Below are 68,360 nucleotides of genomic sequence, written 5' to 3' on the forward strand. Positions count from 1 at the left end.
GTTACGTACACAACGGAAAAAGTTATCAGTTTTCTACCCACACTTAAAAAGAACACCTAAAAGAAACTGTTCATTATCATGTATTGACTCCATTGGGCTGTCTTTCTGACTATCTCTTTGTAATCTTAAGAGTGACGATTGACTTCCTTCTAGGACAAATGCATCAGCAAAATGCAGTCTCTTCCAACACCTATTTGGTGGTATTAGTTTCAAGTTCTCAAGAAACCTAGAGAGTAGACACTTAATGAGAAAACTTAAGAGAAACTTTTCATTAACAAGTCTTGGACTAGCTTTCTGACTCCCTCTTTGTAATCCAAAGAGTGACGATTGATTACCTTCTAGGCCAAGAGTATGTTAAAATAAATAGATAGATGTGTAGCCGGGAGTCAAGGATATCTTTAAGTGACCAGCACGTTTTGGTTAATTTAACTTTCTTTTAAAATATTATTTTACTGGCCAGCACTGACCATCCACATACAAGTTACAATGTATTGGACGGTTGTAACTATTAATTGAAATTGTATTTGGTTCCTATAACCTGTACTTTCTTACTTTAAATCGAAAGCAACAAAAAAATTTTTAAATTTGTTTGGGATTTTCAATCAATCACAATTCTTGCCGGTTCTTCCGATCTGTAGAATATCGAAAACAGTTTAACTTCTTAAGATCTTCCGGTTGATTCATATACGACAATTTATTCTCTCTTAGACAGAGACTACCACGACGCAATTTTGAATTCATTGTTCTTGTAACCAAAAAAAAATATTAACTCATACCCTGAGAAGATCATTGCATCTTAAACCGTATTACCTAACATATGGTTAGAAAAACTTAAATTTTATGAGTGATAAAAAATACTTCTGGAACTATAAAACCTGGAAGATTTTCTTAAAAATCGTCTGCCTCCAACATCTTGCAGTAAAGTTATAGGTCCTCGTAAACAAGATTTATGGAAGTCAGATCTTACAAAGTTGGAAAAGCATTTCTGACCAAGCACTGTAAGATAAGATAAAACTTAATGCATACAATTCTTGTTCGGCATTAGTAGACGAAGTTAAAAGTATGCCTTCTCGATCTTGGGATATTCAACATAGTCAATAAAAATCGAATTAAAATGCATAAATGCATTAAAGATCAGCTGTTTGATTAACTGTTTAAAATTATCAACCATTTCGATGAAACAAAAGTTTGTCTAAAGTTCAAAATATAATTCCAAAATAAATCGCGTACATTCGGTTCGAACTGAATCATTCTAGTCGGTATATAGACAACGTGAGACTTGTCACATAGCGCGTATAGTCGTTCTCAAAATACTGACAAAAACTTGTTTTAAATATTAGCACAGTTCAGGAAACTCCGCTCACACTTTCCACATAAATTTGCACTAATTATCAAGCCTACATTAAACTACATTCTAAAAAGGTATGACCTCGAATAGCAGTAAAAATTTTAAGTATTAAACATACGTCGGTTTTTAAAATATTATATATCTCTTAAAAACTACCTAAAGCTTTTTAGTATCATCATAAAATTTTGATTATTTTTTTTTTTTTAGTATTTGTAAACAATCTTCTGACTAAATTCTTGTTTCATAATAAATTTTCTAAAATTCTTTTTTGTTTATTTTGCAATTTAGATTAAAGTTATTTTTAAGTAGAGTGTGGACTATGTTCTTACAAAAAATCCCTATGGGAAATTTGGGACAAATTATTCACGTGACTTTTAAAAGATGAAGAAGTTTAACACCTACGAACTAGTTATGTGGCTAGTTCTCGGTACTCTTTAAAGATAAAATAAACGAGGTTAAATGATTTTGAGGTTGTAGTTAGTTTAGCTTTGTTGTGTTACAACATTAATGATGTAAATTGGTCTGTCGATAAAGGTAATTGACAAATTGGTTCAGTAATTTTGTTAAGGAGTTTAAGAATACTTCTTTACACGGAACTGCATAGCGCAAATAAACAAAAACAATTTTGTCACAACAGTCGCTCTCTATTTAAAGATCTTATTTGTTCCTTATTTATCACACGCACACGTGTATAAACTTAAAAATAAAATGATCTTGTCTATGGGATCTGTATCATTATATTATTCTTTTAATTAGCCAATATTTTCTTATTGCCAATTCAATTAAATATTTGTTCAAAACATACACTTTCGTACGTAATAATACAAATACTCACTGAGAACATACTTATGTATAAGTATGTAAGTATGTCTGTGTGTATTTTCGTTAACTTACGTACCATTTGCAAAGGTTCGTACTAAACGAAGATGAAATTTCTACTTTAGGTCCATATTCATAAGGTTTTTGAATGGGGGTTGTGTGTATAACGATCATTGCTGTGACAATCGGTGACAATAATAAAGTAGAGAAAATAAACAAAAAAAATAAAACAAAAACGAATAAGAGCAATAGCTCCTCCACCACCACATCCAGCCCATACGTATACAAAAAAATAATACTTTAACAAACAGCCCCAGAGTATTGTTTTAGTTACGTTTTTTTTAACGAAATCGTTTGCATGTTATCAGTATCTTAAAACAATAAAAATGATATAATACGCCAAAAGAACTTTTAGTTTTAAAAAAGTATTGCTGTGGCCAACAATTAACGCGAACAATCTTTAAAATACGTTAAGAATAAGAATTTTAAAAAATAATTATAAAATAACAACGACAACAAAAATTATTAATTTAAGATAACTCGGTTCTCGCGTTCACAGATATTACTGCAAACTAAATTAGAAAAGAAACGTTTAAAATAAAACAAAAAAAAATACATGTTTGAAAATTAGTAAAATTTAAGGGGAAGTTTTTTTGAAAAAATAAATCTAATAATTTGGCTTTATCCCCTTGTAGCCAATAGCAAAAAAAAATCAAAAAAATAATTAAATAATTTATAACAATAATTTCTCAAAATCTCAATAACACTATGACAAATATATATTTTCAAATTTTTACAAAAGTACTATTAATAACCTTGGTACTAATTGTCACACAAATAAATACAACGTAAGTAACTCGTAAAGATGTTCAATAATATAAAAGAAACTGTAACAATATGTCTTTAGTTCTAGAGATATATAAATAGTTATAGTATATATTTATTATATATTTATATTTATCTACAAACTCCCAATGTTAGTCATACAACAAAGAAAAAAAGTTTTCTTCGAATACAACACACATAACAAAATAAAAGACTTTTTATTTCTTATCATAAATAATGTTGTTTTTTTTTTTTTTTATAAATATAAAACAAAAACAAACCATTTGCAAGATGTTGGTTAAATAATTTTTCCAATTGATGTCTATAACCCTGGCCAGTATCTATTATATACTAATAGACTGCTACTTAGTTGTATGTGTACAAAAAAAATGCAAGTAATTGTCGCTAAAGCTATATTTCTTACATTGTTGTCAGAAAATATCTAACAATCGTGTCAACTTGTTTTCATGTTCAACAATTCTTTATGCAACATTGTCAGAAATGCTGTCAACATTTCAAAACAAAAAATTTAAGTTGAAACGTTTGTTAAAGCTGTAATATACACGGTTTGTCAGATCTTACAACGTTGGCAGAAAAATGTTTACATTTTAAAACAAAAATTTTAAGTTCAAACGACTATTAAAGCTGTAATACACACGGTTTGTCAGATCTTACAACGTTGGCAGAAAAATGTTTACAAATTGTTTTGGTTTTGAAAAGTTGTACCAATGCTGCAAGACAAAAATTGCAAATTGACTAGGATGAAAGATATTTTCTATACATTATTCTAGCAACATTGTAAAATCTAACAACCATCTAACACAGCTTTAAACAATTTGTGAACATTTTTCTGTCAACGTTGTAAGATCGGACGATTAGTGTTTATTACAGCTTTAACAGTCGTTTGAACTTAAAATTTTTGTTGACGGCATTTTTGACAATGTTACAAGAAAAATTGTTGAACATGAAAACAAGTTGACACGATTGTTAGACATTTTCTGACAACATTTACAATTAATTTCGAGATATCTAAAACATAAAATATATTTTTAAATGAAATTACAATCCTTTGTAAATCGTGAGATTACGGCATAAATTTCAATAATTTCAAAATTTCAGTCATACAAGAAAAACTTTTGTCACTCTTTGAATATCCTTTATCGTCATTCCTCTCCCTCATCTTAGACTTATTGCAAATTAATATATCGAATGTTTACTCTTGAATGTATCGAATGAATGAATGCTTTGTCCATCAAAGCCAAGTAGGATCGGTGGATCATCTCTGGCTCACTCTTTGGTTGAAAGAGTTATGCATAAAGCCCTCGCCTCTTGTTCTCTACCATACAATGTTTAAAATGCAACAAAGTCAACTAAAATAATAAAGATCGTATATTTTTCAATCAACTCTCTGAACTTCCTGTTAAATCAGGGCTTTTTCTCATCATATATATAATTTATTAATGGTTATTTTGTTTTGCTTTCAATATAAATTTATTCAAAATATTGGCCTTTGTTAGCTATGACCTTTTCCCATCTTTCTAGGAGAAAAAACGATTCCTCGCCAAGAGCAAATAAAACTAATTTCGTTCGATAAAGACAATTTTTTTTAAAAACATGTGGCCCATGGCTGCGCTTCAAATAAATAGAATTATTTTGGACTTAGCAAATAGAGAGCATTACCTTTACACCAAAAGAGATTTGGTTTTGTTGTCGTTTTGGCTGATTGATCTGATTATATTATTAAGCTTAGATTTAGGTAGTATATAAAGTAACTACCAAGGAATCAGTTTCTCTTTATGGCCAGAACCAGGCATTCACAGTAAAGATGGAATACCTTTTTTCCTTTTCCTTGTCTTTGCAACTGCGGCAGTGATCATTGAAGGTGAACCTTAGCCGGCTTGCATGTCAGACTATCACCCATTTATTACTGCTATCTGCCTCGATATGACCTGACTATTTAGGTTTAAAAGGTGTCTTGTGGGTTTCTCTTTGAAGGAGAGCCACAATGACTTGACTGGATTATTCCATCTATGTTTAGCCTTTTGAAGAAACAATTTTAGAACACAACTCTTGATAAAACCTAACAGAATTGATACTGAAACGCCGTTGAAAATATCAAGAGCAGATCCAGTTTATGGACCTGGCCTAGAGACTAGTCTGTGGACTATCTATTGAATAGACTATTGAATAGTGTATTATCTAGTCCATTGATTAGACTATTTAATTAACATTTTCAAGTATGTTGGTAAGTCAACTGACTAATATATTGATATGGCCCAAGCACCTATTTTTCTATTCAAAATTTTTAACAAAAAATCAGAAACTAGCAAGTGCACTCTTATGATATCTAGCACTCAGACAAACTTTATCATTTAGTTACTCTCAGCCTGCTTTAAAACCATGTCATTATAAATATCTAGCTTTGCTTTCAACTTAAAGGAGAATGGGTCAGATAGGTCCTCATTTTAATTGACAAATATTTGTAGAATTCAAGACAATGGTAACGACCTCAGTTATGATTAATAAAAAGTGCGTTTTCACTGATATTAACAAATACTAGTGTATTTTATTTATCCACAATTTTCAATTAGAATAATTTCCGTTTGCATAAAAAAATGATTCTAACCAGTAGAATATTTACCGGAGCTTGAGATAAGGGGCCCATTAAAACAATTATGTAAGTTATATTTATATATTTTTGATGAAACAACAATTGAATCATTTCATTATACTAGCGAAAAAATATTGATATGATTTCGAAAGATGTAACGATTTCTTTATCATATTAATTGAACAAAAATCAACAGTTTTGAAATTTTTGGGGATTTTTTTTTTTTAGTTGAAGTAAATATTTTACAAAAAAAACTTCTTTTTATTATTAAAATTAATTTTATTTTCTTTTTAATTAGAAAATTCTATTACGTTGATATGCATTATTTAAGAAAATAAATAGTAATAAAAAAGTACAAAAAAATTAATTAAAATAATAATGAAAAAAAGAAAGGAAACATTTATTACAGTCGCACAGACATATACATTTATAGCAATTTTATAACAAATATTTATTTTATATTTAAATAAAGTTCAATAGAGTTGTGTGTTGTTTTTTAAAAATTGAAACAGTTGTTCAGTTATTTAAAAGAGCTACCACAGCAGTGGTAGCTAAAAGTAAGTCTAATCGATGACGATCACGAATTAGCATCGTGTAAGTCACGTTTTATTCTAAGGAAACAAGGAAATGAAATCTGTTAGAATAACAATATTAATGTTTTGAAATAAATATAATTTTTTTTTTGGCTGGCAACTCTTTATAATAGGAGCCAACCTAATTTACTGTTATAAAAACATATTTTTTAAAAATATAACGTTATTAATTAAATGATCGTCGTCACAAAAAAAAAGTTATTTGTAAAGACAAACAAATATGAATATATAATATTTGCATATAATTAAATAACTTTATTTATTGAAATTTAATTTTACAAAACATAGTCTCAGACATGCATGACGACGATCTTGAGAATGCAAAACAGATCATTTTAAAGCTCATCTGTAAACATCTCTCAATTACCGTAACAACATTTTGTTTTATGACTGAAACTAAATTGTTATAAAATATTTATTTATTATTATACAACTAAAAGACATTATGTTTTTCATTATAAAGTAGAGTATATTTAAGTCGTCCTAAATAGCTCGATTTTCCAACTGTAGTTAAATTTATTTATATTTTCAAGCTTTGACAAAAAAAAGTTATTAAAAAGAAGAAAAAAAAACAGACGTTATTTTGTTTTATTTGTGCCTGTTGGAAGTAGTCAGCAACCAGCAATTTGTTTAAATAATATTTAAAACAAATACAAAATGTTTTTGTTCGCATCTGCAGTCAGCAAAGAACAAGTGTAGCAAATATTACGTGTGATTATTCGAATTTTGAAAATAATCGCCACTAAATAAATGAATAATTTAAAAAAAATTAAGAAAACTATTTTTTTTCAGAAATGACTAAATTTAATATTTAGGTGTTTCATATACTGTGGGCTTTAAAAGAAAGTTAACATCGATTTAACTCTATCATCAAAAACTAAAACAGATTGAGAAATATATTTAAACAACAATTTAAGCATAATCTTCGATCACTTTGATCAAAAAAGAAGCTGGGATAAGTATGTCTTCTTGTCCTGTCTTCCCAAAAATTGTTGTGTCTCTCAGGCTTTAATATTTGCGTTAATGTCAACCTGTTGACAGGGAAAAGGAAGAAACCATCTTTCATCCTCTCTGTGAATTCCCTGCCCTGATTGCAGAGAGAAACCGTTTACTTGGTAATTATTTTATATCTATCCTGATTCTTCAGATTCCATACAGTTCGCGTGTAGTGAGCTACCACGTTAAGAAACCAAACAAGCAAGGCTGGGTCGCCTGTCTGACATTACCCTTGTTTCGGTCCCCGCGCATAGAGACTACTTTGATAATGAACAGCCAGATGAGCTAGAACGGGATCAGTTCTTTATATTTCCAACTCTGTGGAGTAGCAACTCCATTAGGTTTTAACAAAAGCATTATCCTCAGATTCTTCTTCAAATGGCTGTAAATAGTTGCAATAGCATAGACACACATAAAAGGGGCCAAGATATTGTGGCTCTCCTTCAATGATAAACGTACAAGACCCTTTTAAACCGAAGTAGGCGGGATATATCGAGGCTAATATCAGTAATAACAGGACACAGGCAAACATGCAAGTCGGCTTGAAATCCCCTATAACGAGCACTGTCGCAGTTGCAAAGACAGAGAAAAGAAAGAAACGATCTTCCATTTCCCCTGAGAATTCCCTGCCCTGGGTGCAGAAAGAAACCGCTTATTTCGCAATTACTTCAAATCGAACATTTTTAAGATATCTGGGTCTAAGCTTAAAATATTAATACTACATCTAGCGAGTGGAGTGGTCCGTTCAAAACGGAATTTCTTAAACTTTACATAACAGTTCGCGTGCAGTGAACTAACACATAAACCAACCAACTTTGATCACTGATCTTTAATTTTAAAAAATGTTAATCCATGATCCTTCAGTTGATGAAATTTTTTGCTAAACAACATTGATTAATGATTTTTAATCTGATAATAAATTTGTAGAAAATTTTCATAATTATCTCTAGCTTTATGAAACTTAATTATATTTTGATCAGTGATGTTTAATTTAATAAAAATTCCTTTTGAAAAATTAGCATAGATATTATTAACATCATCCATTTTTCTATGAAAATCTTCGCTCTGTAATCATTTTCTTAACGAAATTTCATATTTTGATAATTGATCTTTCACTTGTAACTGAGATTTGTTTTTAAATCTATAATATTTTATTAAATGTCGATCAGTACTTTTTATTTGATTAAATGTTCTATATAGGTTAATTTTCTATCGCACGTTAAAATTTTCTATGATCTTTCACTAAATAAAATTATATAAAAATATTGATCTGTGATCTTTTCACCTGATTTTCTCTCCTAATCTCAGATCTATTTTTTACAGAACAATTTGATCGGTGATATTTTTTTGGCATAAATGTTTGTATAAAATTTTGTTCTTTAAACTTTGTTTCGTTATTTTCTAAAAAAAAAATTGTTTAGCGATCGTTTACTTAATAAAATTATCTATAGAAACTTTTGATCAGTCATACTTTTTCTGATTAAATTTTGTATTGAATAATTCGATCAGAAATATTTTAATTAAAAAAATTACTACAATAATTTGTTATTTTCTAAGTGATCATTCACATTTTCTATATTAACTTCAGATTTCTTTTATTTAATTAAATTTTCATCAGTGATCTTTTATTTGATTAAATTTTTTATTGAACATTTTAATCATCAACTTGATTTCTCATTAATGATCATTTACTTGATTACATTCTATACAGAAAATTTTCATAAGTGATCTTTTATGTACAACATTTTCTATAGAACATTATAAGCTATCTATGACTTGATTAAATTATCTATATAAAATTTAGATTAGTGATCTTTCACTTGTTAAAATTATTTATCAATAATGTAGATTTTTTTATAAAATTTTCTTTAGAAAATTCAGATTAGTGATTCTCTCCTTATTATATTTTTTATTTATTTTTAGTTAACATAATTTTCTATAAAAAGTGATCACGATCACCTTATAAAATATTTTATTTTGATAATCTTTTACTTTGAAAAACAATGCTTTTTGATCATTGATCTTTAACTCAGATTATTATAATTCGTCTTTGATATAATTTGCAGAGTGATCGTTAATATAAAAAAATTCTACTAAAAATATTGATCTTGACAAAATTTTGATGAACAATATTTAACTTGATTAAATTTTTTTGATTGAAAATTCAGATTGTGATCATTCACTTGAAAAATTTTTGTATCAAGAACAGTGATCTTTTACTTGAAAAAATGTTTCATTGAAAAATTTGATTAATTAATCGTAATATTCTGAATTTTATTTGTTTTTATAAAATAAATTTCTCTTATCTTTTCAGAGCGTTAGCCAGCACAGACGATGAAGAGTGTCCGTCACTCGAAAATGCCAATACATTGCAGCAATCTCAATTAATACAAAGACTAACGCATGTCTGCAGATATGATCGTCTAGAAAGACCCATACGTACGCAATTAATAACAATTAATTAAATTATATTTTATTGCAACATTTCGCTTTTTTTTCTAGAATATAGTACAGGTAATGGAGAACGTCTACCGATTACCGTAAAGGCTCGAATTTATATCTATTACATGCAGAATCTTAATTCTGATTTGTTGCAATTTAAAATGCATGCTTTACTACAGTTACGTTTTATTGACAAACGTTTAGCCTACACGAATTATGCCCCTAATCGTAAGGAAAATATATTGGGACAAAAACATTTAAGTGAACGCCTCTGGCTGCCACATATATTCTTTGCCAACGAACGTGAATCTAGTATATTGGGTACAGACGAAAAAGATGTTCTAACCTCAATATCACCCGAAGGTCAAGTAATTATTTCGACACGTTTACAGGCGACTCTATATTGTTGGATGAACTTTAAAAAGTTTCCATTCGATGAACAATATTGTTCCACAGTGCTCGAAAGTTGTAAGTAATCTAAGGAAGTTATCTAAAGATATTTTGTTATAAAGAGAAAAATATGTTTTCAGGGATGTATAATACCACAGAATTGGTGTTAGAATGGGAAGAAAAGACGCCCATATCTTTTGATCCTGATATGCGTTTAACGGAATATAATATGCAACACTATTGGTATAATGAAACGGTGGTTAACTCAAATGAGGTGCATTTCAGACATGGTGCTTTCAGTAAGTACTTTTTGCAAGTTATTTTAATAATTTAGTATGCACTAATGTATTGTTTTTAATATAGTTGGCAATTACAGTTCGTTGAGTTTTACCGTAAATCTTAATCGTGAAATAGGTTTTTATCTTATGGACTATTTCTTGCCCTCCATGATGATTGTAGCCATTTCCTGGGTATCATTTTGGTTACAAGCTGATGCCTCACCACCGCGTATTATGTTGGGTAAGTACTTGAGATATTATACCATTTGCTAAGCTCTTATAATTCCGTTGATTATGTTTCAGGCACCAGCACTATGTTGTCGTTTATTACTTTATCATCTTCCCAAAGTAAAACTTTACCTAAGGTTAGCTATATTAAAGTATCTGAAGTTTGGTTTTTGGGCTGTACATTCTTCATTTTCGGCAGCTTGGTGGAATTTGCCTTTGTCAATACCATATGGAGACGTAAAGAAAATATTGAACTTAAAAAAGTCAATAGTAAATATATTTTAAAATCGACTTTAACCCCACGTCCGGCTCGTCGTGAATTGGGCCTTAATAATCAATCGAGAACCAGATCTTGCTCTAGTTTAGATAATATAGTCTCCAGTACGGAGAGTGTTATGAATGGCAATGTTAATCCAGGTTTCAATAATTACTTAACGGTGCATGTAAGTATATAAGATTTATACATAGATATCTGTTATTATACCCTACACCACTTTAGTGGGGAGGGTATATTGGGTTTGTGCTGATGTTTGTAACCCACCTTAAAGTATACCAATGGGCTCAGAATCATTTTATAAGTCGATTTAGCTATGTCCGTCAGTCCGTCCGTCCATCTGTCTGTATGTCCGTCCGTCCATGTAAACCTTGCAATCAAACTACAGATCGCAATTTTAGAGATAATTCAATGAAATTTGGCACAATAGACGAAGTCTATTGATACGTTTCCACGACAATTGGATATTCGCTCCGGAACGACCCGAGTCATACTCGGCCAAAGATTGTCAACCCAGCGACAGCTGTATCAACCGAAAGATTTTTCCCCAGGAAAGAACTATCAGCCACAGTCGAGTTGTTACAACAACAATAAGTCTATTGATAACGGTTAACATCGGTCTATTATTTCACCTAGCCCCATACATCTGAACCCGCTGAATAGAGTTTTTAAGTTCATAATTATGTTTAATATACTCATATCTCGACAAAAAGCTGCAAAAACCAAGTTCTATACAAGACTAGATGATCCTTACGAATTCTATAATAATAGGTCCTCATATGACCCTAGCCCCTATGAAAAGCCCCCATCAAAATTTCACTTTAATGTCCACAATTTTATTTACCAATAAACGGCTTAAGTATTTATATATGAGGCAAGATACAATTCAACTTAAATGCTTTATTATGGCAACTAAATCACATTATATTTTTGTCAAAGGTGTAGGGTATTATATGGTCGGCCTCGCTAGACTATAATTTCATACTTATTATTATTATTTAATTTTGTTTTATTTTTTTTTTTTTTTTTTTTTTCTTACAGAATCTACCAATAATAACCACGCAATGTGTCGATAACGTCTCAATATCGAGTAATCAAAATAGTGCCGATCATGTTATAAACATGGATAATAAAGATGCTAATAATAAAAATGGCGAAAATACAACATTCACCTCCATGACACCACAGGAAATTGCCATGTGGATTGATAGACGATCACGTTTTTTGTTTCCTATCATGTTTCTTGCCTTCAATGCTTTATATTGGACATTTGTATATTGTTTTTAAAAAAAGTTATACATTTTTATATATCATTACGCACTCCCGATATTGGTATTTTGTTTTTTTTTCTTATATTAAGTACTTAACAAAACTTACCTGGTATTCCGTTAAATTTGTTAAACAATTCCTGTAAAGAAAACAGACCAAAAACAATACAATTAATAAGAAAATTATTAAAATTTTATAGTATTTAAGATATTTCTAGCTATTTCTAACAGTTAATTGGAATACTAGGGACTTAAGATATTCATTTTGTTGTTAACAACATTTTGCGTTAAACTGTAAAAAATGCTATCTCATGTTTTTAAGAAATGTTATTAATTAATTATGTTACAAAAAAAATTCATGGAAAAATTTATTGCATAAATATGAAGTATTCCATATTTATTTATATCATCTCTTTTACAATTAATTTTTAAAGCATTAGTTTAAGCTCTCAATTTCATTTTTAATTAAAAACATATTCAAAATAAATAAATTTTAACACATAAATATAGAAAAATTAATTTTTAATACAACATTGAATTTTTAGTGGAATATGTATCCATCATTACATGATTCCACTGGCCAATATGTAATTTCTGACCATTGCTGCCCCATTGTGCATCTGCCGATATGCAAAAACATCACCGTGTTCAGCCTCTGTTGAATTGGCAACACAAGTTTATAAGTACGGCTAAGTCCATTTACTCTTGACTCAATTACTATTCTATTCATTTAACACCATTCCCAATACCACGATCAATCCTCTGTGGGTATATGTTAACTTTTTGAGCAACAACGAACTTAACCAACATTCAATTCCATAGAATTTGTGTTAAAACCATAGCCACTACGTGCACCTCTAAGGGATTTCTTTAATAAGTGAAACTGGAAGTCCAAAGATTTGCACTAGGGGCATCTGTGATATGGCACCAGGTCAAATCATTCCAATTAATGGTTAAGAATACACTAAACACCATTAGATCATAGTCCCGGCTTACTGGAGATACTGATAGCACCTGTTTTCTCAACAATATTAATAGGTGCGGAAGAAATATTGACCAACAGTATCAATTATGTTCTGTCCATTCCCACGACAATTGGATCTCCGCCCCGGAACGACCCGATTCTCAATTGGCCAAAGTTTATCAGCTCAGCAACAGCTTTATCAAGCGAAAGTTTTTTTACTCAGGGACAGAACATCTAGTTACAACCAACCTGTTACAACAACATTACATTCTGATGACGAGTCATATTTGACAAAAGATGTTCAATCCAGCAATAGATGTTACAAGCGAAAGTGGTTTCTATTGGCCACAATCAAACTGTTACAAGTGCAACAGTATCAACAAAGAATAAACTTATAACTAACACAACATGCAACATGTTTTCTTCTCAATATGAAATAAACTTTAAAAAGAAAATTGTTTAAAAAATATCGAGGCATTAGTGATCATATAGTCACTTTAGTAGTTATTTACCAATTTAGATGTTTATGGATTCCTTTATTTATAATATAAAACTTTAAATTTATTAAATTTCCATGCTATTTACAACTTTATTATAACAGTTTTAATGCGTTTTATACTTATTTTAACTTTTTTTTAAACAAACACAACTTTTTGTTTTCTTTCGTAAAACACAAAATTTCTTTACACTTTAACAATTGCATTAAATTTATTTTTATAATTTCTTATATATATTTAACCCATAATCATAAAACTTTTATAATTTTTTCTATTTAATTTTCTTTATTTTAAACACAACCCGTATTTTTGCGCACATTTTAATATGTAAACAAACAAATTTGACAGTTATTTAACATATAGTTGCCAACTTAAAAGTAGAATTGACCGTTATACTTGACAACACATAACAAAATATGTATTTTTGCAACACCCTGTTAAAATAATTCCATTTTAACTTAAAAAATTTGACAACTATTTGCATATTAGTGTCAAAAAATTTTACATATTTCGTTGTTGGGAACGTGTGGACAGAGGTCTGTGGCAATTTAAGCAAAAAAAATTTTTTTTAGTCTTAAAGTGAAGGTAATTAATACAATTTATTAAATATGAAAATAAATTGCAAATGTGTGTAGAAATTAAACTTCAAAAAATCATTCATAATCATAGTATTTTGTTTATATTTAGACAACAGTAAAGAAATTTGCTCCAATCAAAAACAATTACATAACCTCTGGTGAATTTTTTCCTTTATAAATGTTAAAAAATTTAATTTTATTGAAAAATATTTGCAATTTATTCTATGGCAATACATAATTTTTCATCAACATATCTTTAATTTTAGCTAACATAACGTTAACAAGATGCGTCTTACCTCTTACTTGAATGGTCAACATTTCGGCAACCTTGCCAAGATTCACAATATTGTGACCTACAAGATTTCTCCCTTCGAACAGAGAGCCTTTGCCGGCGCTATTAAAAATGGTGTACCAAACATGTTCCGCCGTTTCCGTTCCAATGTTTTCATTGTTACACCACGTATGTATAAAATTATTAAGTTTTAAATTTCATACCACTAAAAATCTCTTTAAATTTTTAGCTTTCATTGTTGGTTATTTGATTTTCAATTTGGTTGAGGCTCAACATCATCACTTGACACGCAAGAACCCTGCCGAGTTCGCAAATGATGAATAAATTTTTATTAAATGTTATAAAAAACCACTTATAAAAGAATAGTGATAAATTAATAAACTATAATTTAAATAACATAATATAAAAGCCTCATAGTTTCCATAACCATGGAAGATGCACCATCGTTTTATATCGATTCTAAGTCAGGGGTGTGTAAAATAACTAAAATACTTAAAAGTCAAAATATCGTTTACTACAAGTCTAGCATAACTCAAAATTCGCGAACCGTATAATTTTTTCCATTTTCAGAAATGTATACTATGTATTTTCGATATTTAGATGATTTTTTGCTGTAAACGATAAAACTGAAATTCAGTAATAAATTCAAATTTTTAAAATCCGATATTTTGTTAACAAGTCGCAATAACACTATTTCTATTTTCGAAAATGGAAAAAATATTAAAATATATGACGACGTTCTTTAATTGAAACAAAAAAGAATTTTTACTGACTTTTTCATTCACCACGATTTTCAAAATTCACAAAAACATTACAACAAAAGTCGCCCCACAAAACTGAATATATCTCTTCTCCCGCCACTCCAACTATTTATTTGTTTGCTGCCAATGTTTCGGATTACTTTCTATACTTGGTTCGTAGGAATTTTTTTAAGAAAACCCGTTTGTCCTATTTTTAATTGAAACACATATGTCTTCACTAACTAATTTTTATCGGTGATTTATCATTAGTAAACTTTATATATGTTGGTAAATTATAGGGTTAATTTGAGGAGTATTTTGTCTTCTGCTATAAAATAATACAGCGGACATCATCGGCTATCAAATAAATCCGCTATAACAAAAACATGGATTCTATGTTTACACAAAAAATATCACGAAAACCCCAATAAATCTGGCATCCCCAACGTTCGTTCAACTATTAATATATGCTCTGAAACACCCTATTTAGAGTTTCACAACAACAATTTGTCAAACTATCAGCTGACTTGGTTTTTTTTGGAAAAAGTAAAAAAGAAAAATTTATCAGCCACAAAGAAAACAACAAAAATTAAATAAACACAAATATACATCCATCTATCCTCCGTTTTAATTTAAAAGTAAATTATTTTAAAATTAAATTATTGCAATAATTATTAACATTAATTCTTATTAGCCCATGTCGTTATGAGTGATTGCTGTAATAGTGAATTACGCAGCGAATCCATAAACAACATGCTGAATGTCATTGTAGATTCCAAAATTATAAGTATTGAAGTATTTACGGCAGCTGTGGCGATACTCTTTGTGGTGGTCCTACTGAAAAACAAATTTCGTAACTTTTGCGGAACATGAATTCCAAAGGTGCATTTTTAATAGTGGAACGGTGAGCAATTGGACAGCAAGGAATCATTTTGGGACAGGTGTATTATGGAGGCTTAAGAATTTAACATACATATAGTATATACAACATACATACACATACAAAATACTATAAATTTTTTGTAAATATATAAATGACTCAACGGCCAAAATTAATATATTATTATTATTTAAAGAAAGAAAGGGCTCTATGTAGTACTAGGCGGGTTTTAAAGTATTATTTAAAACTGGCTATTATTAATCAAAAGGTGTTTAAAATTTGGCTGCGGATATTATAAAGCCTACAACTGTTATAATATGGTAATTAATATACTTTGTTTAATTGTTCATCAAGAGCATTTTGTTTTAAATTATCTGTGTAAACAAAAAACAGACATTGTAAAAAGTATCATGTATGTACGTCATTTTCTGTATTAATTAAGGTGATATCAATTAAGATTCTTTTGAAAAAAAGAATGTTTTTATTAAAAATGATGATAATTTTCTATTTACCACTTAAAATTTAATATAAACGATGAAAACTGAGGTTTTAGATAATTTGTTTGGAAAATTCCAAAATAATTTTAATCCTAAAAAGTTCGTTCTTATGGCGGTGCATATTATGGTATTACATATCAAAATCACCAATTAAAGTCTATTCCAATATTGATCGAAACCCGTATTTATATCAAAATTAATATTTTAGAAAGTTTTGAGCACCAGGTTAATCTAGAAAATTCTGATTTACTTATTTTTATTTTGTTTTTGCGCTCCTCCATACATGAATCTTGTGTTAATAAAACCGTCTACCTCCGATCTAACAAACTAGGACATTTCACTACTTACCTAACTTTATATTTTTTTCGAAAATATTTTTTCATGATATACCTACATAACCTTTCCCCGCGATGAAATTCAATTAGGGATCTCTTCCATTCAGTTCAATTTCGATAAAAATAATTTAGTTTTTTGGCATTATTTAAACAGATTCTAAGAAGTTGTTTCGGAACTAGTATACGCTATGAAGTTGGTGATCGCAATGATTTATGTTTTACGTATACTTACATTCTTTTTGGGTTAGCTTTTTATATTAATTACAATAGTTTACAACGATTTAGCTCATTATATAAAACCTATATAAATTTCTTTATTTTGGCCGTATAAATCTAGAAGAAATATTAAAAAAATCTAGGACGTAGAATTTTTGAATTATTTATAAAGAATGAAAATGCTAAAAAAGGGTTAAATTAGGAGGAAAAAATTGGATATTTAGAGTTGTAGTTATTTTTATATAAACAATTATACTGGTGTTTCTTACAACACTCTATCAATGGATTCCTGTCACGAAAATATTAAAAATTACGTTGCAATAATCTTAAATAATCTCTAATTAAGAGTTTTTAGAAAAAGTATTAATGAGACCGAACTCGGTTTACAGAACAGACAGGGCTGTGTAAAATTATTTTGCCCATATTGACTGTTTTTATTACTGAATAAATAAAATATTTTTGTTTTTACGTTATTGATCATTTTCTTGATGCAAAATTTCTGCAAGAGGTTTTATATGAAGGATAGGGTCAAATATAGGCCGATCATCGTAAAACTCGATCATCCCTGCATAATTTCTCAGACAAGTTTTGTGCTTGCTCTGTTTTATTGTTATAAACAATATATTTGCTTCCAAAATCCCACTTTCTGATCTTTTGGATTTCGTTTATATTTAAAATTGTAGAAAATTTAAAATCTAAACCTAGTTGAAAACTTAGGCGGCTTACTGCCGATTATAAGCCACCGCCGACATATTTGTTGTCAGTCGCCGACGCCGTTAATATTTGTCGGCGCAGGGCTGTGATTGTTTGCTTTCCTTTCATACACTTTTTGTATTGTTTTCTGTTTTTCCTACATATAATTTTTCGTACATATAAATTGTGGTTTTTTGCTACATGGACTATATTCTATAATGTATTTAATAAATAATATAAATTCTATAAATTAATTTTTAAAAGCTAATAATATTATAAAATAGATTTGGAAAAGTTTTAATATTATGTTTGCATTTTTATCCCGGCTGCATGGCAATTTATAAAATAAACGGGGTCAACAAATAACCTTTCAAAAATTTTTACAAAAGAAAATCTATTGTAAGTTCTTGTGTTTTTTTGTATTTTAAATATAACTTCATTTGTCATTAAAGCATTTGGGGCAAAAAAAAAATAGGAGAGTGATTGATAATTGATGCTAAATTAGTCAATTGCAATGTTTTGCGGTGTTTTTGGTTTAATTATTCGAGTTGTAAATCGCTGTGTATATAAATGATCTATATAAATATGTATATAGGCATATAAATAAGTACATATGTATGTATATTTACATACATATGTACATATAGAGATTATCATTATCAACATAATAGAAAATTTAACTTTATCTTTGGGGATTGTTTGTAAAAATTTTAATCGGTGCGATTGTATATAATTATACGATTTGTTTAATATTTGAAAAATAATAAGAAAAAGTGCAATAGTTCATTTATCATAGAAATCAAACCTTTTCACATTGATGGTGATGATGATCTTAATTAAATTTTTCATTTTTAAATTTCAGATTAAAACAAGTATTTATTGCTACAATGTCGAGACGTTCATCAAATACTGGTTCAGTGGGTGTAGTCATGCAGGGTTCTGTTACTGATGATGGTCCTAGACCACCGCCTCGACGTCGCTCTGCTTCAGTTGCTGGACAGCAAAGTCGTACCTCGTCTACTACATCACATTATAGTAATAATAGTGTGCAAAATTCTCGCCGCTCCTTGTCAACTTTGGTAAGTTGAAGAGTTTTATTTTTAGGTTTGATCATAGGTTTTCAGATTATTTTTATTTTGGTATTTCTCCGATTTTAATTCGATTTGTAAAAAGTCAAAGCCCAGAGAACAAAGTATACAATTAGAAAGAATTGAGCTGAATAAGAATCTAGCCATCCATTTTCCGCTCCTCGATATATCGTTAAAAACCTGACAAAAAGAGATTTTATAAATAAAGTTGTCATTGCACTGTTATAAGGCCCCAAAAATGGGAAAATGGGGGTTTCTACTTTGGATTAATCCATCCTTTAGAAATGTAAATGTAAAAGTATTTTGTTGTAAAGTTTTAATATGAAACGAATCAGTTTCAACCTAAAAGGGTTTTAATAAGAGTATACTAAACAAAGTCGGTGTACTTTAAAGGCAATACACTTTCTGTCGATTAAAATTTTTCATGATTCTTAATTATGAATCCTATTATTGATAGTCAAAATATAAAACTTTTTTGAAAGCGTTCTTATTTGAAAATTTCGATGACTTTTTTCGGAATTATTTACTGTAATCAGAAAAGGCAGAAAAAGCAGCAAATTCGTCTTTAGAATTTCTTTCAGATCTTACATTAACTTTATATTAATTTTTAAACCGATTTAGAAACCATTACTGAAATTTTAATGTTTTTTATAACAACCTTAATTAAAATTTTTACATAAGAAAAACGTTAATAAGTCATTTTTAGTAGCAACCTAGAAAATGTCAAACCTTTTATATTTTATCAAAATCTGGCAACTGTTTATATATTCAACCAGATGATTTTAATACACCAGCTGATCTTTTATTTTCCCTTTGGTGTAAATAAAACTGTCAAATTTACTTGTATTCTTAAATACAAGAAAATACGTAAACAACAAAAACCACAAGTATTATCTGACATTTAAACAACCATTGACAAAATAAAATTGTTTGTTATTGTATTTCATATGCGTATGTTAATACCCTTATAAATTCCCCCCATGAAGGTACATTTTTAGACTTAAACATCTATAGAGTATATATCGGATTGGTGTGTGTATGACTGTATATGCGCGGACATAAGTTGGGGTGTCGTAGTTTAATTATAAAATGAAATTTCAATTATTATAACTATGCTAGATTTAGCACTTTAATTTTTTACGAAAATACAAGTACGAATAAATTCTGTTTTAAATGTTAATCAAAAGTTCAACGCTAAAGGATCTTATCTAAAAAGTGAAGTGTTTAAAAATTTATAATAATATAAAAAATAAGGTGTTACCTTGGAATGAAAAAAGTAAAAAAACTGTCAGTATTACATACTATAACAAGGAGTAGAAACGGAAAAAGTACTTTACATATGCCAAACTTAAACATTTAAAAAACAACAAAAACTACAATATATCTTATCATTAAAGTGCAAGTGTCTGTTAGTCGGTCGCTTAGTCGTTCGGTCCGTCTGTCTCTTTGTGCAAGAAATTATTTATTTATTCTTTTATTATTTATTTTATAATATACTACATAGAATTAGATTTTTGACAATTAGTCATGCTGAAAAAAGGTTTAGTACTATAATTTTAAAGAATGAAAATGTAAAGTGTCGTCATCGTCATGTAGTGAAAAAAATATTAATTAAATTATGAAATAATTAAGCCGAGAAAAGTGAAAAAAAAACAACAAAAAGTATAAAATTTCTTACCAGTCAAAAAGTACATTTGATAAAAGCTTTAACAAAACAAAAGACAACAAAATCTAAAAAATATAAAAAAGTAAAATCGTATAATATACAAAAAAAGTAAATTCCAAAAAAAAAAAAAAATAAAAAATATGTACTTATCTTAATCTTAAAGTTATCATACAAACTTGCGGCGTATTGTTTTTGTAGTCGTACTTGTGAGAGTGTGTTAACTTTTTTTTTTGCAACATGTTTCAACTTTATACATTGAGAAGATAATTAATTAATAAAAAAACACAGAAAGAAAGACAAATATTATTATTTTGGGAATTATTGCACTTAATATAAATTTAATGAACATTTCAACATAATGGCTGAAGCACTGGCTGAAGGACAAATTCATGGTTATAGTGATGTAAGTTGAACTTGTATTTTAAAGGTTGATATTGTTGTAGTTTCTTTTACTTTTACGTTTTTTTTTTGCAATTGTAATACGCGAATTTGGGAGAGATTAATGAGTATTTTCCACAACAATATTTAATTGACTTTATGAATATTTTATATCAAATTTTGAAGCAATTTATAATTTTGAATTAAAAATTCAAACAGAAATATTTAAACTACGGTTTACCTACTGTAACAAAAAATAAATTAGAACCTGTTTATTTTGTAATTCATATAAATCCATCCAACATTGTGAAATAAGCCATTTGTACAAGTCGTATCAAAATCGATGATTAACCTTCAGTTTAGTTTTATTTTAGTTCAGTTCTAGTTCAGTTCTAGTTCAGTTCTAGTTTACTTCTAGATCAATTCTAGTCCAGTTCTAGTTCTGTTCTAGTCCAGTTCTAGTTCAGTTCTAGTTCAGTTCTAGTTCAGTTCTAGTTCAGTTCTAGTTCAGTTCTAGTTCAGTTCTAGTTCAGTTCTAGTTCAGTTCTAGTTCAGTTCTAGTTCAGTTCTAGTTCAGTTCTAGTTCAGTTGTAGTTCAGTTGTAGTTCAGTTCTAGTTCAGTTCTAGTTCAGTTCTAGTTCAGTTCTACTTCAGTTCTAGTTCAGTTTTTGTTTAGTTCTAGTTTAGTTCTAGTTCAGTTTTTGTTTAGTTCTAGTTCAGTTCTATTTCAGTTCAAAATAGAGTTAATAAAATATTTAGCAAAAGGTAATAGCCAAGATATTACCGTTTTATATATAAATACCATATGAAATACAAAATTTGGAGACCCAAAAATCCATATCTCGCTACTTAAAAATATTTCCCTCGAAAACTGATATTGTTAAATTATCTCGTTGCTTTGAATAGAAAATTGGTTATAGTATTAGTCATAGTAACTATACCTTCTTATTATGCAGGGTATTTACTCTATAATCATCTCTATTAATAACAATAAACCTTATTTGATATATATTTTTTATGGATTTCTACTTTAGAATGACACATCAGATACATGTCGCTTGCGAATTGTTGTTTTGAACGGGAAAACTTTAGCTAAAAAGGACATTTTTGGAGCCAGGTAATTTAATAGAAAATCTATTGAAAATAATATAAGTTAATATCTGATAAAATAATTTGATTATTTAGTGATCCTTACGTGAGAATTGATCTCAATACAATAAATGGTGACATAAATATTGACTCTGTTTTAACAAAAACCAAGAAAAAGGCAAGTATTATAATAATAATATAAAATAATTTACTAATAAGATTTTTTAATAATTAAATTTTCATTTTAGACTCTTAATCCTACATGGAATGAAGAATTTTTATTTAGAGTAAGTGAATCAAACGATAGCAATTATTATTTAAATATTAATAATGAATTAATTCCTTTTTTTCCTACATAAGGTCAAGCCCTCTGAACATAAATTGGTATTTCAAGTATTTGACGAAAATAGACTAACAAGAGATGACTTCTTGGGCATGGTAGAATTAACATTGGCAAACTTGCCTACCGAACAAGAGGGAATAATTTTAGAACCGCAAAGTTATCCTTTAAGGCCTAGAAGGTCAGTAGGGTATGTTTTCTTTTGAATACTTTTTTTATTTAATTTTAGTTTGGGTTTTGAAAAATTGAGAAAGAGAAAACCAATCTTAAAAGTGTGAGTGACAGAGTTAATGATGTTAAGGAATATTTGTTAATTTATGTTCCATAAAATGAAATGTGTGTCTCATTCAAATGCGCCTTATTGTGATTGCATCAACGTGTTGAAATAAAAGCTTAAACGTTATTTAAATTAATCATAATTGTAGTAAAGCAGTGTTTTATGTTTTGTCTATATTCATTAATTTATAAACTAACAATTCATTGTTTGTGTGTGCTAAAGTGCCGCCTTATTGCATATATAATCGACAAGAGAGCCGCTTCTATTAATTCTTACTTTAATATTTCTCTAACTTTAGTGCTAAATCGCGCATTAAAGGAACTCTGGAAATCTATCATGCATTTATACATGAACAAAGGGAGACCGTGGAACCGACATCGAATTCAAACGAGTGGGAACATGTTGAAATTGTTTCACTAGCCGGAGCAGCTCAGGTATTGTATTAACGATTTTTATAACAATTCTTTGTGTTAAATACAATATATTTTCCTAACAAATAAATTAGAATGCTCCTACTGTTAATGGTGGAAATGATATATTGCCACCGGGTTGGGAAGAACGTCAAGATGCCAATGGTCGTACGTATTATGTTAATCACACCGCTCGAACTACACAGTGGGAAAGACCAACAATGTAAGTTTATATTTTTTAAAAATATTCAAAAATATTTGATAAAACTTTTGGAAACTTTTTAACAATTTAGTTTAAATACCAATCATGCAAGTGATAATACGGAAGCTGCCGCATCAGATTTTCAAAGACGATTTCACATTAGTGTGGATGATTCTGAAGCAACTAGAGCAGCAGCGGTAAGTAAATTAAATTATCTTTTTATTTCTTTTTTTAAGAAGAAAATTTTTCTAAAAAAAAACATTAAGAGCATTTGAAGGAATTTAAAGAATTTTATAGAAGGAAAATTTAAGTTTCAGTAAAGTTGTACATTTCAATATGTTAATGAAAAATTTTCAATACAAATTGAATTTAACTATAGAAGAAAGTACACATATTTTCTTAAATTTAAATACAAAAACTATATTGATCTTCAATTTCGACTTAAAATGTTAAATTACTCTGCTTTTTTATATTTTCCAATCAGTACCATTTGAGACGTTTTTCAAATCATGGGTTCAATCAGCCCATTAATATTTTAACTAATAACAACTTAAAACATGCAGACGACCTCACTGAAAACGATTCGAATAGTAGTTTAAGCAGATCATTAAGTACAGATAGTTCCTGTAGTGGAACATGTAGCGAAAATGGATGTACATCGATAAATGAACATTCCAACAGTCATTGTTGTAATTGTTCTACAGTTCAAAATCAATTGGACAATGAAATCAATGAATTGATACGTTTAGGAAAAATCGATAATCAAGAAAGTATTGATGAGGATGTTATAAATCGTATTGTCCAAAATCATCAATGTTCAACAGGCGATAACACCATGGGAAATAATATTACTAAACAGGAAAGATTTTGTGGTGTTTTTAGATTGTTTACTTGTTATAAAAACATCGCTTTTATAAAAATGTATAGCAATTTATTGCTATTTTTAGAAGTTTTTTTTAAATTATTAATAATGTCTAAAAAGTAGATATAAGTCTTTAATTTTCATATAAAAATTTTAATTACGCAGTTACCTCTATAGGCTTGTCTTACGACCCTCTTCACTAAAACATGGAATATACATATTTAGAAGATTCATAAGTGACGTAACTCTTTACGTTCACAATTATTTTAAATTCTAATATATAATTTACGTTTATATTTACCAATTGCACAAAACTACTAAACAATTATTTTTAGTTCAGTTTAGCTCTAGTTCAATTCTAGTCCAACGCTAGTTCAGTGCTAGTTTAGTTGTTTCTGTTCTAGTTTACTTCTAGTGTAAGTTCAGTTCTAGTTTTAGTTCAGTTCTAGTTTAGTTCTAGTATAGTTCTAGTTTAGTTGTAGTTCAGTTCTAGTTCAGTTCTAGTTCAGTTCTAGTTCAGTTCTAGTTCAGTTCTAGTTCAGTTCTAGTTCAGTTCTAGTTCAGTTCTAGTTCAGTTCTAGTTCAGTTCTAGTTCAGTTCTAGTTCAGTTCTAGTTCAGTTCTAGTTCAGTTCTAGTTCAGTTCTAGTTCAGTTCTAGTTCAGTTCTAGTTCAGTTCTAGTTCAGTTCTAGTTCAGTTCTAGTTCAGTTCTAGTTCAGTTCTAGTTCAGTTCTAGTTCAGTTCTAGTTCAGTTCTAGTTCAGTTCTAGTTCAGTTCTAGTTCAGTTCTAGTTCAGTTCTAGTTCAGTTCTAGTTCAGTTCTAGTTCAGTTCTAGTTCAGTTCTAGTTCAGTTCTAGTTCAGTTCTAGTTCAGTTCTAGTTCAGTTCTAGTTCAGTTCTAGTTCAGTTCTAGTTCAGTTCTAGTTCAGTTCTAGTTCAGTTCTAGTTCAGTTCTAGTTCAGTTCTAGTTCAGTTCTAGTTCAGTTCTAGTTCAGTTCTAGTTCAGTTCTAGTTCAGTTCTAGTTCAGTTCTAGTTCAGTTCTAGTTCAGTTCTAGTTCAGTTCTAGTTCAGTTCTAGTTCAGTTCTAGTTCAGTTCTAGTTCAGTTCTAGTTCAGTTCTAGTTCAGTTCTAGTTCAGTTCTAGTTCAGTTCTAGTTCAGTTCTAGTTCAGTTCTAGTTCAGTTTAGTTCAGTTCTAGTTCAGTTCTAGGTTCTAGTTCAGTTCTAGTTCAGATCTAGTTCAGTTCTAGTTCAGTTCTAGTTCAGTTCTAGTTCAGTTCTAGTTCAGTTCTAGTTCATTTCTAGTTCAGTTCTAGTTTAGTTCTAGTTCAGTTCTAGTTCTGTTCTAGTTCAGTTTTATTTCAGTTTTAGTTCAGTTCTAGTTCAGTTCAGTTCAGTTCTAGTTCAGTTCTAGTTCAGTTCTAGTTCAGTTCTAGTTCAGTTCTAGTTCAGTTCTAGTTCAGTTCTAGTTCAGTTCTAGTTCAGTTCTAGTTCAGTTCTAGTTCAGTTCTAGTTCAATTCTAGTTCAGTTCTAGTTCAGTTCTAGTTCAGTTCTAGTTCAGTTCTAGTTCAGTTCTAGTTCAGTTCTAGTTCAGTTCTAGTTCAGTTCTAGTTCAGTTCTAGTTCAGTTCTAGTTCAGTTCTAGTTCAGTTCTAGTTCAGCTCTAGTTCAAATCTAGTTCCGGCCCAGTTATAGTTTATTTCTAGTTCAAGTTCAGTTCTAGTTAAGTTATGGTTCAGTTCTAGTTCAGTTCTAGTTGAGTTCTAGTTCAGTTCAGTTCTAGTTGAGTTCTAGTTTAGTTCTAGTTAAGTACTATCATACATATTTACTACTCTTGTTCCCACAACAATTGGACCTCCGCTCCGGAACGACCAAATTCTAATCGGCCAAAGATTGTCAACTCAGCAACAGCTGTATCAACCGGAAGTTTTTTCACCGGGGAAGAACATCCAGTTACAGCCAACCAACAACTATTCTAATTAAAAGCTTTTAAAGTAAAAATGCTAGATATAAATTAAGATTTAATACTAAGTGGGCAAAAAAATGTCAAACTCAAGAATAGTTATATGTAGTCGTATATTTCAAATCCTATGTAGTAACTTAGTAGTATTGGTAGTATTCCAAAAAATAAATATAGAGATTTATTATTACCTGAAAGTATTTTAGTAAGCTACTGTGTAAATTCAAATAAATTTTATTAAATTATGACAATATTAATGAAAAAATACTATAATAATGCAATTTATTTTCAAATAATTTAGCAGAACGAAGATGGCGACCAGATCGATAGTGGAAATCGTTCTCAAACATCTGGTTCATCAACCAGGCGCAATTCAGTTGAAGATAACAATGCCGCTGTAACAGAGCAGGTAAATAAATCATTTATAAATCTTAACAAAATCTTAAAATAGAATTAATACACTTCTAATACATGTGTAGTTGAGTTTAGTACTAAAAAAGTACTTGTAGATACGTGACCAAAAAATATTATTAAATTCCCAGTAAACTATAAACTAAATTGCAATATTTAGACACGTTCTTAGAACAGTAATACTTAGACGAAAATTTCAATGTTTCTAATTACTTAAAATTATATGTATGAATAGCCTCCAACCACTACTGAAGAAGAAGAGCCCTTACCTCCTAGATGGTCAATGCAAGTGGCGCCTAATGGACGTACATTCTTTATTGATCATGCAGCTAGACGTACTACATGGATAGATCCACGTAATGGTCGCGCTAGCCCTATGCCTAATCAAACACAACAACGTGGTGAGGATGATTTAGGACCACTGCCCGAGGGTTGGGAAGAGCGTGTACATACAGATGGTCGTGTCTTTTATATAGATCACAGTAAGTTTTATATTTTTTATCGAAAGAAATAAAAAGATTCTATTCAATTTTCTTTTATTTTCTCAGATACAAGGACAACACAATGGGAAGACCCAAGACTTTCAAATCCAAATATTGCTGGACAAGCTGTACCCTATTCTAGAGATTATAAACAAAAGTATGAATACTTCAAGAGCCATCTTAGAAAACCAGTAAGTTTTTCTTTCTTTACACTTGCAGGTGAATTTCTAAATTAAAAATGTTGAATTTTGTTTCATTTTAGACAAATGTACCGAATAAATTTGAAATTCGTGTACGAAGAACATCTATTCTAGAGGATTCTTATAGAATTATTAGCCAAGTAACTAAAACTGATTTATTAAAAACTAAATTATGGGTAGAATTTGAAGGAGAAACAGGTTTAGGTAAATATATTTTTGTTAAAACATTGAAAAAGGTTAAATATTAAAATGTTATATTTTTACTATTAGATTATGGTGGTCTAGCTAGAGAGTGGTTTTATTTGTTGTCTAAAGAAATGTTTAATCCATATTATGGGCTATTTGAATATTCAGCCATGGATAATTACACTTTGCAAATTAATAATGGCAGTGGTTTGTGTAATGAAGATCATTTGCACTATTTCAAGTAAGTTTTAGATGAAATTAAAATATTGCAACTTTAAATCTAATGAAATTTACTTTTACATTTAGATTTATTGGCCGTATTGCTGGTATGGCTGTCTATCATGGCAAATTACTTGATGCCTTCTTCATACGTCCTTTCTACAAAATGATGCTACAAAAGCCTATTGATTTAAAAGATATGGAATCGGTTGATACCGAATATTATAATTCCCTTATGTGGATTAAAGAAAATGATCCCAGACAATTGGAATTAACATTCTGTGTGGATGAGGATATATTTGGACAAAAGAGTCAGCATGAATTAAAGGGAGAAGGTGCCAATATCGAAGTTACCAATGAAAATAAAGATGAATATATTAAGTAAGTTGTTTTAATTCTTAGTTTGTTAGTTTAAACTTTACTTATGTTTTTTGAATTTGTTTTAAAGGCTGGTCATCGAATGGCGTTTTGTGGCCCGTGTTAAAGAACAAATGACCGCCTTTTTAGATGGTTTCGGTTCAGTGATTCCTTTAAATTTAATTAAGATTTTCGACGAACATGAGTTGGAGCTTTTAATGTGTGGTATTCAAAATATCGATGTTAAAGATTGGCGTGAGAATACTTTGTACAAAGGCGACTATCATCAAAATCATATTATTATACAATGGTTCTGGCGTGCCGTCCTCTCATTCTCAAACGAAATGCGTTCACGTTTACTTCAGTTTGTAACGGGTACATCACGTGTGCCTATGAATGGTTTTAAGGAGTTATACGGTTCGAATGGACCTCAAATGTTTACGATCGAAAAATGGGGTACTCCTAATAATTTCCCACGAGCTCATACATGGTAAGTTTTAATGATATTTTTATTATTATTTTTTTTAATAAAAACTCGGGTTTTTTTTTACTAAAAATACATTTTTTCAGTAAAACCCAGTATTTTTAACAAATTGCCCTTTTTAACAAAATACAGTTTTTGAAACAGTATTTTTAAGAATTTCCAACAAGTTTTTTAACAGAATACTTGGTTTCTAAAACAAAATCTAGCATTTTCCACAAAATACTGGTTTTTAAAACCAGTATTTAGTATTTTCAAAAAACTAGGCTTTGAACAAAAAATTACAAGGTTTTGGACACAATACTGGTTTTAAACACAATACTGCTTTTTTAACAAAATACTGGTTTTAAGACAAAACGCTGTTTTTTTTAAAGCTTAGTTTTTTGAACAAAATACTAGATTCTGAACACAATACTGTTTTTTAAACAAAATACTGTTGTTTGAAACAAAACTAAGTTTTTTGAACAATATACTAGATTTTTAACACAATACTGCTTATTAAACAAAATACTGGTTTTTAAAACAAAACTTTGTGTACTTGAACAAAATATTAGATTTTAAACACAATACTGGTTATTAAACAATTTTTTAAAACAAAACTTAGTTTTTTTGAACAAAATACTAGATTGTGAACACAATACTGGTTATTAAACAAAATACTGGGGTTTAAAACAAAACTTAGTTTTTGAACAAAATACTAGATTTTAAACACAATACTGTTGTTTAAACAAAATACTGTTTTTTGAAAAAAACTACAGGTTTCCTAACAAGCTATTGGGTTTTGAATAAATACTGGTGTTGCAATAAGATTCTAGTTGTAAACAAAATATTGATTTTTACAGAATACTATTTATTCTTACAAAGTACTATATATTGGTTTTTTAAACAAAACCCAGTATTTTAAACAAAACACAGGTTTCTTAACATAATGGCCTGTATTCTGCATTTCAATTCGAATCGAAATTTTCTCCGTTTGGCAACTTTGGTATTCTGCATTTCGATTTGACTCTCCGCCACATAAACAACAACTTACAAATACGTTGTTGTTGTAACAGCTATGACTGTGGCCGATAGTTCTTTCCTGGGGAAAAACTTTCGGTTGATACAGCTGTCGCTGGGTTGACAATCATTGGCCGAGTATGACTCGAGTCGTTCCGAAGCGAAGATCCAATTGTCGTGGGAACGCTTACAAATACGTAGGTACGGTCGTTACTCCGAATACACAATTCCTAAAGCATTAAAACGAAATGGAATTGCTTCTAATTTTTCTTACGATTCACTTTTTTGTTGAAATACCTTTTTTCGATCGTTGCGTAACTGAAGGCGTAAATGTAATCGAAATGCAGAATATTGTAAACAAATCTTAGGTATTGAACTTAATACAAGTTTCTTTACATAATACTGGGTTTTAAACAAAATACTGTTTATTTAAAAAATAACTTAGGTTTTGAACAAAATACTAAAATTTGAACACATTACTAGTGTTTATACTAGTAATACTGGTATATAAACAAAATAATGGTTTTTCAATAAATTACTAAGTTTTTGAACTAAATGCTAATATATAAAAACAAAATACTGGTTTTTGAACAAAATTTTGAAAAAAATGTACTCCATTTCCAATTTAAAAAATATATTATTTTAATTTTAAAAATATAATTAATCAAAATTAATTTAATTTTATATTTCCTTATTATAGTTTCAATCGTTTGGATTTACCTCCCTATGAAGGTTATTTACAATTAAAAGATAAACTAATCAAGGCTATCGAAGGTAGTCAAGGATTTGCTGGTGTTGACTAATATTTTGTTCAACAAATATCTGGACATGCATCACAAAACTCTGTACGTTTAGAAAAACGTTGTCTACCACTTTATTATATGTTGATTTTAATAAAATCTCATTTTGATAATGCTGTCAGTGAATATGTACTATACTATATTAAACTAAGTGTACAACGAATACTACTAAATAATATAAAAAAAAAATAATAATAATAATAATAATAATAATAATAGACAACAGATGCGTAATTACTACGTGGCCTTTTCCATATAACTATTAAAGTACTTAAAAGAAATGTATTTGTTCATTTTTGTTTTCAAACTGTTTTTCTCGCTTTTCTTTTCTTTTTTTTTTTTTATTCCAAAACTATGTAAGTAAGTATGTACAGAGATATGTATGGGTGTATGGTTGATAGTTTTAGCAACTTTAGATAGAAATTATTAAAAAAAAAACTGAAATATTTATTTATTAAACATACTTAGACCAGCATTAGCATATTAGTAAGAAGAGAGGCATCACTTATAAACAAACATGCCTTAATTGGAAAAGTTAATTTTGTAAATTATTTTAATATTACACATTCATATTTGCTTTTTTTTATTATTTAAATAATGCCAAATCCCCTTAAAACAACTTTACAATCTATCTACTACATTCATACATATTTTTGTATATTACCATGTTTACGTATAACAGACGATAAGACATTGAATGATATTTTAATAGAAATTTTTAAAACTTAACCACATCCATCAATCAATTTATTTAATTTTTATGCTTTATTATGTAAACTATTTTGCTCTACATTTAACATTATTTTATTATTATATTATTTTGTACTCTTTTCATTTTGTTGTTTTCTATAGTTAAAATTGTCAATCAAAATATTATGATTACTATAATATATAGTTAAATCAATTTTTATTTTATATACGAATGTTAACTGTGAACGCGTGTTTTAAAACTAAATTCTTTAATAAAAGTATAAAAAAATATGTATTTTATTTGATTATTATGCCTATAACATAAAAACTATATATATAAACAAACAAACAAAAAAACCTATAAAAAATCAAAAAAGAATTTAAAATATACAAAAATAAATAAATCTATACACATGTATTTCCTATTTCTAATTACTAATAATTTATATGCAGTTATAATTCAAAACATTTTGAATGAGAATATTGATTATTAACAAAATTAGCAAATATTGAACAAACAAACATAATTTGAAACAGAATTGTTTAAAATTTAAATATGTACCAAAAAAAAGTTTTATATATCTTAATCAAATTGTGTTTGTTTTTATTTGTTTTATAAAAAGAAAACTACATAATTATGTAAATACACATTCCTAAATATACTGCATATACATATACAAAAACAAAATTATTTCATTATACATTGGATAAAGTCAAGTTTTTGAATAACAAAAAAAATAATAATAAATAAAATGTATTTTTATAATAATTATAAGTTATTTAATAATAAACACTTCTTATACAAACTATTTAATCATCAAATAAAACTTCGTTACGTTTCTTATATAGTTAGTTATACAAAAAACAAATAAAAATCTTTAAATTACCCCTCTCTCATACACTGCACATACATATAATTAAACTAAGTTGAAACTAGGGATTTCATACTTACGGATATAATAATAATACTATTTTTAAATTTTAAAAATGGTATTTATTTGAAAATTTCTTTTAATAATTTTTAAACTAAATGCAATAAATTGCTTTTACTAAAATTTTTTTTAGTTTTGTTTGACAACTTATCTTCGATATTCAGGTGAGTGTTTGGTTAAATTATACGAAATATAATGCTACTTTAACTAGATGAAATGAAATCTATTATTATGAAAACGATATTTTCTTAAAAAAATCTTTAATAACACACATATTCTACATAATAAACTGCCTGGGAGTTTATTCCTTTTCATATACCTAAAGCAAGCAAAAAGGAACCAAATTCCCGGTGAATAATTGTTCATAATGTGGCTGTAAATCTGTGACCCCTATTCTGCATTTCAATTCGAATCAAAATTTTCTCCGTTTGGCAACTTTGGTATTCTGCATTTCGATTCGACTCTCCGGCACATAAACAACAACTTACAAAAACGTAAGTACGATCGTAACGTAAAATACACAATTCGTAAAGTATTGAAACGAAATGGAATTACTTCTTCTTTTTCTTACGATTTAGTTTTTTGTTGGAATACCTTTTTTCGATCGTTGCGTAACTGAATACGTAAACGTAATCGAAATGCAGAATAGGGGTGTATATATAACTGCACTGACAGACATGGTCTGCCCGTTCCCATGACAATTAGATCTTAGCTCCGGAACGACCCGAGTCATACTCGGCCAAAGATTGTCAACCCAGCGACAGCTGTAGCAACCGAAAGCAACCAGGAAAGATCTATCGGCCACAGTCGAGCTTTTACAACAACAACATGGGCTGCCATTTTGTTTTTTTTACTACTTTCTGACTTGTGGAAATTCAAAAATCATGGGGATTTATTGATTTAGTAATTCCGTTTGTAACACACCGAAATATTTGTCATAGACCAACAAATGTACCGGGTCCTTATTAAAATCTAAGCCATGTCAGTCCGTCTGTTTGTTGAAAACACTATAGAGTCCAAACGAAAGAGAAAGTTGTAATTTTCCATAAATATATCCTATAGGTAAGATTTGATTCATTTTAAAAAATGGTCAATATCTGTCCAAGTTTTTGCTGTCATGCAAAAACAGTCAGAACTGTTTTTAAAATGCGAGTATGACACAAATAAGTTCCGTATAAACCAACTTCTCTCTACCAAATCTTATGAGGATAGGTCCACATATAAGATCCCCTCTAAAAAATCAATTTAACGACCATTACAGGCCAAGAAATACGAGTATAGATATGAAATACCTATATAGCTATGTAACAGGTTCTTATGTTCTTGTTCTTTAAAGTTTTTTAGAGATTGAAGATCACACTTCTATCTCTTAAATTGGTCGATTTCTTTTATGGCAGGGATTCAGTATCCTTACTTTGGTGTAGATTGTTTTTCTTCGCTGGTTTTGTTGAACTTCAATTATTAATCTTTTGGCGTTTTGAGTTAGGATTTAAATTTTGGCTTGGCTATTTGGAATCGGTAACGTAAAAAACTTTTGCAAAATTTTATCATGATAACTGCCCAATTGATATAATTATTACACTGTTTACTATATTATTGAAGCTGCGTCATCAATAGCAAATTTTTTCTTCAAATACTTATTTCTTAGGGCGGGATTCTTACTCATCAGTTAAACTAGGCTTAACTTATCTCGTTAACAGTAAACTAAGCGGACTTTAACCGATGATTGTGTTTTTCAGTTTCAGATTTAAGCTCAATTAACTTTGTTAGTATTGCCAAGTTTTCACTCAAAAACATAAACAATGAACTGCTGTTTTTTGCAAACAATACTTTAGTATAATGGAAAATTTTGAAAAAAATGTTAAATAAACATTTAAAACAATTTACTTTAAATATTATGTTTTTGTTCTTTCGAAATCATTGTTTTATTGTTTTTTAATTGTGTTTTTAATTGTGTTTTCTCACTTATAACTTGAGTTTAATTGGCCAATTACATTCAGTTAAACTAAGATAATAAGTAACTTTACTGATAACTGAAAAACACGAAACATATATTAAACCAGGTTTAACCAAAGAATGAAGATTATCTTTATCAGAAAAACTCGCCCTTAATAAAAAATAAGGTTCAGTTGAGAAAATTTTTTGATACTTTTGCAAAGTTTTAATAAACAAAAATTTTGTGGCTCTTTTAAAATCTATGTTTTGTAAACTGTTAATTTTGGCTCCTCTGACTCAAAAGTTTGCCGACCCCTGAACTTCAGGGGAAACACTTTTGCTTGTTACAGCTGGCGCTGAATTTACAAACTTCGGTCAAGTATTGTTATTAGTTTTTCTTTAACGGCAGTAAACGTGAAAGTGACAATAACAAATAACTTACGTTTTTCAATTAAACGACATGCCTTAGAAATTCCACCCCCAATTGTAGACATTTTCGGCCTTTTGCATAATGAAAAACAAGCTGCTAAATTTAATGTGTGTAAATTCCTATAAGGGAAAGTTAGCAGCTTGTTAGTCTGCAGTTAGTTTTCTATTATGCCATAAGGCCCTTTTAACAAAAGAAGAAAAAAAAATAATTATTTTTATTTATTTTAGAGACTTTATTTAAATTACTGATTACAACATTTGTATTCTTAAAAATAGTTTTAAATATGAATTCAATTAAACGCTGATTATAATATTTCCACAGTCATGTACATTTTTTTTGGTCAATTCATATCTTAAATACCCAATTAAAAAAAAAATTATTGCTAACATGGTTTTAGTTAATTCAATCTCATTACCTCTATATATTTATAAAAAGTTGAAGTAATATTGAAACTAGTACTATTAGTTTTAGTTTTAAATTTAAGAAATTTGAATTCACTCTGTCAATATTTAAAGGACAAGTAGCGCGACAAGTGAGTTGCAAATAGAAAAAATTTTTAATAAAATAAGGAACAGTCACAAATATAAATTTGAATGAAAACTAAATAATTGTCCAATTTACAATCGATGTTGTAGCATTGTAAAGTTGTAAGACGTTTGAAACTGAAACTATGACTCACACACAAAGATACAACGCTATGATTATGAATTGGAAAATAATTATTTTTTCTAATAAACTAAAGTTAAACTTCGTAGTACAATTTAAAGAAAATACTTACGAAATTTAAAGAATTTCTATTTAAATTTGAAATTTGGGAAATTTCTATTTATTTTCGAAATGTGTTGCTGATTAATCCTCAGTTTTTTTTAATTAAACATCAAGTTTCAAACGAAGCTAACTTCGTCAACTTAGAGGATTTCTTTCCGATTGTATGTGAAAGAAATAGCTATCTGTTGTTGTTTCTATTATGAAATATACATGTTTGTAAAATCCTTTAAGATTAAGCAGGAAATAATAAGAAACAAACTTTTATATGACTTTTTTTTCCAAAATTAAAAGTTTATTATAAACTGTAATTTATTTATTTTTTTCCAATGAAATTATAAAAACTTTAAAAGGTTGAAAATAAAGAAAACTGTATGAATAATAGAATAATTAAATCAATTTCAATGAATAATTAATTTCCTAATAATTGTTTTAATGCATTTTACATTAATACATTTTATATTTAAGTTAAAACTCACTTACAAAAATATTGTTGTTATTATAACGAAATGAAAAAGTAGAATCAATCTGCTATTATAAAATGGAAATCATAAATACGTACCATGAAAAAAGTATGAAGGTAAAGCAATCTTGAGAAACGTACAGGTCTTATAGTCTAATATCCGCTCTTTAAGATACATTTATACATACATACAAATAAGTAACGTCCCTGCTATTGCAAATCTTCTCAAGGAAGTTTCTTTTTTGGTTTCTTCGTAATACATACTAATAATGTCAAACGGCTGAGAAGATACACATACAGTAAAAAGTACTTTTAGCACATTTAGAATTTTACAATAAAATAAATCATCATTTATCAACAGCATCTTTTTATATATGTAGTAATAGAATACATACCCAACTGTGATATGGAATAGTCGCCATCTATTTAAATATTAAGCAAAAAGTCTGTACTCACATGTTGGTTTATTCTTGAAGATGAAGAAAAACTAATGTGAAAACAAGTTGTTTTGTACATACGTACCAATAGACGAAACGGATGGGTGGGCGAACAACCTAATCATGTCAACAAGTATACATTTTCAGCTCAAAATGCTGTAAAATACATTATCGTAGAGTTAAAGTAGAAATTCAGTACTTTTTGTTTGTTTTTCTTTTTTTTTTAGCAAAACAGATAATTTAAATATATCTAACAACTATGTATGTATGTAAAGCTTATTGCTCACCATTCATATTACACAGAAGAATACATCACTGCCACGGTTATACGTACCCAATAACTAAACTATCATTCAATCAATCATTCAATCTCATAGTGTCTTAAAAACGCTGTATGCGTATGCTGGCTGAAATGACAAAGTTTGTTTACGTTTGTTTTGTTTCTTATTTCCTTACCAAAAAAATCAGCTCTAATTTATACAATGGTGGATTATCTAATAACCAACTGGCTGTTGGGCTAGCTTGGCCTTGGATAGATAGATGGCTTATTTTAGTATGAGAGAAAAAAATGTTTGTAAATAAAGATTATTAATATTCCCAAAAATACATACATACATACATACATACATACATATTTATCAATCTAATATTAACCCCGTAAAATAGTTTTTATTTTTAAATACATACAGTTTGTAATTTATCTATGAAATTTATATGCTTCAAATGTTTGCGATTTTTTTCATATTTTCCTTCCATTATCTATATAGAATTGTTATTTTGCTTTATTACAACATAATTCAAAAAATTAAAATGTCCAATTATGAAAAAAGTAAAATAATAGTGAATAATTTTTAAATCTAAGGGAAAAAAATGTTTTGTGTGTTTGCTTAGAAAATTAAAAAAATTAAATAATTATTAAACAACGTTAAGTTTGTGAATTTAAAAGCAATTCGAAATTTACATACGTGCTATATAAAATGATGCCTACGGTAAAAAAAGTGTTTCGCCACATTCGAAACTTTATCTGCTACTGGATGTGTCACGTCTTATGCCAAAGTAATTATATCTGTTAAGTTTGTAAACAAAATATTTGAAATAAGAACAAAGACAAAATGTTAAATTCTACAATATACCTGTACGACATTTCCAGCAATCACATTTGTTAGTTAAATCTTAATTAAATTAAACTAACGGCGATGGCGATCACGTGAATTTGATCTTCTCCGGGAGTTAAAGCTACGTCCACGGGAACGTGATCGAGATCTTCTACGATCAGAGCCACCACGTCCGCTGTTTCTATTGCGATCAGAATCACTCTCACGATTATCTCGATCTCTACGATCCGAACGACTAGTTGTACTGGGGCCATCGGGACGACGCTGTCGTTCGCGAGAACGAGACCGATGAACACGTGAACGGCGATCCAATTCACGGCCACCGACAAAGAAACGTGAACGTGATCGATCATCATCGCGTTCATGGATCTTGCCCGTACGCTTCAGTTCAGCCTTGCGTGGCCCGGCTGTCTTCTCCAAATCGGCTAATTTTTCTCTTATGGTTAAAAATCCCAAATGCAACTTACCGCCAAAGTGATCTGCTAATCTGATATCGTTATCATGGATACCCAAGTAGGCTGAACAAACTTCACAAACGCGTAGTTTTTGCTGTTGATATGTTGATGCAGGCATTGATGTGCGGTACTCATGTTCGGCTTTAATTTTCTTTGCGCGTAACTCATCGATTTCTTTCATTAGGGACATACTCTCTTCCACTTCACCGGCTTCACCCAGGGCCTCAGCTTTGGCCAACTTCTTGCCAATCTCCTCGGCTAAAGCATGTACTGCATTAGCTTTTTCTGCCACTTCGGCCGTTAGTTCCTCTTGTGTTTCCTTTAGACGTTGCTTGGCTGCTTCGGTGCGTCTATCGCAGTCTGCTATAAATGCTTGCAAATGTTCCATTGCCTCAATGTCATAATAGTAGTCACGAGATTTTGCTGCACTTTGATAATCTGCTCGAAATGCTAAATCATGAACTTTAGGACAATCTCCCAAATCCATACGAGTGGATGCTAGTATATCGTGGGGACAGCAATCCAACAGAAAACTTTTACACACACGGGGGTCTGAAAATTTAAGTCCTCGGCCATCGTCTCCATTGCGTGTAGTACCCATTAACTGGTCGAGCATTGCTCGCATTTGATCTGTTGCCGACATTTTAAATTTCTAATTTGTTACGATAAGAATCAAATATTTACTTATATTTTCTTGTATTTTTTTCTAATTATTCAACGTTTGCATTAAAAATTATTTTAGATGTCTACATTAAAAGTCGCTGTCAAAAAGCAATGTCACTGAAGAAAAATATCGATGTGAATGAAACATATTTTTTCCCAGAGTTGTATAAAAAAGTAAGGTGTTATGTTTTTATATTTTTTTACTACTTTTTCATAAAAGTGCGTTATAGATACAGGGTATTCCATAAATATATTTTAAATTTTAATATAATAATATTAAAGTGTAATTATATGATTTTCGATATATATAAAAAAATTCTCTAATAGAAACATTTACAAAAAATTCACTGCAGGAAATTTTACAAAAATTTTATTATAGAATATTTAAAAAAATTCTCTAAGATAAAACTGAATAAACTTTCAAAATTGTTTTATGAAAAATTCTGTTAAAGAAAATTTAAAAAATTCATATAATAATATTTTAAAAATTTCCCTTGTTTAAAAACATATAAAAATTCTCCTAAAGAAAATATGAAAAATTGTTTTATAGAAAATTTAAGAAAAAAAATTGTTAAATAGAAAACTTAAATAATTCATTATAGAAAATTTTCGAATTCCTTTATAGAAAACATTCGAAATTTTCTTATAGAAAATTTAAAAAAAAACTCTCTTATAGATATATAAAAAATAATGTGTGTTTGTATGTTTGTATATTTGAAGTTTATAGACTACTAAACGGCTGAACCGATTTCTTAAAATTTGAACAGTGTGGGCGAGGAGTACGCCGATATTAAGAAAATATTGAATCAGTATATCTGAGGTAATATAACTGTTAGAGTCCTTAAATTTTGTCGGATCCACTTTAGAATCAATATGATTATTTAGGATAAAAAGTGGATAAGCTGCAGAGGGCGTGGCACTTCCCACATACATTAAATTTACTATTACAACTAGAATCTTAAACTTTTGCACGAAGAACTTTAACATCCATGTTAACATTTTGGGTTAAAAATTGGCGGACTACCAATTTGTAAAACATCTGAAATATAGTTTTTTAATGGACTATACGACAGAAAAAAGTAACTAAATATTTCGTACCATTTATTTGCAATAGATCTCACAATACACAGCAATACACATCAATGTACCTTCATAATAAACGACGTACCTACCTAAAATGGATAGCAAAATGTGGTCAAATAATTTTAGTTTTTGGAAAACAATAAATCTGTATTATTTCAAGTGGGGACAAGTTTATCTCTAATGACAAGTATAAAAAGTTTGTTATCTTTCAAGTAGTTAGGAAAATAGCACAATATTATGTGTAAGATTTAATTTGAGACTACTGTTTTTATTCATTTACCAACTTTTAATTGAAAAATATCAATACTATGCGTTCGCGTGTGTGTTTATCAGTAAAATGTTTATTAAATACGTACAATTTTAGCCTTTTATCAGATGGCATTTAAAATTGGGAAAAAAATCATTCTTATTTCGATCATTGCCATTTTTTTTAGCTTACTGCACAGTGTTTTCCTTTGCAAATATATTGACATAATTTTTCAAAATACAATTATAATTTCACTAAGAGCCAATCTTTAGGTGAAGAATTATAGATTAAATTATGTTTTAAATTGAATTTTTCATTCATTTTCATATTACATTTACAATTGTCTTCTTTTATTATTAAACATCCATGGTTTTGATAACAAACAGCGACGTTTTCTGTTGTTTTGTATGGCAACACCTCGAAGTTTAATTTTTTAGTCAAAAACCTCAAAGGGGTTTAACATCAGAATCAGTTTATTTTTAGATTAACTAATCTGATTACTAATTGACATTTGATTGCCAAAAGCCCGCTCTAAAATATCAACATTTTTACAATGTCTAGTTCTCATTTTTACAATGTATAGTTCTCATACAAAAATTGTCTTAACTGAAAGATTAACTAGCAGTTAACCTATAAAGCTTTACACGATCACACAAGTAATATGATCTATTAAATTTTGTGTAGAATAGAACGGATGGGATCGTTTAAACGCAATATATAATGAAATCATCACACATTGAGAGAAAATACGGATGGAAAATTTGACAGTCGTATGGCGCTCTTCATTTTTTGAAATGATTCAAAAAACAACTTTTATTCTCTTTGTCATACGTAAAGTGTGATCGTCTGAAGAGCCCTTAACTGGAGATGTTAAAAATGGAGGTTAATGTCATGTTTTTACTAAAATTACAAAAAAAAATATTTAATAAAATTCTGAAATTAAACATACAATAATAAACTAAATTCTGTTTTTGACAAAAAAAAATCGTTATAATAAATTAAAAAGAACCTAAAGTTATCGGGAATAATTAGAATGAATCAAAAATAGGCCGATTTGTTATTATCTTAAATGTTTTTCAACCATTTAAGGTAATTCCTATTACTATGTCATACATACATACATACTTTGCAATCTTAATAAATTACTAATCATAAGAAATACTAATTACATTACATATAAAATAAAAATAATCTAGTTTGTAATGATTATGATTACTAATCATTACTTAAACGCCTTGATTTCAACGGATAAGATAGTTTCGTGTAAGTTTTTAACTATAACTTTTTATGCTACAAGTTTGAGTATATAAGATGAGATATGTTTGTCGAAAATTCAGTAGTCAATTCGTTACGTTTTGACAATGAAAACTTTTATTGCTCTAAGTTTGTTCGTAGCTATTGCCTCAGCTGGCACTTTGCCCGCTGTTGAGCAACGTCTTCCCTTGGTACCTGTTATGCCATTAGAGGAATTGGAAGGTCGTATTACCAACGGTGAACTCGCCAAACCTGGTCAGTTTCCCTATCAAGTTGGTCTAAGTTTGGTATTCGGTAACAAAGGGGCCTGGTGTGGTGGTACTTTGATTTCCAACCGTTGGATATTGACTGCTGCTCATTGTACCGATGGTGCCGATGGTGTTACTGTTTACTTGGGTGCTACTGACATCAAGAATGATAACGAAAAAGGTCAACAAAGAATCTACTCCTCCAAATCTTACATTGTTGTACACGCTGACTGGGATGCTAGCACTATGGCCAATGATATCTCCTTGATCAAATTGCCTGTACCAATCGAATTCAATGATCTCATTCAACCTGCTACTTTGCCCAAGATGGATGGTAAATACTCCACCTATGTAGGTGAAATGGTTTGGGCTTCTGGCTGGGGTCGCGATAGTGATAACGCTACCGGTGTTTCTCAATTTCTTCGTTATATCGAAGTTCCCGTCATGAAACAATCCACCTGCAAAACTTTTTATTTCGGTTCAGTAACCGAAAAAATGATTTGTATTAAGACTGTTGATAAGAAATCCACTTGCAATGGTGACTCTGGCGGTCCTTTGGTCTATAAAGACGGTGATGTTAACTATGTTATTGGTGCTACCTCATTCGGTATTCTTTTGGGTTGCGAAAAAGGTTGGCCAGGTGTATTCACCAGAGTTACTTCCTACTTGGATTGGATCGAAGAAATTTCTGGTGTTGTCAACAAATAAATGGAATTAAGAAAATATTAGAATGATATTTTTAATAAAAAAAACCTTTATCATATTTGTAAATTTTATTATGAGCGGGAAAAATTGTGGAAAAAGTTTGTGTTGGCATAAGTAAAATTTTATGAACAGATACATAACAGTTCAAAACTGCCTACGATTTGCATAAACTTTAGCCTACTTGATTGTCGCCATTTTGGTAGCTAAAATGTCAATCGATTTCCACAAATCAAATAGTATTGTCCACCATCTAAAGGCTCCATTAGTATGATCACATTCCGTTTTGAAAAACCCATCTGTAAGTAACAACTTCAAGTGAAAATTTTCCTTCAGTTCCTTTTTAGCATTCAATATCGATCAAGTAATCTTGTACATTTTAGTTTAATTTCAATATCAAAATTTTTCCAGGAAATCTGTAAAATCGTTTTCCATTCAAAACCAAAGTATAGTTTCTAAGGGCCAATCTTTAGGTGTAGGATTAAATTAAAATTAATCCTCGAAAGCAGTTTTTGAGTACTCAATTAGTATATTTTGTTTACTAGTTTAAGCGCCCTATGGAGGTGGTTTAAACTTGAGCAAGAAATGCAAGTGTAAACAGCTGATGCAAGAATGAAAATAAGGGACACAATATCTGTCAAACCTGATATTGTATAGATATTCTGATTTTAGATTTGGTTGTTGTGAAAAAAAATCAGATTCCACATCAAAAATATACACGTAAGGACTAGGTCTGGTTCAAAACTAAACCAAAAAAATAAATTCCATTTAACATTGAGATGTTGTGATCGCAACGCAACATGGTCCACAACTATGTCTGTTTTGCATAGAGAAAAACATTTTCTAAATTCGATATTAGTTAACTAAATTAGAACTATGTTGAAAATACTAAAAGATTCTATAATGTTCGATTGGTCTTTTATAGTATCTGCAATGGAAAATTTACAGAAGCCCATAATTTATGGCCTCTTATAAAATTTGAAATCAAAATTTTTAAATCAAACATAATAAATCAAAATATTGCTGCAAATACTTACTATCTGGCTGCAAATAATATTCTCTATGCATTAAAATTTTGTTTGACAAAAGTTCTATAAACAAAATTCCCAATTTAAAAATTCAACCTTATTCTTGACTAGACGTTGTTGTCGTCATATTTCAATGGATTATATAGTGAAATAGTGTGTATGATATTAGCAGAAATTTGTGTGCGAAATTTTTGTGTATATAAAGAGAGATAGGGTTGTTGAAAATTCAGTAGTCAATTCGTTACGGTTTGACAATGAAAACTTTTATTGCTCTAAGTTTGTTCGTAGCTATTGCCTCAGCTGGCACTTTGCCCGTTGTTGAGCAACGTCTTCCCTTGGTACCTGTTATGCCATTGGAGGAATTGGAAGGTCGTATTACCAACGGTGAACTTGCCAAACCTGGTCAATTCCCCTACCAAGCTGGTCTAAGTTTGGTTTTCGGAAACAAAGGTGCCTGGTGTGGTGGTACTTTGATTTCCAACCGCTGGGTATTAACTGCTGCTCACTGTACCGATGGTGCTGATGGTGTTACTGTTTACTTGGGTGCTACTGATATCAAGAACGATAACGAAAAAGGTCAACAAAGAATCTACACCTCCAAGGCCAACATTGTTGTACATGCCAACTGGGATGCCAGCACCTTGTCCAACGATATCTCCTTGATCAAATTGCCTGTAGCAGTTGAATTCAATGACCTTATTCAACCTGCTACTTTGCCCAAGATGGATGGTAAATACTCCACCTATGAAGGTGATATGGTTTGGGCTTCTGGCTGGGGTCGCGATAGTGATGCCGCTACCTCTGTGTCTCAATACTTACGTTATATCGAAGTTCCCGTCTTGAAACAATCCACCTGTAAAACTTACTACTTGGGTACAGTAACCGATAAGATGATTTGCATCAAGTCAGTTGACAAGAAATCCACATGCAATGGTGACTCTGGCGGTCCTTTGGTCTACAAGGATGGTGGTGTTAACTATGTTATTGGTGCTACCTCATTCGGTATTGCTTTGGGTTGTGAAAAGGGTTGGCCTGGTGTATTCACCAGAGTTACTTCCTACTTGGATTGGATCGAAGAAGTTTCTGGTGTTGTCAACAAATAAATGAAATGGAGTACAATTATAAAACGATTATTTAAATAAAAAACCGTAATTAAATTTTATAATGGGTCGTTTTTTTAAAATAAGCAGGGAGGGGTAAATTGTTACATTAAATATCATGTTTAATTTACATGAAGCAAGAAGAAAAAAATTAAATCAAATGAACATTTTCTATATACAAAAAATCAGTCTAATTAAAATTATTTTAACATTCCTACCGGAGGTTAGTGGTTAGAGTTCTAGTCTGAAGCGCACGACAGGTTCGATAGAGGCCAAGGTGTATTTCTTCGGATTTGATGTATATATGTACATCCTCCTTTCAAACTAACTAACTAACATTCCATAGAAATTAATTCATCAGGAAATAAATCTAATTGCAACGAAAACATTAATAAAGGATTAAACAGATTTTACATATAAATGTATCTTCTCGACACGATAGCTTGTAAACCTGTTGGATTAATTCTGAGTTCATATTCCCATTCACCGCTGGAAAAGTATATTTCGGTCTTGGCCTGTGTAATTATCGGCATCGGAACTAATACAAAATTACATTTTATCTATCCACGACTTTAAAAATATTTCGTTATACATTTATAAACAACATAATATTTAATTTCTGCGGTTGTAGGGTATTACATGAAGTTTTCACTTGTTTCTCCAAATAGGAAAGTAAAAGTAAGTCAGTTAGACTTGTCTGTATGTTAGTAAATACAGCAATTAATGTCAAAGAGTCAGTTTCCATAGGCGCTGACCACAAAGTTGTAATAAAAAATTAAAAACAATTTTATTTTGCTCATGTTTTTTAAGTTATAAACAGAAATGAACATTATTTAGATTTTTCTTTTATTAGTTCTAAATTTACTGAGTCTCGTTAGTGCTGAAACGGCTAAATTGTTCAGTTAGGCCCTTACGTTTTTGTTTTTCCAAAAAATAAATTAAATTATTATTGGCTTTTAGTTGTAATTAAACTCCAAATTAACTTTTAAAATTCACAACTCAACGCCTTAAATCGCCAACGAATTTAAATGGTGGGAATAGTTATGATAATAATTACAACAACTAAAACAACACCAGAAACTTAATAAACACAATAGCAAAAAATAAAACAGAAAAAAAGCACACGATCCATAGTAAAATGATTATGAATGTGAGCCATACATACATAGATATATATATGAATATTAGGGGTATAACTATTAAAATTTAAAGTTTTAATCAAATACCAATTAATAATCAGATTAGTTAATCTAAAAATAAATTGATTTTGATGTTGTTCCCCTTCTGTTGCTTTTTTTTTTTTTTGTACAAGATTAAACTTAGCAGTGATGCCATACAAAACAACAGAAAACGTCATTGTTTGTTATCAACACAATGCATGGTTTATAAAAAAGAAGAAGACAATTGTAAATGTTTATAAAAATAAACGAATACTTAAATTTTAAACAAAACAAATAAGAGTGCTATATTCGGCTGTGCCAAATCTTATATACACTTCACCATAGTGTATTTTAAACATCTTTTATAAATTTTAAATTTTTTCCTGTAATAATAATTATTATTACATCAAAAGCTAAACAAAAAGAACAACAACAACGCTAAACGAAATAAAACACAAAATACACAAGGCATCTAAACCAACAGACATCTAAACATACATAACGAAAAACACAGAAAAACAAAAATAACAACGCAATGACAGCATCCAAACATACAAAAAAAAAAAATACACAGCTGAATAAAACCAAATATATCTACACACACACGTGTACATCTTTTTCTAATATACAGTGTTGTTGTTGCTTTTTTAGCATGAAAAAATATGACATTTTTTGATGAAATTTTCAGTGGTTGTCTCGGATTTTTGATCATATTTCCGTTATTTACCGACCGATTTTGCTGATATTAAATAGCGATCTTCTCGAAAGCATGTCTAATAGAATTATTGAAGATTCGGATCTCGCCGATATCTGGGTTCCTCTAAAATCTGATCTCAACAGACAGACAGACGGACATGGCTTAACATCCGCTATCTATAAGGATCCAGAATATATATACTTTATAGGGTCGGAAAATTATACTATAGAAATTACAAACGGAATGACAAACTTATATATACCCTTCTCACGAAGGTGAAGGGTATAATAAACGAATACTTAAATTTTAAACAAAAAAAATATATTGTGAAGTCCCTATATTTTATATTAATCGATAATGTTTATATTAATAATAATGTTTACATTTTTGGATTTCTTATTGAAGTTTAAAACCTCCATCGGGAGCTTAAACTAGCAAACAAATTTAACTAATTGAGTACTCAAAAAACAACTTTTAAGGATTAATTTTATTCCTTCACCTAAAGATTGGCCCTTAGACAAAAAGACAAGATCAAAAAAATTGATATAATGGGACACATTCTGAGGCCACAAAAATAGATCATTTCTAAGAGATCGATCTCTCATATCTAATTAAATACCCAGTGCTTTGTTGCAGAAGGCTTTGGTTCCAAAATTTCCGTAAAAAAGTGTTTTCTTTAAGAACACCATTAGCACCAAGTGATATAAGCTAATTTTGGTTATGCCCCTAGTTTACATTCATACTTCAATGTTGTATATAGTACTCTATACATATGTATGTTTGTATTTACATAGTATATTTCACATGTACGTACGTAAGTATTTGTATGTAGTAAGTAGTTACAGTTACAATTACACTTAGATGAAACATTAACAGCTTTTGTTTTGATGATGCAACATGTCGAATATTTGATACGGCAAATGGAATGGAAAAGCCGCATAGTTAATTAGCTGCACTAGCAAAACAGTGGCAGAAACAGACAATAACAACAATAGAAATACAGCAGAAACTGGTTTAACATGTTAAAGTAAGTACATAAGCAGTAAGAAAGAAAGAAAGCCTAATGTGATTATTCAGTGGTCTGTCTGTAACTGTAACTAACTATTCAATTGATAGATTGGAGTTAGATACATGGATAGATAGATAGATCGACCACTTCAAATACTTAGTCAAATGAATTTTATAAAAGGTAATAACACAGCGTGGAAGCGATTTAGTTTGGTGAAAAACGCGCGTGCTCAACTATTATTCAGTTTTCCGCAAATAATACATGTTTACATCTATAAATTGAAAAATTGAAATTGAATCTAAGCTAAACAAACAAATAAAATAAATAAGTAAAATACTAAAATACTTTATAGCAAAAAAAAACAAAAAAAATTTAAAAGAGGAAAAAGAAAGTGCAACACCTAAAAAAATGAACATGATTTAGTTATAAATCAAATACACGAAAAATACTTTTGAATGAATCAATTTACTAACCAGTTGATAGATATTATAGTTTTAAATAAAAAATTGTTGTTGTTACTCTGTCATGCCGAAAAGTGCTTCTTCGTTAATAACATCATTTAGCATTTATTTGATTATTTGCATTGTTGAATTTGCGCTGGCCATAGAATGGAATAAGGTTAAACCAATGTATCTGGTATCAATGTATCCAGCACCGCCCGCTATGCGGCAGGACGAAAAGAACTATGGGAAGGATCCCGTAGTACTAAATCTCGAAAAGGAAACTATGCCCGATGAGATGATAACAAAAGAAGCAATGAATCGTATATTTGGCGGTAGTGAAGCCCATCAGAATAGTTTCACCTATCAGGTGGGTTTTCTACTGCAACGGCCAAAGGGTCTGTATTGGTGTGGCGGATCGTTGATATCACCTGAATATGTGCTGACAGCCGCACACTGTGTGGATATGTGGGTTTGGCGATTAATTATGAGTAATCGTATTTGGATACATTAACGTTCTAATTGATGATTCTTTTTATCGTATTAAGGGCTTCGAGGGCTTTGGTGTTTCTGGGCGCTCATGATATCAAAAATGCTCATGAGCCAGGCCAAATACGTATGATGGTATACCATCGGGACTTTATCATATATCCTACATGGAATCCACGCCGTCTGAAAGATGACATTGCGTTGGTGCATTTACCCAAGTCTGTTAAATATAATGGTACGTCTGAGTGTGTGTGTGTACGTTTTTGATATTTAAAAAGTATTAGTATTTACAAATACAAAACATGAAAAAACTGGTATTTGAAATGTTAGCCAAGAATCCTGCCAAAGGATAGGTATCACTATACTAAAGTTACTTATGATTTCCCCTAAAATCGGTTTTACGATTAATGTATAAAGATATTAATCGCTTATTTTAGATTTATTAAGCATATTTCCCATATAAATAAACCATCAATAACTTTATTAGTCATTTATGAATATGGGGTTAGTAATTAGTGCCAATTTTAGGTGAAGGATTAAGGATTAAATTAAAATATCCTCGAAAGTTGTTTTTGAGTACTCAATTAGTTAATTAATTTTGATTGCTGGTTTAAGCGCCCAATAGATGTGGTTTAAATTTGAGCAAGAAATGCTAAAGTGTAAACAGCTTAATTAAACAATTAATAAAATTTTTTACCTAAATAAACATTAAAATGATTGATTTATCAATTAGTATAAATTATAGTGACTTCACAATATATTTTTTTTTGTTTTAAATTTAAGTTTTTATTAATTTTCATATTATATTTACAATTGTCTTCTTCTTTTTCATAAAACATGCATTGTTTTGATAACAAACAGTAAAGTTTTGTTGTTTTGTATGGCAGCACTGCGAAGTTTAATCTTGTACTTAAAAACATCAAAGGGGATTAACATCAGAATCAACTTATTTTTAGATTAACTAATCTAATTATTGATTGACATTTGATTGTCAACTCAAAAACCCGCTCTAAGTCTGTCAGGCCGGAGGACTTGGTTTAAGTTTTTGTGAAAATACGAAATGCTTACAAAAATTCGAAAGTTCGAAATTTAAGAATAATTCAAAATTTTTATAAAAATTTTAAGTTTTTATGATGATTAAAAATATATTTTATTTTATTCTAACAGGAATATTTATTAAAATTTTATGTTTTCGCTAATAAAAAATTAGTTTTTTTAGTTAAATGAAATAAAAAATTGTATTTTCAAAACATTTATTTATTTATTTATTTATTTAAAAAAAAACTTCACTTTGCGTTGAAAATATTTTCTTAAAAATTTTGGAAAATACAAAAAGAAATTATATGAAAAATTAAGTGAAGAAAATAATTGTAAAAATTTCGAAATTTCAGTGAAAATAATATAATCTAAAAGATTATATCATATATATTATAGTTATGCAAATTAGTTTTATTGTAGTTTTTCTCGATTTAGGAAAATTTTAATCATAAAACAATTACTTCAACTTCAATTTGCATTTAAACGATCAAGTAATTTAATTAATATTGCGCCAAAACAATAATAAAGAAATGAAAACAGCGTTGCCAACTATTAAACTAAACTACAGGGTGAATCATTGAAAATAAAAATCATTTAACGTTAATTTGCGTAAACTTCTGATTTGTTTTGAGTAAAGCAAAAATTAAGACAATTTTTTAGTGTTTCAATATTATCGCTTTTGAAAACTTTCTTTTACTTATAATAAGAAAATTTAATTTGTTTCAGAAAGAATACAACCTATTCAACTTCCAAAAAGGGATTATGAGTACAGAAGTTTCGAAGACAAATTGGGTATAGCATCGGGCTGGGGACGTTATGCCACTGGTGTACATGCTATAAGCAACATTTTGCGTTTTGTACAGCTGCGCATTATAAATGGTCAAGTTTGCAAAAATAACTTTCCCCTATCATACAGATCTACAAATATCTGCACAAGTGGCCGTTATCAAAAGTCGACGTGTAACGGCGACTCTGGTGGACCGCTAGTACTGCAAAGGCGCACTTCAAAGAAACGAGTACTTGTGGGTATAACATCATTTGGTAGTATTTTCGGTTGTGATCGTGGTTATCCAGCTGCATTTACAAAAGTAGCATCGTATTTAGATTGGATATGGGACGAGACTGGTATTGATCCCAATTTAGATGTTTCGTTAAGATATCCGTTTAGTAAATCTATAAAAGGCAATTCGCGAGAGAAGAAAAAGAAAAAGTCACCAAGTTTAGTGCAAAGTCAAAATATGGATCATACTGAGAGTATTGGTGTAATTGATACAAGACTGCGAAAATATCCTGATGCGGTATTGTTTTAATATTAAAATAAAACTTTATATATATTAGTTCAAAGTATTTACAGCCAGATTTTATAAAACAAATAAATAATAAAAAATTCAGTTAAATATAGGGTTTTTAAAGGCCGGCTGTAAGGGACTTATTTCTTATTATTTATTAAAGTTAATAGGGTATTGAAAATGTCAAATTAATTTGAAATAAATGGTATTATTATCTCTTAATCTAAAATCTATATTAATTCATTTGTGCTTATATCTATGAAATTGTAAATGATGATTGAAATGTATTTGAAAAAATCTAAATAAATAAATGCATTTTTTTTATTTATTCTTTAAATATAATGGAAATAAACCAGTTTAATTATTACCAGATGTGAGATGAAAACAAAACAAATTTTGTTTTTTAAAAATTGAGTTATTATTAAATTTTAAAATTTATAATAAAAATTCAAAACTTTTCTCATGATATGGAATTTTAATGAAAATTTTTAATTGGAAGGAACATAAAAATGTTTATTCCCGAATTCAGAAAGGAAAAAAAAAATTTAATTTTCTATGACAACTACTCAGTTTTTGTTAGAGTTTTTCATACAAAATTTCAAATATTGTTTTATATTCTTCTTTCTAAATAAGTGCCTTAGAACTTGTAATATTATATAATAGATCCATTTCACTTTTACATTCTTTTAAAATTATATTTTCATATAATAACAAATAACTTTAAGATTTCAAATTAAAAAAAAGAGTAATCAAAAGATTTATTCAAAATTTATATAGGATACAAAAAAAAGTGCCAACATTTAAAAATTCTGTTTCATATTAAGGAAATATTGGCAAAATTGTATAGTTATACATACATACATATTTATAATTGCAGTTTTTTGTCAAATATTTAAATTACTACATTAATTTGCATTATAAACACTCACTTCAGTCTTGTAAATAGTTTGCTTTTTAAAAATAGGCCTTTTGTCTACTACAGAGACATTTCATTTGTTAATTCTGTTTCTAATTTAGTTGTAGGAATGTTAATTGGTATCATTGCATCATCGTCTTCTAGCTGAGCAGAGATATTTGATACAAACATTTCTGAACAAGAAAATTGTGTGGCAGTTTCATTGAAATTGCTTTTATCCTTGAGCTGCTCTTGACACTCAGTTGAATTTGTGGTAATATCGTTTTTATCAATACTGTCATTTAGTTTTGTTATGAATTCTTCCAGGGAGATTTTCTTCAAAGCAAATCGTTTGCCAAACGTCTTCTTTATTTTGGCTCGCCTCTTATTTACCAAAGTCTTACTGTATCTAAAGCCGTCTGTACAGGAGAGGGCCCTCTTTATCTTACGGCCTCCCATTAGGCGAGTATGATCCTGTTCATTGCTTTGTGTGGTGGTTGTTGCCTCTTCAAAAATTGTTTCTAAGCTTGATGGTTTAAAGTTTGTTAGCTTCTTATTGAGATAAATTTTCTTTATATCGGCAGGTTTTAAGTTTTGAAAATCGTCAGGATTCCTAACACGTTTACTGGGTTTCATAATTGTACGTCGCTTTATTCCTAGCAGAGAAGATTCTTTAGAAGCTCTCGTTGGCATTTGACGCCTTTCGGCCAATGTGTAGCCTCTCTTATTATTACGAGTACACTTTTCTTCATCGTCTTCAACTTCTTCCCAACCACTATCACCAGTTGTATCTGTCTCAATTAGATTATTTAGAGTACCATCGCCGACATCTTGCTCACATACTGTTGGTAATTCCTCAGCTTTGAGCATATAACCTTCTGCAGTTGTCATATTTGTAGAGGACCCTATAGCAAAGTTTGGTGAGCTGCAAAATTTTTTGTTTTGAATTTTGTAATTGTATTTTTATTAATGCAATTTATACCTATTTTCGTCCGCTATTCCACTTAAATTTTGGTGAAAACTTATTTGCGCAATACCGACAACAATTCCTTCCATAATTTAATGCTAGATCCAGAGACCTGCGCCGACAAATATTAACGACGGCGGCGACTGAGACTAAATATATCGGCGGCGGCTTAAAATCGACTGTAAGCCGGCTAAGTTTTCAACTACGTTTAGTTTTTTAATTTTCAACGATTTTAAATAAAAACGGAATCCGAGAGATCAGAAAGTGGGATTTTGGAAGCGTGCTCTACGTGCATAATTTTATGTTTCCACGTTCAATTTAATAGAAAAATTAAAAAGTATCTTTTTGAAGAACGAAAAAGTACCAAAAAGTCCACTTTTTAGATTTTCAAGTGCTTAATTACACGTTTCTAAGTTCTAAGTCAAAAAAGTAGCAGTCGAAGTACGATAAAGTACCAATAAGTCCCATTTTATAGATTATCATTTACTCCGGACTCTACTTGCTTAATTTCATGTTTCTAGGTTAAATTTTATAGAAAACTCAAAAAGTACCTTTGTAGAACGAAAAAGTTCCGAAAAGTCCCTTAATTATTAATTTCATGTTTCGATTTTAATATCATAGAAAACTCAAAAAGTACCAGTTGGAGAATAAAAAAGTACCAAAATATATCACTTGGTACCAGTATTCCAAATAACACCACTATTTAGAGTTTCTAGATCTAAAAATTTTATATAAATTGGATCATTGCGTTTGAATAAAATCGAATTTCCCGTTTTTACCCCTTTTGATACTTTTTTCCTCCTCATTAACGAAATAAAAATTCAATTGTACGTATGTGTATAGATTAGGGTTCTATAAATCGACTTTCGAATAATCGAACAATCGACTTTTTGTCGAAAAAAGTCGAAAAGTCGAAGTCGACTATTTTGTTCCAAAAAAGTCGATAACTCGACTATCGTCTATGAAAAAAGTCGAAAAATCGACTTTGTAAATAAAAGTCGAAAATAGTCGAAAAATCGAAAATAGTCGAAAAAAGTCAAAAGTCGAAAAAAAGTCGGAAAAAGTCAAAAAGTCGGAAAAAGTCGAAAATAGTCGAAAAAAGTCGAAAAGTCGACGAAATGCAAAAAGTCGAAAAGTCGACTTTTCATAAAATGCAAAAAGTCGACTTTTCGTTTCAACTATAGAACCCTAGTATAGATTTCGTGCAAACAACATCTAGATACCTAGCTAGGTTATATCCTCTAGGTCCGTGAAGATATTTTCTACAAAGCTATAAATTTGTATAAAAGGCGGCTTAACAATTGTTTCTTGTAAATATTCAACCACCATAGTGTTTGGAGACAACAAGAGCTTCACTGAAAGACACACCAGATAGACATCTCGCTCTATTATGTAGTGATTCTGCTGAGATCAATGTTATAATAATAAGTATGTATCCCAAGGATACCCCCTGAATATGGCAATCAGCTTCCATCCATTGCCTCTAGGTGATAATATAAAACTTTGTCTATCATTATAAGAAAAATATTTACTACTTATATCTTCGGAGTTCGTTATAAACGAATTTTACTGTATAGAGATGAAATTGGTAAACAATGCTAAAAATTAAAGTTCTCATTAAAGATTATCTTTATCGATTCGTATTCTAGCGATTTTTTATACAAATTTTATTACTATGAAAAAGTAACAATTAGATAAGTTTGAATTTTTAAGTACTTTGATTTTGATTAAATCCTGTGATTTAAAACAAACATTTAAGGTTATTTACGGTTAAGTGATTTTCAGAAGGTTGCTTTATATAGGAGCTATTTTTAATTGTGGAACAATAGGGATAAAATTTCCGGCATGCAGACGATCACGATTAAATCTATATCTGAAAATTATCCTTTAAACTAATCCATTTAAACAATAATTTAATGGAAATAATGTTGAAAGTACTTAAAAACGTACATATGTTTCTTATTAAGGTAATCAGTTGTTATTAAAGAGTTTAAAACAAGTTTCCAAAACATTGAGATTGTAGTTTTAAGAAATAAATGATAAGAATTATGAATATCAATATTTCCAAAAGAAAAATGTGTTGGTATAAAAAGCCCAACAGCTTTTCGATTAATGGTCAGTTACCAATTACACATAACGAGCATAATAATGAAAGTCTTGGTAGTTCTAACATTAACGTTAGCTTGCGTTTCGGCTGCCTCCATACCCGATGCTCCAGTTTTTCTTAAAGACCTTAAAGGAGCTAAAGTTATTGATGAACGTATTACCAATGGATATGAAGCTTATCCTGGTCTATTCCCCTATCAAGTTGGACTATCACTAAATGGACCATATGGATCATTTTGGTGTGGTGGTTCTTTAATTGGCAGTTCCTGGGTCTTGACTGCTGCCCATTGTACAAATGGTGTGAGATCTGCAACCGTTTATTTGGGAAGCACTGTTCGTACTGTGGCTAAGGTCACTTACAATGTTGACTATACGTCATTTATCCAACATACAGGCTTTAATCTAAACGGTTTGGCCCATGATATCTCATTAATTCGAATTCCTGAAGTTACTTATAGTGATGAAATTCAACCTGTTAGATTACCAGCTATGTCCAACTCATATCCTTCTTTTGTTGGTAGTTATGGCATCGCTAGCGGTTGGGGTCGTGATCGAGATTGTAAGTAAAATTTTTTATATCTATATCCTTTATTTACTTCAAACATTTACATTTTATTTATCTCTTTAGACGGTTCAGTTGTATCAACTTTGATGTATACTTATCTAGAAGTTATCAGTAATGCTGAGTGTGCTCAAACTTATGGATCACTTATTTCTAATAAAAATCTTTGTGTTGCCACACCTAGCGGTTCATCTACTTGCAAGGGTGATTCTGGTGGTCCATTGGTTTTGGACTCTACGCAAGAACTTATTGGTGTTACATCGTTTGTTTCGAATCTTGGTTGCCAAGCTGGACTTCCTGCTGGATTTGTTCGTGTAACCAGTTATTTGGATTGGATTAAGGACCACACAGACATATATTACTAAATAATTTAAGTAAACCTTATAAATTGTCTATACGATTTTGAAAATTACAATAAAAATAAATAATTAAATAAATTTAATTATTTTAAAATTTAAATAATAACTAAATAAAATATTATTTTTTTAAGATATTTATGTTTAAGAATAGATATAAATAAATAACTTTTGCTGTTTGTTTAGAATCACTTTTTAGACTGATTACACAAGTCAACAAAATCGAATTTTTTGCGTTCCTTTTAAATAAAAATAGGTAATTCCTATGTATTTCTATCCGCTGAGTTCAAAAATCCATATTAAATTGTTTACGTTTAGCTCTTGTTTTGTGAGATATTGCTATTTTTGTACGGATAATGTTTACGTCACTTTTTTGTAATTTTTACTAAATTTTGCAGAACTGAAACAAAATTCCAAAGTTTTTTTACCAAAATAGAAATCTACATAAAATTATCTTTATAAAGATCATAATCATGATGACAGTTATTGCAATGAGACTAGATTGCCTTGCAAGGAAGTTGAAAATTAAGCCTTTTTTTGTTTTATCCTTATAACAATACTTTGGGCCAAATTAATTGGAGTTTTTCCATAAAGTAACCAATAATACAATTTTTTGGTTAAAACTGGTAATTCGCTAAAAAAGCAGTGAAATATTTCGGATTGAATTAAACTTCAGTTTGATTTTACATAGTCTTGAATTCCAAAAATTATACAATTCACAATTAGTACCGTAACGTTGTATGTCGTAAGTTTTCACTATTCTTTCATTTTTGAGTCAAAAAATTTTCTATGCGAAATATTAATGACATATGATGATACATCAATACGAAACTGACAGTAAATTGGATATATGCAATGTCCTTTCCGTAAAAAAAAATATGGTTGTAGATGTTTGTAAGTGCTTGTCATGATGTTTGTGAGGATCTTATTGCCAAAGTTTCATATTAGTATATAGGTTTTATGTATCATGACCTTAAATTAAAGTTATAAAAATAAACCGAAAAAGTACAATTTTCAACACCGCTGCAGAATATCCAAAATATCCTGTAATAAATGTCGTCATTATTATACGTTAATGATATATAATTTTATGTTTATAACCGTGTTGTTGAATAACTCCATGAATATTGGTCCGATTCTGAGAAATTAAGTAAAAAATACCAAAAAATTTCTTTATAGAAACCATAATATCTCGAAAACAAGAACGCGAAATTTCCATAACAATTTTTGAACTCAGCAGGGGGAAATACATAGAAATCAGCTTTTTTAAGGCATTTTTAGTGTTGTCTAGTGTTTTTAATGTATGATTTTACTTATATCAAACTTTAAAGCAATTTCAACATTATATAAATTCTCGATCTCTAAAAACTATGCTTAACATACATACGAACAAACAGACAGATCCCAGCAGTTCGATGGGACAGTCCCGAACTGACCACTTGTGGTGGCCCCTAGCCACCTGACTACCCAGGTGACCGACCATTTTAACATGGGCTTGTCCTACGAGGAAGTCAATCGTCACTCTACACCCTACAAAGAGACAGTAAAGAGACGATTGCCTCCGCTCTCGCTTACAAAGGGCACACTAAAGTGACGACTGTCTTCATTCTCGTTTACAAAGAGTTTATTTGTGACAAAAGACAAAAAACATACGAATTGGAGTCAGCCAGGTGGTAAGATATTAATGGAACTAAAATTTGAAAATTTCAAATGTCTACTCTCCAGAATACTTTCGGACAATAATGTGACGATTAACCCAAAAGTTATAAATTTGAGTCAACCAGATGGCGGAATATTAGTAGAAAGTAATAATCATGTCTCCAAAAGATGGGTAAAATAACTACTTTCGGAAGTACAACAAAAACAACATTTAGGAGTATAATCTCTAGGTTACTTGAGGACAGTAAAGAGACGACTGTCTCCGCTCCCGCTTACAAAGGGGATACTAAAGTGACGACTGTCTTCATTCTCGATTACAAAGGGTACATTCGTGACGAATGACCCAAAACATACGAATTACGATCATTCAGATGGTTAACTATTAGTTGAAATTACTGTCTTTTTCGTAAGCATTGACTCTTTGTCGAACTGCTGGGATATGGCAAATGGAAAAATTTCATCTGATTAACTATACTCCTTAGATTATATCGTACTTTCAACAGAATCATTTGCTAGGAAGTTTAAGTAATTTAAAGCACTAAATCTTATTATTAAAATATTCATAAAAATTTAAATAATAATTTAATCAAATCTATGTCTAAAGTACTTTTAAATTATAAACTATAGTTAATATTAATTTTAGAATATTTTAGAAAAAACATACTGATTGTGTTATCTTTCATCAACTATATGATTAGGAAAGATAACAAAATTTCAGAACATAAAAATTACAGTAGTGCCGTTTGATAATGTGATGATATATAAACACAACTAATTTTCGATTAATGGTCAGTTACGAATCAAACATAGCTACATTAACCATGAAAGTATTTGGTGTGCTAGCATTAACATTGGCTTGCGTTTCAGCAGCCTCCATACCTGAAACTCCAGTATTTCTTAAAGATTTAAAAGGCACAAAAGTTACTCAAGGTCGAATTATTAATGGAAGTCCTGCTCACCCCGGTCTATTCCCTTATCAAGTTGGTCTAGCACTTGAAGATGGATTGGGACCATTTTGGTGTGGTGGTTCTTTAATTGGTAAAGAATGGGTCTTGACTGCTGCCCATTGTACAAATAATGTGATTTCTATAGTCGTATATTTGGGAAGCACTGAACGTACAGTTGCTGAAGTCACTTATAATCTTGACTCCAGTTCTATTGTTCAACATCCCAACTTCGATCCCACTACTTTGTCCAATGATATCTCTTTAATTAGAATTCCTGAAGTTACCTACAGCAAATTAATTCAACCTGTTAAACTACCAGCCATGTCCAACTCATATCCATCTTTTGTGGGTAGTTACGCTCTCGGAACTGGTTGGGGTGCTGATCGTGACTGTAAGTTTTGATATTATATTCTTATAAATATTACTTTTATTCTTAAACATATGTATGTTTTAATTTTAATTTAGATGGATGGCCTGTAGAAACATTGAGCTTTGCTTATTTCCAAGTCATTAGTAATGCTGAGTGTTCTCAAACTTATGGCTCACTTATCAACAGTGGAACACTTTGTGTTTCGACCACCACCGGTTACTCTATTTGCCAGGGTGACTCGGGCGGCCCATTGGTTTTGGACTCTACAAAGGAACTTATTGGTGTTACATCTTTCACATCAGCTCTTGGTTGCGAAGCTGGTTCACCAGCTGGTTTTGCTCGTGTCACCACTTACTTGGACTGGATTAAGTCCAACACTGGCATTTCCTACTAATTTATATAAATACTGTATTATCTTTTTAATTTATTAAATTTTAGTAAATAAAAAATACTTTGTATAAAAAACACTGTTTTATTTGGCGATAGAATCATAGAAAACTGTCCGTTATTTAGAAAACAAGCTTTTTGTCGAGATACAAGTATATTAAACATAATTATGAACTTAAAAGCCCTATTCGTAGGGTTCAGTTGTATGGGGGTAGGTGAAATAATGGACAGATGTTAACCGGTACCATAGAAGATCAATTTTGGAGATAGTACAAACTTCATTGGACTATCTCCAAAATTGCAAAATGGCTAGGTGATATAATGGAACGATCTTAAACATTTTCAATAGGCTTCGTCCCTGAGAAAATAGAATCATGTAGCAAATTTCATTGAAGTATCTTCAAAATTGCGACCTGTAGTTTGATTACAAGGTTTACATGGACGGACTGTCAGACGGGCGTACATAGCTAAATCGACTCAGAAGAAGATTCTGATCCGTTTGGTATATTCTAAGGTATACCAATTGGAATACCTTTGTGCGTTACAAATATCAGAACAAACCCTACCCACTTAAGTGGTGTAGGGTATAACAAAAATGTGAAAAAAATGTGAAAAATACAATACTTTGCGTCGAACTGCGACTGACAACTACGCAACTTAAAAAAAAATATGTTGCAAATCTCAAATTAAAAGTATAAAGAATATTTTTGATAGTTTTGTTTTTGTTTTCATTTTCTCTTCTGATTCATACGTACGAAAAAAGTCGAAAAGTCGAACTCGACTATTTTGTTCCAAAAAAGTCGATAACTCGACTATCGTCTGTGAAAAGAGTCAAAAGGTCAACTTTGGAAATTAAAGTCGGAAAGTCGGAAAATAGTGGAAAAGCCGAAAATAGTCGGAAAAGGTCAAAAATAGTCGAAAAAATAGGAAAAAGTCGAAAATAGTCGAAAAATCGGAAAAAGTCAGAAAAACTCGGGAAAAGTGGAAAAAAGTCGAAAAATCGGAAAAAGTCAAAAATAGTCGAAAAGTCGGAAAAAGTCAAAAATAGTTAAAAAGTCGAAAAAAGTCGGAGAAAATCGAAAAGTCTAAATCGTCGACAAGTCTAAAATAGTCGGAAAGTCGGAAAATGTCGAAAAAAGTCAAAAATAGTCGAAAAGTTGAAAATAGTCGTAAAGTCGACTATTTACAAAATACTAAAAGTCGAAAAGTCGACTTTTAACTAACTGAAAAAGTCTAAAAATCTACTTTTAACTAACTGAAGTCGAAAAATCTACATTGCAAAGTCGACTTTCGTTTCACCTGTAGAACCCTACGCCAAAGTTGAATATTTTTTAACTTTTGTACATCATGCACAAGTTTGACGTTTTGATTGTGACCGTTCTTATTAAAACACACACAGTAAACACGAGCTGCCAGTTGCAGTTCGACGCAAAGTATTGTATGTGTTTGGAGTTTAACTATTTTGTAAATATTCTTTATGGTATATGCAATACGACTAGCAACATAAGACTTTAAAATGGTTTATTAACAAGGATTTATTTTTATTACTTCGTTATTATACAATTTAAATAATAATTATTTTAAACAAAATAAAAATTTCAGCAAAAAGTTAATGAATAAAAATAACTAATAAGAATGTAACCAATATTTAAAAAAATTCGTAAACATTTGGCTAAAGTTAATAATATTTAAGGATAAGTTTCTAAATTGTGATAAATATTTGTTCTTTATGACAAGAACTATTTGTCATAAAGAACAAAAATCTTCAATTTTTTTTATTTCAAGTAGAAAATTTTACATTGTGATATTGCACTGCTTTTATTAACGACACATCTACGTATACGTGTTAATGATTTACTGATATTAAGTATACGCATAATTAATATAAATTACTTTTGTGATCGTTGACATGAAGTTTTATTTTACATGCTCGCAAGAGTAAATAAAAATTATGACAGACTGGACTTTCAGATGGCATATACTTTGTTTACAAGTTTTACTAAGAAAATAGAAATCAATTAAGGAACTAACTATAAGATTTTAGTTATATTTTCTAAATTCATATCTACAATGTGCAATAAGCCCGTTGTGCTATTCAAAATTCCTCAGAAATATTAAAAATTTAATCGAAATTATGTTTCAAATACCTTTAAACGTGTACAAATATATATATATATGAATGTGTGTTCTTGTTTTAAGTATTTTTAGACACATTCAGATTGCATTATCAGCAAATATTTTATAATTATGAATACAAGATATCTTAAAAAAAAAAACAAAATATTAGAATATTAAAATAACGGTAGTGCCGGTTGATTATGTTATGATATAAAAACTCAACTAGATTTCGACTTTACTGGTCAGTTATGAAGAGAACCATGAAAGTCTTGGGTGTACTAGCATTAGCATTGGCTTGCGTTACGGCGGCCACTATACCTGAAACTCCAGTATTTCTTAAAGACGTTAAAAGAACTAAAACTATAGAGGGACGTATTATTAATGGAAGTCCAGCTCATCCCGGACTATTTCCATATCAAGTTGGTCTATCACTTGATGATGCATTAGGAGCATTTTGGTGTGGTGGTTCTTTAATCGGTAAAGAATGGGTATTGACTGCAGCTCATTGTACAAATGGTGTTTTAGCTGGAATCGTGTATTTGGGAAGCACTGAACGCGCAGTAGCCGAAGTCACACTATAGACTCAAGCGCTATTTATCAACATAAAGACTTCGATCCTACTACTTTGGCCAATGATATCTCTTTGATCAAAATTCCTGAAGTTACCTACAGTAAATTAATTCAAGCTGTCAAATTACCAGCTTTGTCTAACTCATATCCAACATTTGCCGGAGATTATGCTCTTGCAAGTGGTTGGGGAGCTGATCGTGACTGTAAGTTTTAACATTCTCATTTTTATACACCCGAAATATATTCTTACGAACCTGTGTCTTTTTCTTTATAGTTGGATGGCCTGTAGACACATTGAGCTACGCCTATTTCATAGTAATGAGTAATGCTGAGTGTGCTCAAACTTATGGTTCCCTTATCACTAGCAAAATACTTTGTATTGCGACTACTAGCGGTTATTCCACTTGCCAGGGAGACTCTGGCGGCCCATTGGTTTTAGACTCTACTAAAGAACTTATTGGTGTTACATCTTTCACCTCAACGCTTGGCTGTCAAGCTGGTTCTCCAGGTGGTTTTGCTCGTGTAACCAGTTATTTGGATTGGATCAAGTCTCACACTGGCATATCTTACTAGTTAGTTTTTTTTTTGAATTTTTAAAATTGTTAAAGTATTAAATTATGGTAAAATAAAACATACTCTGTATAAAAATATAACTTTTTCGTTAAATAAGGAATCTTATAATTGGATTTTAGAAGTTATTTTTACTCAAATAATTACTATACATCAAGGGACTATAATCAATAGCCTCTATCTGTAATTTTCATTAAAATAAGATTTTAATGGCGGAAATTTTCAGGCACCATTGATATGAATTTTAAAGAAAAACAAAATTAGGTGGGGTATCTGTTGTCTTCGGCAACAGCACCGAACCTTTACAGCTACTTACACTTTCCGCGAATTTGGTTTTAAACCACAGCCATTACGTGGATCCCGAAGGAACCTCAACCAACTGACCAGCCAGGACATAGTCCTGTGTGCAACTGGCCACCCGTAGTACCAGATTGTGTGATTCTCTGGTTAGACCCCATGTCAAATCATACCAAGAAGAAGTCGAGGTTGTGAAATCACCAGGCAGAGGTACTAGTAGCACCTCAAAACCCCCGATTGCAATACACCAAGATGGGATCTGTCATTTAGAAAGAGGCTATTATAATAAACGCAATATACATTTATTTTCCAATTTAATCACTGGTCACTGAAAGTGGCTTTACTTGGGTCCATGTTGGTGCCTTTGTACTAGTACATGTAAGAAAAGAAATAGAGAGATAGGGAAGAGTGGAAAAGAGATAGTGAGAATGAAAGTGAGATTTTGAGAAAGAGAAAAACCATTCTAATGGAATATTTGACAAATCAGATCACCAAAGTATGTCGATCCAAACGAAATCTCCGAAATCTGGCTTCCGCCAAAGCAGAACAATCGAAGATTAGTAATTGTCTCTTTTTCATCCTCGTTCTGCAGTAATCGTTGAACGGAAGACCATGGTTACCAAATTTACACTGGTCAGTAATAACCGATATCAGCCTAAGGTCTTTGAAGACCAAGAATATATTTATACCTGTGTAGATCCATTTGTGGCCACAGTGCTCTAGATGTTGAGCATGTGTGCTTACATGACCATTTGTCGCGAGCAATGCAGAAGCAGTATTAAGTGATCTGCTTCTTTATTGCAAGTAGTGGAATAACGCTAAACTGATCTATTTTCAGTCTTCTAAGCATGGTGCTTGCTCTCGCCCAGGAGTCAGCAATATTATTGCCATACGAAATCCCTTGTTCCTTTACCCAAATTAGGGTGATATTCAAATGTCTCGCCATCTTATTGAGAGACGCCAATCCACCCAATTAGGGATTTAATTGCGATACAAATTCTGATATCCCTTTTAGATATCGTTACGTTAGCCAATTTAACGCCCTTTGACTTTTAATCCGATATTACCCATACATGCAAGGCATACAGGCATGATCCAAAAGAAGTCGTTTCAAGAATAGAATAGCTTGGAAAGTTTTATGATATTCTTTATCTATTTCAAATAGTTAAATTTTATGTTCCTTATCTAAATTTATATAATATTGATAAAATCATATTTTCTACGTTTATAACAAAATTGAATTCGCAGCGAAAATAATAGAACAATAGACGTATATTTGTATGTATTTCAAAATTTAGAAATAAAACCCCCGATTTGTTTATTATAACTTGTTATAAAGTTTTAAGTGCACGAAAACACTTGAAACTATTTTTAAAGATTAATTTAGATTATAAGAGCCTATATGCAAATTTTTAAGAAAATACTTACAAACAAATCAATAATAAAATCAATAGTAATTGAAATTATATAACATCATAATCGGCGTGATGTCTAAAGTTCTACATAAGTACATATGTTTATTAATTATTAGGGTAATAAGTTACTGTTACTGATTTTAGTGTATTATATTGATAACATAATCAAACACTATTTGATAATAAGAGAAAACAAACTTTCGGAACACAAAAATTGCCTAGTGCCACTTGATAAGATTTAAATTTTAATATAAAAACACAACAAATTTTCAATTAATGGTCAGTTACGAATTGTACTTACTCAGCTACCGCAACCATGAAAGTCTTGGTAGTATTTGCATTGACATTGGCTTGCGTTTCGGCAGCCAGCTTACCAGCAACTCCTGCTTTCTTTAAGGACATAAAACGTCCCGAAAATCGTATTGTTAATGGTAGTCCTGCACATCCCGGTCTATTCCCCTACCAAGTTGGCTTATCACTTCACATTGAATACGGTTCATTTTGGTGTGGTGGTTCTTTAATTGGCAAAGAATGGGTGTTAACTGCTGCTCACTGCACATATGATGTACTGAATGCAATTGTATATTTGGGCAGCACTACTCGCACTGTGGCGGAAGTCACTTACAATGTTGACCGCAGCGATATTTTCACACATAGCGGTTTTAATCTTCAAACTTATGAAAATGATGTCGCTTTAATTAGAATTCCCGCAGTTGCCTATAGCAAATTAATTCAACCTGTTAAGCTACCCGCTATTTCTGCTTCATATCCAACCTTTGCTGGTACTTGGGGTACCGCCTCCGGTTGGGGCAACGATAATGATTGTAAGTGTTCAGTTTGTTTTAAATGGAATTATTTATATTTTAAATTTAATTTTTCTTCACTTCTTATAGACGGTACTACTGTAGCAACCTTGAATTTCGCTCATCTTTTGATTATTACTAATGCCGAATGTGCTAAAACTTATGGTGATGTGGTGGTTAATAGCGGTACACTTTGTGTTTCGACTTCTGGCGGTAGTTCTACTTGCCAAGGTGATTCTGGTGGTCCATTAGTTTCGGGCAATACTAAAGAACTTCTTGGTGTAACATCATTTGGTTCGGCACTTGGTTGCGAAGCTGGCTATCCAGTTGGTTTTGCTCGTGTCACTCATTTCTTGGAATGGATTAAAGACCACACAGGCATATACTACTAATTTAATGTACATATATAATACTTAATTGAAATTATTACGATTAAATGAAATATGTATATACTATGTATGTTTACATTTTAAAATAGTTTATTGTTTTTTTTATTGCAATTATGTTATGAGTCATTATAAATTTTTATTAACACTTCAGAAATAGCTGATTAAGGCCCCCATATATATAGATTTTGAATTTGAAATTGTCACACATACAGCTGTGCTTCTTTGAATCATAGAAATAAAACACTTCATACTTATCTATGCTTAACATCTGGTCTAGACCAGATGTTATGATTTTGTTTATCTCTTATCATTAGCAATTATATCGTCAGAGTTTTGAATAGATATTCTGAAATACTTGAAAATAGTATATACATATACATACGTACGTACTTATATATTTAGCACCCCCATATAATTATCAATTTAAAATTTTTAAAATGTATTTAATTTAATTGCATTAAAATCTGTATAGGAATTAAATCTTAAGTATGTTTCAGAAAAATTTTTAATCCTTTAGGACAAATCTTTAGGTAAAGGATTAGGGATTAAATTAAAATTAATCCTTGAAAATTGTGTTAGAATACTCAATCAGCTAATTGTGTATGCCGTTTTAAGCGCCCAATGGAGGTGGTTTAAAATTGAGCAAGTAATGCAAAAGTATAAACAGCTGATGTCAAAAAAAAATAATAATATACATTTTATTTTAAATGATTGATTTATCAATTAGTATAAATTATGGGGACTTTACAATATATTTTTTGTTTTAAATTTAAATTTTCATTAATTTTCATATTACATTTATAATTGTCTTCTTCTTTTTTATGAAACATTTATTGTTTTGATAACAAACAATGACGTTTTCTGTTGTTTTGTATTATTTTTAGATTAATCTGATTATTAATTGGCATTTGATTGTCAACTCAAAGTACCACTCTTAGTCAATTAAATTTAAAAGATTTTGGAAAATATTTCCTACTTTATGTGTATTTGTGGATGAATAATTATCAACGAGCAAACAGATGGACGTCGGTCAATACCCAGCAGTTCGACGGGACAGTCCCGAACTGGCCATTTAACCTACCACTTGTGGTGGCCCCTAGCCATCTGACTACCCAGACGACCAACCATTTTCACATGGGCTTGTCCTACGAGGAAGTTAATCGTCACTCTACACCCTACAAAGAGACAATAAAGAGACTATTGCCTCCGCTCTCGCTTACAAAGGGGACACTAAAGTGACGACTGTCTTCACTCTCGATTACAAAGAGTATATTTGTGACGAAAGACCAAAAACATACGAATTGGAGTCAGCCAGGTGGTATGATATTAATGAAACTAAAATTTGAAAATTTCAAGTGTCTACTCTCTAGAATACTAAGGGACAATAATGTGACGATTGACCCGAAAGATATAAATATGAGTCAACCAGATGGTGGCATATTAGTAGAAAGTAATAATCATTTCTCCAAAAGATGGGTAAAGTAATTACTTTCGGAAGTACAACAAAAAAACAACTTTTAAGAGTATAATCTCTAGGTTACTTGAGGACAGTAGAGAGACGACTGTCTCCGCTCCCGCTTACAAAGAGGACACTAAAGTGACGACTATCTTCATTCTCGATTACAAAGGGTACATTCGTGACGAATGACCCAAAACATACGAATTACGATCATCCAGGTGGTTAACTATTAGTGGAAATTAACGTCTTTTTCGTATGCATTGACTCTTTGTCGAACTGCTGGGTAGACTTTGCTATACGTATATAGGTTTAGAATTCTAATATATATTATAAATTGCTTTCTTAGTTTATTTATTTGTTTATTGAAATTACGATATCCATCAAAATCTTTTTTTAAATTCAATTATGATTTCAATCTGACCTCTGAATTTCTCAATTAACAATGATGGATTCATGTGTTTAACATCTCAAATGAGGTCAAAGGCGAAGTTTTTAAGGTCAGATTCGGTTTTGAGTATAGTTCCGTCAAACATGTTGGGGTTTTGAGCTATTAAAGACGTATTAAAAATTATGGCGAATTTGAAATATATTTACCCCCTTATTAATAAACAGAACTTTATTTTATAAAAGGTTTATAAAACAAAATTTCCATAAGAAATTTGATTTGTAAATCGTTTATAAAATAAAAAATTGTTTATGAATATGGAGGTTAACTTTTAAGGCTTATATAACGAATTCTTAAAATTAAAAATAACAATAATATCGAAATAACATGTTTGCAGAATCGATTTAAGAAATCAGAATTTTATTTTAATATCAATTATAGAAAATTTGCCATCGATTAAGAAATGAATAAATAATATAGTGAAAATTATATCGCAAAATTTTAAACATGGTCTATAATCTAAACTAAGATAAGAGAATAGTTAGTAGTACTTCGTCGACCAGTGTAATTATAAATTCATATAATTTATATAACAATTTAATTGAAATAATATCAATTTAAAAGAAAGTACTTCAGAATTGTGTGTTTATTAGGGTAATCAATCTTCAATACTGATTTAAAAATATTTTTAGATTAAATAACAAACACTATTTGATAATGATCATAACAAGATAAACAAATTTATTAAACATACATATTTATTATGAAAAAAAGAAAAAACATAAGAACGATTTGAAAATGTTTTGATATAAAAGACCAACTAATTAAGTATTAATGATCAGTTACAAATTATAACTACTTGAACGATGAATGTATTAGTAGTATTGGCATTAGCATTATCTTACGTTTCGGCGGCCTCTATACCAGAATCTCCTGTTTTCCCCAAGGACTTGAAAGGTGCTAAAGTTATTGAGGAACGTATTACTAATGGATATGAGGCTTATCCTGGTCTATTTCCATACCAAGTTGGCTTGACATTATCACTTGGTCAATATGGATCGATGTGGTGTGGTGGTTCTTTGATTGGCAAAACATGGGTGTTAACTGCTGCTCACTGCACTGATCGTGTATTGTCTGCTACCGTGTATTTGGGAAGTACTGAACGTACTGTTGCTCAAGTTACTTTTAATGTCGACTCCACCTCCTTCATCCAACACGCTGGCTACAATCCTATAACTTTGAATAATGATATCTCTTTGATAAGAATTCCTGAAGTTACTTATTCCGATGAAATTCAACCTGTTAAGCTACCCGCTATTTCCGAAACCTACTCAAACTATGCTAATACTTGGGCCACCGCATCCGGTTGGGGACTTGATGAGAGTAAGTTTAGATTTTTTTTATTAAATTTATTTTTTTATGCTTTTTATGTGTTCTCGTTTTTTTACAGACAATGCAAGCGTATCGAACCTGAAATATGCCCAATTTCTGGTCATAACTAATGCTGAGTGTGCTAAAACCTATGGATCAATGATCACTAACAATATCCTTTGCGTTGCCACTCCTAGTGGTACTTCTACATGCAGCGGTGATTCTGGTGGCCCATTAGTATCAGATTTTACAAAAGAACTCATTGGTGTTACATCTTTTGTTTCCCGAGCTGGTTGCCAATATGGTGCCGCAGCTGGATTCGCCCGTGTAACCACTTACTTGGAATGGATTAGAGCTTACACTGGCATTTCATATTAACTAAATTAATTTTACCTTTAAAATGCTAGAAAAATAGTTTAATTTATTACTGTTATTAAATGTTTTTCTTAAATTTTAAAAATATCGTGTTTTTGTTTTAAAATAAGCCGTTATCTGACTGCCGGTCCACACTAGGAAACTTTTGTTGGGAAACTTTTGATTTTGAGTGAGAGAGAAAGAGAAAGAATATCAAGCATCTCTCTCGCGGTACGAAGTTTCCCGTTCTCGCAACTTGTTTTGTTTTCTTATTCTTCTCATTTGTACAACAACAAATCCATGCAATTAACACGTAGTTTCTGAAACAAAAGTTTCTATGTGTGGACATTCAGGAAACTTCAAAAGAGAAATAAGAAAAAGTTTATCAACAAAAGTTTCCTAGTGTGGACCAGGTATAATCCAGCAAATATCGTTTAAATTGTAGGTATTTTGAATTACACAATAAATACGGTTTTTAAGGTTTTTAACCGATCCTTAGATTGTAAAAGGTATTCCGCAAAATATTAGCCTCATACTAACAAT

General features: G+C 30.2%; 13 protein-coding genes and 1 pseudogene across 18 annotated transcripts; 12 read left to right on the plus strand and 2 right to left on the minus strand.

The window, feature by feature from the left end:
• The first annotated feature begins 629 nt into the window (after positions 1–629).
• Positions 630–30,680, plus strand: LOC111676809 (E3 ubiquitin-protein ligase Nedd-4). Of its 6 annotated transcripts, none has more exons than XM_046950932.1 (17): positions 630–634; positions 18,627–18,843; positions 21,931–22,013; positions 22,082–22,163; positions 22,234–22,272; positions 22,346–22,515; positions 22,901–23,036; positions 23,108–23,235; positions 23,306–23,411; positions 26,335–26,442; positions 26,680–26,926; positions 26,993–27,117; positions 27,189–27,330; positions 27,397–27,553; positions 27,619–27,912; positions 27,980–28,378; positions 30,069–30,680. In XM_046950932.1, exons 2-17 carry the CDS (start codon positions 18,652–18,654, stop codon positions 30,169–30,171), a joined length of 2,511 nt encoding a protein of 836 aa, XP_046806888.1. In that variant the 5' UTR covers positions 630–634; positions 18,627–18,651; the 3' UTR covers positions 30,172–30,680. The 6 variants fall into 6 exon arrangements, with proteins under 6 accessions (XP_046806888.1, XP_046806890.1, XP_023293559.1 ...); XM_046950934.1 differs by lacking the exon at positions 630–634 and adding an exon at positions 17,928–18,163 and having other exon boundaries at positions 22,346–22,506; XM_023437791.2 differs by lacking the exon at positions 630–634 and adding an exon at positions 17,929–18,163.
• On the plus strand, positions 2,389–12,131 carry LOC111676822 (pH-sensitive chloride channel 2). Its single transcript, XM_023437808.2, has 7 exons — positions 2,389–3,015; positions 9,507–9,631; positions 9,695–10,102; positions 10,165–10,323; positions 10,388–10,543; positions 10,606–10,973; positions 11,846–12,131. Exons 1-7 carry the CDS (start codon positions 2,936–2,938, stop codon positions 12,089–12,091), a joined length of 1,542 nt encoding a protein of 513 aa, XP_023293576.1. The 5' UTR covers positions 2,389–2,935; the 3' UTR covers positions 12,092–12,131.
• LOC111676831 (cytochrome b-c1 complex subunit 8) lies at positions 13,995–14,804 on the plus strand. The gene is made up of 3 exons (XM_023437818.2): positions 13,995–14,118; positions 14,378–14,571; positions 14,633–14,804. The coding sequence occupies exons 2-3, from the start codon at positions 14,397–14,399 to the stop codon at positions 14,725–14,727; spliced, it is 270 nt and encodes an 89-aa protein (XP_023293586.1). The 5' UTR covers positions 13,995–14,118; positions 14,378–14,396; the 3' UTR covers positions 14,728–14,804.
• LOC111676838 lies at positions 15,624–16,195 on the plus strand. Its single transcript, XM_023437825.2, has 2 exons — positions 15,624–15,781; positions 15,838–16,195. The coding sequence occupies exon 2, from the start codon at positions 15,849–15,851 to the stop codon at positions 16,014–16,016; it is 168 nt and encodes a 55-aa protein (XP_023293593.1). The 5' UTR covers positions 15,624–15,781; positions 15,838–15,848; the 3' UTR covers positions 16,017–16,195.
• Positions 30,681–34,366: 3,686 nt separating the features above from the next.
• LOC111676811 (putative RNA-binding protein Luc7-like 1) lies at positions 34,367–38,180 on the minus strand. Its single transcript, XM_023437797.2, has 2 exons — positions 36,954–38,180; positions 34,367–36,886 (listed from the first exon to the last, which is right to left on the minus strand). Exon 1 carries the CDS (start codon positions 38,031–38,033, stop codon positions 37,008–37,010), a length of 1,026 nt encoding a protein of 341 aa, XP_023293565.1. The 5' UTR covers positions 38,034–38,180; the 3' UTR covers positions 34,367–36,886; positions 36,954–37,007.
• A 2,552-nt stretch (positions 38,181–40,732) lies between these two features.
• Positions 40,733–41,626, plus strand: LOC111676812 (brachyurin-like). Its single transcript, XM_023437798.2, has one exon. It carries the CDS (start codon positions 40,745–40,747, stop codon positions 41,591–41,593), a length of 849 nt encoding a protein of 282 aa, XP_023293566.1. The 5' UTR covers positions 40,733–40,744; the 3' UTR covers positions 41,594–41,626.
• Positions 41,627–42,830: 1,204 nt separating this feature from the next.
• LOC111676851 (brachyurin-like) lies at positions 42,831–43,777 on the plus strand. Its single transcript, XM_023437842.2, has one exon. It carries the CDS (start codon positions 42,870–42,872, stop codon positions 43,716–43,718), a length of 849 nt encoding a protein of 282 aa, XP_023293610.2. The 5' UTR covers positions 42,831–42,869; the 3' UTR covers positions 43,719–43,777.
• Positions 43,778–46,765: 2,988 nt separating this feature from the next.
• Positions 46,766–50,174, plus strand: LOC111676816 (brachyurin). Its single transcript, XM_046951880.1, has 3 exons — positions 46,766–47,489; positions 47,570–47,745; positions 49,275–50,174. Exons 1-3 carry the CDS (start codon positions 47,107–47,109, stop codon positions 49,856–49,858), a joined length of 1,143 nt encoding a protein of 380 aa, XP_046807836.1. The 5' UTR covers positions 46,766–47,106; the 3' UTR covers positions 49,859–50,174.
• A 414-nt stretch (positions 50,175–50,588) lies between these two features.
• On the minus strand, positions 50,589–51,841 carry LOC111676847 (protein tantalus). The gene is made up of 2 exons (XM_023437838.2): positions 51,715–51,841; positions 50,589–51,657 (listed from the first exon to the last, which is right to left on the minus strand). The coding sequence occupies exons 1-2, from the start codon at positions 51,786–51,788 to the stop codon at positions 50,814–50,816; spliced, it is 918 nt and encodes a 305-aa protein (XP_023293606.2). The 5' UTR covers positions 51,789–51,841; the 3' UTR covers positions 50,589–50,813.
• Positions 51,842–53,833: 1,992 nt separating this feature from the next.
• On the plus strand, positions 53,834–54,763 carry LOC111676848 (serine protease 1-like). The gene is made up of 2 exons (XM_023437839.2): positions 53,834–54,364; positions 54,434–54,763. The coding sequence occupies exons 1-2, from the start codon at positions 53,848–53,850 to the stop codon at positions 54,730–54,732; spliced, it is 816 nt and encodes a 271-aa protein (XP_023293607.2). The 5' UTR covers positions 53,834–53,847; the 3' UTR covers positions 54,733–54,763.
• A 2,426-nt stretch (positions 54,764–57,189) lies between these two features.
• On the plus strand, positions 57,190–58,113 carry LOC111676808 (serine protease 1-like). The gene is made up of 2 exons (XM_023437789.2): positions 57,190–57,720; positions 57,795–58,113. The coding sequence occupies exons 1-2, from the start codon at positions 57,204–57,206 to the stop codon at positions 58,091–58,093; spliced, it is 816 nt and encodes a 271-aa protein (XP_023293557.2). The 5' UTR covers positions 57,190–57,203; the 3' UTR covers positions 58,094–58,113.
• Positions 58,114–60,463: 2,350 nt separating this feature from the next.
• LOC111676807 lies at positions 60,464–61,452 on the plus strand (annotated as a pseudogene).
• Positions 61,453–63,348: 1,896 nt separating this feature from the next.
• On the plus strand, positions 63,349–64,296 carry LOC111676829 (collagenase-like). Its single transcript, XM_023437816.2, has 2 exons — positions 63,349–63,880; positions 63,950–64,296. Exons 1-2 carry the CDS (start codon positions 63,373–63,375, stop codon positions 64,249–64,251), a joined length of 810 nt encoding a protein of 269 aa, XP_023293584.2. The 5' UTR covers positions 63,349–63,372; the 3' UTR covers positions 64,252–64,296.
• A 2,662-nt stretch (positions 64,297–66,958) lies between these two features.
• LOC111676821 (collagenase-like) lies at positions 66,959–67,913 on the plus strand. The gene is made up of 2 exons (XM_023437807.2): positions 66,959–67,475; positions 67,543–67,913. Exons 1-2 carry the CDS (start codon positions 66,959–66,961, stop codon positions 67,839–67,841), a joined length of 816 nt encoding a protein of 271 aa, XP_023293575.2. The 3' UTR covers positions 67,842–67,913.
• The last annotated feature ends 447 nt before the right edge of the window (positions 67,914–68,360 follow it).

The sequence above is a fragment of the Lucilia cuprina genome, chromosome 5, assembly GCF_022045245.1.
Source record: "Lucilia cuprina isolate Lc7/37 chromosome 5, ASM2204524v1, whole genome shotgun sequence".
Taxonomy (NCBI): domain Eukaryota; kingdom Metazoa; phylum Arthropoda; class Insecta; order Diptera; family Calliphoridae; genus Lucilia; species Lucilia cuprina.

What these genes read in the sequence shown, in the direction of transcription:
- LOC111676822 (XM_023437808.2), top strand. Translation starts at nt 2,936, where the DNA reads ATGACAAATATATATTTTCAAATTTTTACAAAAGTACTATTAATAACC. An exon ending in GTCACACAAATAAATACAAC is followed by an intron (nt 3,016 to 9,506) that starts GTAAGTAACTCG and finishes TTATCTTTTCAG; the next exon opens with AGCGTTAGCCAGCACAGACG. An exon ending in TTCCACAGTGCTCGAAAGTT is followed by an intron (nt 10,103 to 10,164) that starts GTAAGTAATCTA and finishes ATATGTTTTCAG; the next exon opens with GGATGTATAATACCACAGAA.
- LOC111676831 (XM_023437818.2), top strand. Translation starts at nt 14,397, where the DNA reads ATGCGTCTTACCTCTTACTTGAATGGTCAACATTTCGGCAACCTTGCC. An exon ending in TGTTTTCATTGTTACACCAC is followed by an intron (nt 14,572 to 14,632) that starts GTATGTATAAAA and finishes TTAAATTTTTAG; the next exon opens with CTTTCATTGTTGGTTATTTG.
- LOC111676838 (XM_023437825.2), top strand. Translation starts at nt 15,849, where the DNA reads ATGAGTGATTGCTGTAATAGTGAATTACGCAGCGAATCCATAAACAAC.
- LOC111676809 (XM_046950932.1), top strand. Translation starts at nt 18,652, where the DNA reads ATGTCGAGACGTTCATCAAATACTGGTTCAGTGGGTGTAGTCATGCAG. An exon ending in GCCGCTCCTTGTCAACTTTG is followed by an intron (nt 18,844 to 21,930) that starts GTAAGTTGAAGA and finishes TTTCTACTTTAG; the next exon opens with AATGACACATCAGATACATG. An exon ending in AAGGACATTTTTGGAGCCAG is followed by an intron (nt 22,014 to 22,081) that starts GTAATTTAATAG and finishes TTGATTATTTAG; the next exon opens with TGATCCTTACGTGAGAATTG.
- LOC111676811 (XM_023437797.2), bottom strand. Translation starts at nt 38,033, where the DNA reads ATGTCGGCAACAGATCAAATGCGAGCAATGCTCGACCAGTTAATGGGT.
- LOC111676812 (XM_023437798.2), top strand. Translation starts at nt 40,745, where the DNA reads ATGAAAACTTTTATTGCTCTAAGTTTGTTCGTAGCTATTGCCTCAGCT.
- LOC111676851 (XM_023437842.2), top strand. Translation starts at nt 42,870, where the DNA reads ATGAAAACTTTTATTGCTCTAAGTTTGTTCGTAGCTATTGCCTCAGCT.
- LOC111676816 (XM_046951880.1), top strand. Translation starts at nt 47,107, where the DNA reads ATGCCGAAAAGTGCTTCTTCGTTAATAACATCATTTAGCATTTATTTG. An exon ending in GCCGCACACTGTGTGGATAT is followed by an intron (nt 47,490 to 47,569) that starts GTGGGTTTGGCG and finishes TATCGTATTAAG; the next exon opens with GGCTTCGAGGGCTTTGGTGT. An exon ending in CAAGTCTGTTAAATATAATG is followed by an intron (nt 47,746 to 49,274) that starts GTACGTCTGAGT and finishes AATTTGTTTCAG; the next exon opens with AAAGAATACAACCTATTCAA.
- LOC111676847 (XM_023437838.2), bottom strand. Translation starts at nt 51,788, where the DNA reads ATGGAAGGAATTGTTGTCGGTATTGCGCAAATAAGTTTTCACCAAAAT. An exon ending in GGAATAGCGGACGAAAATAG is followed by an intron (nt 51,658 to 51,714) that starts GTATAAATTGCA and finishes AAAATTTTGCAG; the next exon opens with CTCACCAAACTTTGCTATAG.
- LOC111676848 (XM_023437839.2), top strand. Translation starts at nt 53,848, where the DNA reads ATGAAAGTCTTGGTAGTTCTAACATTAACGTTAGCTTGCGTTTCGGCT. An exon ending in TTGGGGTCGTGATCGAGATT is followed by an intron (nt 54,365 to 54,433) that starts GTAAGTAAAATT and finishes TTATCTCTTTAG; the next exon opens with ACGGTTCAGTTGTATCAACT.
- LOC111676808 (XM_023437789.2), top strand. Translation starts at nt 57,204, where the DNA reads ATGAAAGTATTTGGTGTGCTAGCATTAACATTGGCTTGCGTTTCAGCA. An exon ending in TTGGGGTGCTGATCGTGACT is followed by an intron (nt 57,721 to 57,794) that starts GTAAGTTTTGAT and finishes ATTTTAATTTAG; the next exon opens with ATGGATGGCCTGTAGAAACA.
- LOC111676829 (XM_023437816.2), top strand. Translation starts at nt 63,373, where the DNA reads ATGAAAGTCTTGGTAGTATTTGCATTGACATTGGCTTGCGTTTCGGCA. An exon ending in TTGGGGCAACGATAATGATT is followed by an intron (nt 63,881 to 63,949) that starts GTAAGTGTTCAG and finishes CACTTCTTATAG; the next exon opens with ACGGTACTACTGTAGCAACC.
- LOC111676821 (XM_023437807.2), top strand. Translation starts at nt 66,959, where the DNA reads ATGAATGTATTAGTAGTATTGGCATTAGCATTATCTTACGTTTCGGCG. An exon ending in CGGTTGGGGACTTGATGAGA is followed by an intron (nt 67,476 to 67,542) that starts GTAAGTTTAGAT and finishes GTTTTTTTACAG; the next exon opens with ACAATGCAAGCGTATCGAAC.